This window comes from Malania oleifera, chromosome 3, assembly GCF_029873635.1.
Source record: "Malania oleifera isolate guangnan ecotype guangnan chromosome 3, ASM2987363v1, whole genome shotgun sequence".
Taxonomy (NCBI): Eukaryota; Viridiplantae; Streptophyta; class Magnoliopsida; order Santalales; family Ximeniaceae; genus Malania; species Malania oleifera.
Window position 1 is genome coordinate 7,933,308 of NC_080419.1, and position 72,089 is coordinate 8,005,396.

Genomic DNA, 72,089 nt, shown 5'->3' on the forward strand with positions numbered 1-72,089 from the left:
AGCTGGAGTGGGGCCTGTATGGGCCACGTTATATCATGTGTGGATAATGGCGCCTGTGTAAGCCATGTTATGTACCTTTTGTGGGTAGTGGTGCATGTGTGTGCCACGTTATATCATGTGTGGATAATGGCGCCTCTGTGGGCCATGTTATGTACCCTGTGTGGGTAGTGGTGCCTGTGTGGGCCACCTTATATCCTGTGTGGATAATGGCGTTTGTGTGGGCCATGTTATGTACCATGTGTGGGTAGTGGTGCTTGTGTGGGCCACGTGTAGATAAGAAGTACGTAGGTGTCTGTGTGGTCCACGTACTGACATGTATAAAATTGCTCTGTGTGGGCCACGTACTGAGGACATTGGAAGATGAAGTATGAGATGCATGATTCTAGTGTAGATGTGTTGTGCGCATGTGAATTTAATTATAACATAAAAATAATGGTGTAGAATATTGTGAATGCATGTGTGTGCATGCGGCGAGATAAACATACCACTGGGGGCTTGGTGAGAAAGGCGAGTACTCTGTTAGGTAGTTTCTTGGTATCAGTGTAAAGGGATGCTACTTGTATGGGCAGGTAAACATCCCGATCCTCGGAAACCTTTGCCTTTAAAATAATAAAGATGTGTATACTGGCGACAAGGTAATTCTTCACCTGAGGGCTTACTAAGTAAGGTGAGTGCTCTGGTAGGTAGTTTTTAGTACTAGAGCAGAGGGAAACTACTTGTATGGGCGGGTAATCTTCCCTATCCTTAGGGACTTTCGTTTGCATAAAAATTATGTACTTGTGCATATTAGATGTGTGAATAACATTAGATGTCGAGAATGTTATTAATGGTACATTTTCTCGATTTTATTGATATTATGTGAGAAGCAGTTTATTTTTATATGTAAATATTAAAACTCATTTGTCACACACTATTATAATTTATTCCACCCTTACTGAGAAGTATCTCACCCTAGTGGATTAACAATTTTTCAAGTTCTTCTGGAGATTGGGTTTGAAGGCCTAGGCTGGGATGGTATTTGGTGGTTTTTTTTTTTTGGGTATTGTGAGATACTGGTACATATATACAGATATATATTTGTAATGGGTTATGTTTTAAATGCTGGTTGTGGATATGGATATCTAGATGTTGTAGTGTTCGTTTTTGGGTTGTTATATAAAACTCTGGTATTTATTTGAGGTTATTTATTTGTGTTCCGCTGCATGCATATTAATTATGGTATCAGATACAAGTGATTGGAAGACGTGGCATCCGAGCCCCACTTGGAAGATTCGAGGCGTCGTCAAAGTTATACTTTGGGAACCTAGGGCATGGGCCCTCAGATCTCAGAAGTTTGCGAAAAATGATTTTCAAAATGTTGGGGCCTCTGCCCTCAAATCCAGGATGTTCCAACAAAAATGTTTGAAAATATTGAGGCGTTGGCCCTCAAACTTCCAATATATATAATTTTTGAATAATGGAGCATTACTCCTCCAAAATTCAAAATATCATTTTCAAGCCATTTTGACTAGCTCGTTTATCTGAGTAGTCATCTTCCAAGAAAATGCTCTAGTTGTTTTGGAGGTTAAGTATCTAAGTAGTCATCTTCCAAGAAAATGCTCTGGCTATCTTAGAGGTTAAGTATTAGAGTATTCATCTTCCAATAAAATGCTCTGACTATCTCGGGGGTTAAGTATCCAAGTAGTCATCTTCTAAGAAAATGCTCTAATTATATCGGAGGTTAAGTATCTGAGTAGTCATCTTCCAAGAAAATGCTCTAGTTGTCTCAGAGGTTAAGTATCCGAGTAGTCATATTCCAAGAAAATTCTCTGGCTATCTTGAAGGTTAAGTATCCGAGTAATCATCTTCCAAGAAAATGCTCTAACTATCTTAGAGGTTAAGTATTCGAGTAGTCATCTCCAAATTTGCGCTGACCACTAACACTCCAAATTTGCATTGACCACTAATACTCCAAATTTGCACTACCCACTGACACTCCGAATTTGCATTAACCACTAACACTCCAAAATGGCACTAACCACTAAATTTGTACTATTCACTAACACTTCAAATTTGCACTAACCACTAACACTCCAAATTTGTACTAACTGCTAACATTCCAAAGTCTTACTAACCACTAACATTCCTATATTTCCCTAGTTATCACTTTCCATCCCTAATTCTCGTGCAATGGAAGCAAGGAATGCCTAGTCAATATGAAATCATAGCAAACTTTAGTGGCCCAGCGTAAAATAGGTGTCTTTTTTCTTTATAGACTTGATGATGTTTCCTACTGTTACCTTAAAACAACAAAGCCTATAAAGAATGGCAGTTGTAGATACCGCAATTTTAACAGGGTCTCTCTTTTCTTCTCAGTGTGGATCCTCTGTTGTTTGTTCCCTTGTACCGTGGAGAATCTATAGGGACCCTTCGTAACAACGTGGTAATTTACATAAAGAGGGGTCAATTTTATATTTCGAAAATTTAAAGGTCCTTCTTGAAAAAAATCTTATTGAGTCCTTTTATTGTTGATTCCTCCTTGTGTTGAAATTAATTCCCTGTTATTTTAAAATTAAGTCCTTGTTATCTTGAAGTTAAGTCCTTTTTATTTAAAATAACGGCCTTCTTTTATTGAGTCCTTTTGTGTTAAAGCTTAGTCCTCTTTATTGAGTCCTTGTGAGTTAAAATTGAGTCCTTTTGTGTTCAGATTTGTAACTAAACTCGTTACAATCCAAAGTGTCTAACGAAACTATATTCTTCCTCCTCAACCCTGGTTTAAGCCTAACCTCACATAACGTCCTCATCACACCATCATACATCTTGATTCTAATATTCCTCATCCCGATCACTTTGCACGCAACATCATTCCTCATCAGAATAGAACCAAAACTCACCAATCTCTATGTAATGAATCAGTCCTTGTTGGGCATCATATGATAAGAACATGTTGAGTCCAAAATCCAAGAATCTACAAACTCATCCGACGCCGATGAAACCGAGAGCATATCACCATCACTGCCCATGAAGTCTCCTTCTTCTTCTACATTCTTTGTGTTTGAAAATTCTTATTTGCTTTCAACATTCCTCTTCTTCCTTTCCAGATACTCGGGTTTGGACCAAGCCCTATGGTTGCCCAATCCACCTCGAAAGTTGCTCCTCCCACGATCTCGATTCCTCTTCACCATGAGCCTTTCACCATGTGAACCCTCATCGTTGGCCTTCTTCCTTTGATGGAATCCTAGCAATGCACTCGTGATGTCCTCCAACTCCGGGGTTTATTTTCCCCATGTTAGAGTCGTAACCAGATTCTCGTATGACAGAGACCTCAGTAGGGAATTCAACTGCATCAATGCTTTATCCTTTTCCCAAAACTTCATATCAATTCACTACAAGTCACTAATGATATGATTGAATGTGTTGATGTGCTAAGTCAAGTCTAAACCCTCTACCATCTTAAGCCAATAAGCTTTTGCTTAAGATGCAACTTGCTCGTAAGCGACTTGGACATGTACCGACTTTCAAGTTTCAACCAAACTGTGGCCATTGATTCCTTATGCATGATGTGATACATCACATCATCGTCCAGACAATGTCGGATAGTGGACACAATCTTTGCTTCTAGCTCCTTCCAACTTGCGTCGTTCATATTGTCCGGGTTCTTCCCATATAGAGCCTTCACCATCCCTTACTGCACTAGCAAGTCCTTCACCCTCCTTTGCCAAATTCCGAAGTTTCCGGTTCTATCAAACTTGTTAACATCGAACTTCATCGAAAAGACCCCGACCATTGAGAACCAATAGCTTTGATACCACTTGTTGTTCGCGGATGCACAGCGGAAGCCCTTTCACACGCTCACAAATTAATCATTAAACAACCAATGCAATCACTCAATGATGAACAATACTAAAGAAGCAATCACTTAGCAATGAGAAAAACGAAAACAACAATCAACGACACAAGATTTACGTAGTTCAGCAATGTGCCTACACCCACAGGAGCAACAACTCTGATTCTCACTATGAACAATGTCAAGCTTACATTAGCATTACAAAACATTGATTATATATGAACTCTAAGCGTACAGGAACCTTATATCCTATCTAAACCATCCATGTAGCAATCTCCGGAGGAAAATCTTTCTATCTACCCAATCTACTGATCTCTCAATTTGAATTACGTGACGTACGCTGACTAAAACCGTCGACAGTTTGAAGCCGAGAAGTAGTCTCCTACATTTTGCCTAAAATCGTCGACGATTTGCCCTCTTCTTGCAGCCTTCTTTCTTGCTCTGACTCCTCGCTTCACGTAACTTTCCTAATGCATGCGTTCCACTCTAAATATGAGCCACATCCCCAATAATAAATAAAGAGAATAAACTAATAATTTTAAAGAATAACAAATGTTATGTTAAGAATGATTAATAACAATAAAATAGTAGTTCAATGTGTTTGAATGAGAGTAGTTTTATTTTTATTTTTTTCACCTAAGAAAACATAATTTGCAACATGATGCATTTGAATTCACTTTTTACAATTCGCTAACTAATATCATTTGTAAATTATTTGGGCAAACATAAATATTTGTGTTATTCACTTTCTTATAAATTTGTTGATTTAATTTGACATGCACTTATTAGTTACTTGGTGCAAATCAGTTTGCCCCTTTATCAGTAGGATTTTAAGGGGAATATTAAAAAAATAAAAATAAAAAGATGACATCGATACATCAATAGGTAAAAGAAATAAGAAAAAAAATAATACTTGGCATAACCCGATGCACTTAGAATTCACTTTTTGTATATGCTTTGGATTCTTTCACGAAAATTTGCTTTAGTTTTGTGCATGTTAATGCTACCAAATGCTTTAGTTACATAAATAAAGTTCAAATAATCTTTTGAGTTTTTTTATTTGTTTATTTATTATTTATAATATATACTATACTTGGTTTCACTCTTTTTTATGGTTGTCACATGATGTGTTATGTTTATTCACTTTATCATGTAGATTTGGCTCAAATTTTGGTTGGACAAGTAAATTTGATTTGATATAATAAAGACACCTTTTTTTTCTTATTTCATCAATTGACATGTGTTTTTTTACTTAAAAATTTTATTTGGAAGACAATTTCGTGAAATTAATTTATCTATGTTATTTTTGAAAACATGCTACAATTTTGTATCTGTTAATGTTTGCACACCCTTTAATTACACAAACAACGCTCAAATAATTTTTTGAATTTTTTTTATTTATCTACTTATTTATTATTTATAATATATTCTAAAGCTGGTTTTGCTCTTTATTTGGGCTCTTCACATTATGTTTTTATGTTCAATTCACTTAATCATGTAGATTTGGCTCAAGTTTAAGGTGAACAGACAAATTTGGTTCAAATAGTAAAGACCTCTTTTTTGTATTTGATCATTTACATACACTTTTTAACTTGAAAATTTTAATTTTCCGAAGAAAATTTGGCAAAATAGTTAATATGAGAGGTTCAAAGGTTTGAAATGAAATAAAAAAAATTATCTAATCAATTCATTCTACATTTATGAGGCAATGGTATGCTAACTCCTTTGTGATTGGTTGGTGATGGATTTGAATATAAGGAAACAGTCTCTCTACACATAAGAGTAAGATTGCGTATAGTAATGCATACGCTCGTAAAGCGGGAATACATCATTATTAATCATTTGCCCTCCATTTGAGAGGATAAATTTTGATTTTGCATTTATATTTGTGTGGAGTTGAGCAAAACATGTCATAAAATTATATTCAATTATTTTAAGATTCAGGCAAATTGAACTTTCAAATAATATTTTTATACTTTGGATATAGATTTTGAGTTTTAAATTTACATTTAAAATTTAATGCTATTTGCTACTGTAGTTTAAATTTATATAAATTTAAGTTTGAAACTTAAAATTGAATGGATCAAATGAACAGGGTCGGTGAGGACAGTATTCCCACCCAAAAATAACCTGGGAAGTGGGAATATGTACTGTGTTGCTTACAGTCTGAAATGGTCAGACTCAGAGGCAGTATCGATCGGGGTGCAGGTGGAGCCACGGCGTTGATAATGGATTGCTGCTGCGCTGCACCTGTTCTGCTATATTTAAGAATTTCACAGAAGAAAGTTACTTAGGCCCTGTTTGTCTGTATCGATTATGACAAAGCTGGGTGGGTGCTTGATAAGTCTCAAGTGAAGAAAATTTTCTGCTGTTTCTATAATGGAGATAATGACGGATGATGACATAAAGGTGGAGGTGGGTTTGATAAGAGGAAGGCTGTGGAATGGTGATGATGAATTGATGATGATGACGATGATGGGTCTTGTCCCCATCCTCATCTCTTCTCCTGTGGGTTTATTGTGGTTGGTTTCTTGTTATGGGTTTTCTTCTTTTCCCTTGGCAATACCAAACAGGACAAATTCTGACCTTGTTTTTGTTTATTTGGTATATTATCTTATCTACGTGGTTTAGGTCACCCTTCTTCAAATAATGCACACATATAATTAGTGTTCTTAACGTTTTTTTCAAAAAAAAAAAAAAGAAAAACATATCATTTGTTGGATTAACGGAGTTTGGACTGACTGATGGGTGGTTTTATAGGCCACTTGTTGGGCATTGCCCATTCATGACGACGAGAATGCAAAAAATCAAATATCAAAGATTTAAAAAAAAAAAAAAAATTGGTATGATGTGTAAAATATGTGACTAGAATAAATTATTTTGTGAAAAAAAATATATATATTTTTTACTTTTTAAGAATGAGATAAGATAGAACTTTCTTTAATTTAAATTAAATAAAATATATTTAAACACTTTATTTTCAATATATTAAGATTTAGATTTGAAAAAATGAAAATTTGTTTGGCTAAAAATATAAGTATAATATTATAAATATTAAATAATTAAAGCATATCTTGAACGACAAAAGGTAAAACAAATTACTCTTTCTCAAATTTTTTAAAACTATTGATTCCCAAAAACTATTGGAAAGATCTAATGTCCAATAAATAAAGCTAAGAGGTGCCGCCCTCTTTTTTAAAAATAAAAAATAAAAAAAATAATAATAAATAAATAATACTAACTAATTGAGCTGCTTACTGAGAATAAAATTATAGGCGCAAAAAACAATCAAAAACACATAAGTCAGATTTATTTAAAATTTAAAAATTCATCAATTAACCACTAAATAAATAAACAAATAAACAATTATAAAAATTTTGTCAATATTATTACAATGTATACATATGTACTTACCCGACCCAAATTCATAACCATGCACACCCAATGTTATGCATGTATGGTAGGTACTAGGTGCATTTTATGATTACATATAGCAATGACTACACAGCACTAATATTTTGGCAGTAAATGTAACATTACTGTTTTTCTGAAAGACTTCCATTTCCAAAAGGCTCACTCACCCATTGAAGAATATTTACCAGGGGCAAATGCGCCAAACCTGCTAGTGCAATGGGTGAAAATGAAATAGAATAAAAAACTTAGAAACAAAAATTAAACAATAAATTCACTTTTGAAAATGATATAGAATAAAAAACTTAAATATAAAAATTAAACCAACCATAAATTTAATTTAATCTTGTTTAATCTCATTCCATTCTTACATGCCAAACGATCACCGACGCCTAATCCCTAGCTGTGCTCCACAGCCTAATGTCGGACTCCGCAGAGAAGTCCTTTCTTTAAACAATGCAAAATCACAACCCAAGGCAGGTAACCTCATTTTTGATAATTTACCCTCAACTGGTTAAATATGCAGAAGGAAGCTGCCGGGATGGGATGGTCATCAAATCGATGGGGCTCTGCAATATAAAACAAGAAGGGAGAAGCTGCACTGGATTCATTATGAATTGTGTACATTCGCTTCACCCATGCTAGCTGCTTGATAACGTTGTCTCTAAACAAAAGCATACATACATACATATATGCTAGACGACAGAAATTTATAGTAGAAAAAGTCGGGTACATTTTCTATACTAATAATAGAACAAAAAACACACAAAGGGAACTACATTTGCCGCCATCAGCAGTACTTTCCTACAGACATAACTCAAGCTGCAAGGAAGAACAACAGGTACTGTAATAGTCTGCCGGAGTAATAGAGGAGCCGGAATGGCAGATGATCTGTTAAACACGAACATAGGCTCACTTGCACAAACTGAAGCTGGATCCAGTTGAAGTAGTGGGAAAGCAGAATTGCAACTCGTGAACCCAGAATTCTTTTCTTTTCTATAACCAAATTGTTGCACCAGTAGCAAAATAAAGAGCAGCTTAAAATGATACATGAATCTAAACGATTGAAATAATGCTTGCAACCTAAACAGAGCTCTTTTCTCTTTTTTTTTCAGGGAACGTTCATCACTTGAATGGATTGCAACATGTCTGATACAGCAATGACAAGGTCACCTGATTTGATCATCCCCCTGGCCTTAAGCAAGAAGAAAGTTTTGTTAAGGTTGCTTTCCATATCGTCTGAAAAGCTGACACGGAAAGGTATGAGGCCCCACTGCAGGTTCAGACGTCTACGCATGGATGCTGTGCTCGTAAAAGCAAAGATTGGGCAGTCAGGGCGGCAGCGTGAAAGGAGAGACGCCATGTGCCCTGTCTTTGTGTAAACAAAGAGTGCATCTACCTCCAAATTGTTAGCTGCATCACAATTCAAAATAAATGATCTGCCACACCAAAAAAAAAATGTTCAAATAATAAGAATCCCCAGCTGCATCCCCCATCCAAGAGGAACAAAGAAATGTGCTTTTAGAGCAAGGAATTCATGGATAGTATTATCCTGAGCAGCAATTCCCGGTAATCAGATCAGATCTTGGATTCCATTTGCAGCTTAGGACTCTGGCCTGGCCAAACCACTTACCCCAAGAAGCATAACACAAGTGTGTCAAGTTCATACAAAAATTTATGCTAAATAAACATACACAACTTTAGAAAATTGCACATAAATTCTATAAGAAACACAATAGACACATTATAAATCTAATGCAAATCAAAATGGTCACATTCAGGAAGCAGCCTTATTTCGCAATGGAAAATAATTATGAAGTCAAAGAAATACATTTTCTAATACAAAAGAAAAAGTGAGCGTACTGATGCAATAGGGCCAAATTATAAGTGGATATCTAGAACCAGAGAATCTTACCCATCTTAGCAGCAGAGTTGCAAATCTCTTCTGAAATGCTTTCAGAGAATGAAGATGCTATGCCAGGAAGTTCCATAGCTTCATGTCGTTTCTGTTCTCTCCACCACCTTTCAATTCTCAGACTAACACTTCTCAAAACAGTCAATGCTTTCTCTGGGTACTGGCCCATGGCAGACTCACCAGAAAGCATTAAAGCATCCGCTCTCTGCCTAACTGCTTCAGAAACATCAGCCACTTCTGCTCTGGTCGGCGTAGGGTATTCAATCATGGATTCAAGCAGCTGTGAGGCAACAATGACAGGCTTATTTAGCTGCCTGCACACCTGAACAATCTTTTGTTGGGCCGATGGAACCTGTTCCAATGGGATCTGAGCACCAAGATCTCCTCTAGCCACCATAGCACCATCTGAAGCTTGAATGATCTCCTCTAAGTTCTTCAAGGAATCAATACTCTCTATCTTCGCAATGACAGCAATATCACTGCATAATCACATTAAAATGAACTATTACAAACTTGGGAAGTGAAGGGCATATCATACTAATCTTAATATAGTAACCACAGGAACCGCCATAAAAAGGGATGTAACAAGATGATTTTTCATCATCTAGATGAAAAAAAACCAAAAGAAAAAAAAATGCATAATACACTAATATCTACATGTACGAGAGCAAACAATGACTGGTGTGGTGCGTTGCTGATTACTGTTTGGAATGTTCCCCAAGGTATGCAGGGGACGAACCAATGTTCCATGTGAATCAAGTATCATTCAGAGAAATGTAGTGGCGATGATTCACAATAGAGCAGAATAGCTTGTGGGGAGTGATGACCCAGAATATGGAAATTTGGAGGGGGAGGAGGCACACAATTATATCCCAATTCTTGCACAATCCGAATTGTTGAGTGCTAGGTATCATTTCCATTTTCTGTTTTTTGCTTTTGTTGCAATACAGTGAAGAAACAGATAGTGAAAACACCATCCAGAAATTACTTTTTTGGAATTCTATACAACCTTTCAATAAAAAAAAATTAAAATAAAATGACCATGTGAATTTAAATATAATTAAAATAAAGATATCCATAAATTTTCAAAAATTTTGAAAATCATGTCATTTAACAATATTTTTACCATTTTTCAAGTCATATATATTAGATTTGTTATTGAAGACTAAAAAGAAACTTTAAAATATAATAATTATATCAATAATGTACAAATATTTTTCATTTTTTATTATACTATTTAGCATTTTATTATTTTGATGGTATTTTTCTATTTGTTATTTGATTCAAAAGCAAAAATGAGCATGCATTCAATAAGGTTTTTTTATTTGTTTTGTTTTTGGAAATGTTAACCAAATAGATTGCTAAATTTCAGTTTTAGGCTTTGTTGCAAACAGCCTCTATTTTGTTTATCTTGCAAGGATGCAACTGTAAATAGGAATTTAATGATGAATCATCTTGTCAGTAGAAACTGCACTGTCCCTAATGCATGCTCCTTAAAAAAAGGATGCAGGATCAAATTCAACTTCTACATTGCTCCAAGGGAGAATACCATGATATTCTCCCTCATAAAGACTTAGGGGCGACTAAGATTGTGCCAGATCAGCTCCTTAACTCCTCAAATGTGCGTTCATTGACACTAGGAGAAAGGATGGTGGTCTGATTTGGAGAATCTTATCCTTCAATGAATTCCTCGAAAGAATAAACTAAAAGACATTTGAACAAGTTGAGCTTCTACCTCTTCAGCCCAAAGATATTTTCTTAAATCATTGTTCATTTAAAGCCTCTTTGGAACTTAAAAAACATTAGGTAAAGGAAAGGAAAATATGAAAGAGTACCTCTATTCATGTTTGGTTATCAAGGAAAGCAAGAAAGAAGATAAAATATTAAACAAATCAATGAAACGAAAAAATTAATTTTATACATCAATAATATTTGACATTTATAACATGAATCCTTACCAAACATTCACTAGGGCATTCCTACAAGTGACGCTTTGCACTTATACCACCCGAGTGCAACGAGAAATGGAAGGGTGGAGTAGACCGAGTCAGTCGAGGGATACTTACGGACAAAAGCATGGAGATAGCAGATACAATGATCAGAAGGAAAATTAACTTATCTACCTTCAAGAGACGAAATGGATAGGGGAGAAAGTCAGAGAAATTGAGAAATCAAAATTTAAACTTTGGTATCCTAAAAAAGAGAGACAAAAACAAGGTAGGAATCATTGTAGAAAAAGACCAAAAAGATAATGCAGATGTTAAGAGTAGGGGATAGGACCATAAAAATCATGGTAGCTCTAGGCCTAGAGATAGTAAATGCTAGTGCGAATGCTCCCCAAATAAGCCTAGCAGGAAACCTCAAAAGACAATTTTTGGAAGATATGGATATAGTATTATACAAGGGATACCAATGTCTGAAAAAACATTTATAGGAACTAATTTGAATGTACACAGTGGAAAGTATAATATAAGTTATGAGAAGATACATGGAAGTCATGGATATGGAGATAAAAATGAGGTTGGTGATACAATTTTAAATATTTCCATGTCCAAAAATTCGGTTATGTGCTTTATAAAAAAGAGAAGAACATTTAATAACGTTCAATAGTGGGCAAAATAAAAGCCAAATAAGTCTCTTCTTAACTAGGACGAGGAATCGTCTACATTGTAAAGATTGTACGGCTATCCCAGCTGAAAGTTTGACTACACAACGTAGAGTCCTAGTGTGTGTGTGTGTGTGTGTGTGTGTGTGTGTGTGTGTGTGTGTGTTTGGGTGTGTGTACACTAAAAAGTGGGGGAGAAAGAGAGCAACATAAATCAACCAAGAGGAGTAGCTGGTGGATCTTGAAGAAAAAAAATATAGTAAAATTCAAAGTTAAAATGATTAAATAGAGTGATTAGACAATAGCAGATAAGGTAGATGTGAACACTATTAAATTTATCATAAAAATAGGAAAGGAGGTCTAAGTTGAATCCAAGGGAAGAGCTCAGGCCGAAAAAATAAAAAAATAAAAAGCCACACACACACACACAACTTGTATAGAACATGGCTAAGCCGTAGAAATATAGAAATCTTGAAAAGTGTAGAGGCAAGAAAAAATGCAAAAAAAGCCTATTAGTGAAGCTAAACGTAGAGCTTATGATACTTTTAATACTAGACTAGAAAAGGAGAAAAAGGCATTTATAAACTTGCTAAAGCTAGAGAAAGAAAATACAAATATTTTGGTAATTTTAAATGTGTAAAGGACAAGAATGATAATGTCTTAACTAAATTGAAAGCTTGAACTTGGAAGGGACAAATATAGAACGGACTAAAAACAAGAGATTTATTCGCAAATTAGAGTCCTTGAAATTAATATGGCTTTAAATAAAAAATGAGAAGTGAGAAATCTACAGGACTAGATAACATGCTAATTGAAGTTTAGAAATGTTCAAGGGATAAAGGAAGTATATGGTTAACCATCTATTCAACACTATTATAAAAACCAAGAAAATGTCATCACATAATTAAGGTTAAGGAACATATGATGAAACTATGGGAAAGCATAATTGAACAAAGAATAAGACTAGAAATGAGAGTTTCAGAGAATTAATTAGGCTTTATGCCTGGGAGATCAAGAGTAGAAGTTAAATATCTTTTAATAAGATTAATAGAAAAGTTTAGGGAAAAGAAGCGAGGCATGCATATGGTTTTTATTCACCTAGAGAAAGTCTATTATAGAGTACCTAGGAAAGTTCATTGCTAGATTTTAGAAAAGAAGGGAGTCTGCAGTATATATACTAAAGGTCATTAAGGATATGTTGATAGACTAATGACTAGCTTTAGGACTATAGGAAGGGAATCTAGAGAATTTGCAATCACAATAAGTGTACATCAACGTTCTGCTTTGAGTTCTCACCTTTCTGCTTTAGCGATTGATGAATTCATTAGGAATATCCAAAACGAGATCCCTTGGTGTTATCTTTTGTAGATCATATTGTCTTGATTGATAAAAGTAGGAGTGACGTGGAATCTAAGTTAGAACTTTGGAGAGCCTTTTTAGAGTCTAAAAGTTTTAGGATAAGTAGTAATAAGACAGAAAAATGTAATTTCAGTAACATAAGGGGAGAGTATTGGAGAGAAGATTAAACTTGATAAGAATTTAATAGCACTAGTAGATTTCGATATCTTGGATCTATTATGCAAGCACCTTTAAAATTAAAATGGAAGTTCTATAAGACGACTATAAGGTCAGTCATGCTTTATGGATCCATATGTAGTAAGAAACAACATGTACAAAAAGTTAAAGTTTCCAAAATGCAAATATTAAGGTGGATAAGTGGTATATTAAAAGAAAACTTAGAGAAGGAACATATATGCAATAAACTAGGCATGGCACCAATCAAAGACAAGATGAGGGAGGGAAAGCTTAGATGGTTTGGCCATTTAAAACACAGGCCTAGTAGCACACCTGTGAAGAGAAGTAAGTTAGTTATTGTTTCTAATATTAAAAGGGTTTAGGGGTAGACCTACAATAACCTGGAATGAGGCAGTAAGGAAGGATTTAATAGCTGTTAAGCAAGAGGAGGAAAATTCTCTCAATCGAATGAATTAGTGGAAAAGGATTTTCATGTAGCCAACCCCACCTAGTGGGACTTGAGGCTTGTTGTTGTTGTTATAATAGTCGACATTTCTTATTTTTAATCATATTAGAAAAAAAAATTTCTTTTTAATAGAACTTTGATATAGAGAGAGAATACAATAAAATAAGTTTCCTTCTTATTTTCCTTTCTTTCCCTTTCCTCAAACTAATCCTTGATCCAAGTCTTAGAGTTAGGCACTTTCCTAGGATTCTTGGTATTGGAATGCTATGCCCTAGTGCCTTGTGTGCTTCATGAGGATCAAACATGCTTACTTTGTTTTAATCACATTGCCTTTACAGCCATTTTTTTTTTTTTTTTCACCTTAAATAAAGGTAATCCATTGCCTTGATTAATAGTCCTTTCTTGAAACAAATTTAAAAAAAGCCTTTTTTAGAGGGAGAACATGAAAGGGGAGAGAAAGAGGAAGGGAGGGAGGGAGGGAGGGAGGGAGGGAGCGATCAAAGCCATGCTCACTAGAGGATTATAGATAAATAATAAATATACAATTACCTATCACGAGAACGTGCAGCAATATAGCTTTTAAGATGTTTAATAACTTCAGCAGACTTGACAAATGAAATTGCAATGAAATCAACACCCTCTGCAATTCCAAAATCAATGTCCAACCAATCCTGCAATATTAAAAGTTTGAATCGGTCAAAAGAAAGACTAGCATTTTAAAAAATATAAAAAATTACAGCCAAAATGAGTAAACAGGGGAGGCGACCTTCAATCAAACTAGCAAACCAGTGCAGTCCCTCCCTCTCTCACATCGGCCCGAGCACACACACTCACACACAGTGAACACAAACATAACCCAAAAAAATTGAGGGGGGGGGGGGGCTACCTCAAGGAATACAATTGCAACACCCACTGCACAAGGCTCTCATACCAAATTGGGGGACCAAAGAGGGCTGGATAAGTTCTTAAAAAGTATACATGCCACAACATCAAAGGAAAGAAGATTCAGATCTCACATTTGATGGATATAGTGATCCACTAAGATATTGAGCCTAAAAAAGTAACTTGTTTGATGAATTTTAACCATCTAATCTCATCCTGTTGCCAGTTTAAATAGAATTTGGTTATACTATGTACAAGAGTAATCAAATTTAGCCACTTTTGGATACGTTCAAATTGAGCCACTTTTGAATACATTTGATCCCCCAAATAAGACTCTTTAATGTGAGTTTTTATCCCCATGTTACATAAGAAACAAATAACTTGTAAGGAACAAAAACATAAGTAGTCCCCACTCTCCACAAACTTAATCATTACAATGAGCATTTTTATATGGAGCTAGAAACATATGCCAAAACTATAAACATGTCCTAGTTAGCCACCTTGGTTCCTTTAACCAATTGAATTGAAATTTTCTTTTTAATAATTTTTTTAAGTATTCATTAAATATTTTATAATGCTTTCAACATTTAACTTACTTACTATTTTTAGACCAAGTTTTAGCAATTTCACAACTACCCTAATCAACCATTGCTAACATTGATTTTGAAGAAACTATTAAAAGATACCATGCTCAATTGAATGCTTCAGCAGCACACTTGGAACCGTAAGTTCAGCATTATATAGCAGAAACCTGAATAAACCATATGTTATGGCAAGGATTAATGATATAGAGAATTAAATAAAGAAAGACGCTTCATTTTTCTGCCTTCCTCATTTTGCAAGAGGATGGCATTCATTGGATTTTCATTTTAGAAGGAATCTTCTTTTTTTTTTTCTTGATAATAAAAAAAAATACATTAAGGATGAGAATGTACAATTGAAGCTAGGATAATAAATCCTCAATATACATATATATATATATATATAAAAACTCAAAAAGGGAAAAAAGAATAAAAGCATAACAAAAATAATAAATAAAAAACTGTAACAATCAGCTAAGAAATCCCCTCTTCAAATCCTTCCCACCATAGTTCACCGAACACTTAAATTAGCTACTTCCCTCTAACCCTTCTTCACGTTGGATTTGCCACCGTCAAGCCTGACTTCATTACCTCCTTGCTCAGATAACCTCAGGCCCAAGTCATCCAACAGCCTCTGAGCATCAATATCCTTCCCAGGAATTTCATCTTGAACAGGGGTCGGCAGAATTCCATCCTCAACCTTTTTATCAACTCTTTGAACCTTGTCTTCAAACAGATTAATACCTTCTAAACCATCTAAAGGAGGAGAAGGCACATAAGTTAAATCCCCAAGAGTAACGAGCTTGTTTTTCAGACTATTATGCTTGATTCTTTACATGTCCAATTGGGGAGTGATAAACGTGTTTGGAGTATAGATTCTTCCAGGAATTTTTTGTACAAATATTTCTTTTTTCATTTGATCCATGACCCTAATGCTAGCCCTTTTGCCCTTCATTCATTAACCTAAAGTTCCTTCAAAGATTAAGCCTTTTGTTAGACTGCTAGAGAAAATCAATAGTAATGATTTATTTCAGAAGCGAAGACCTATAAGCGTCCCTGGTGTTTGTTCCCCAGTTTTAGGAATGTGGAAAATTGCTCTCACTTGTTTTTACATTGTCCTCTTGGGTTCTATGGAATAATTTGTTTATGATGTTTGGTGAAAATTGGGGGTGTGGGCCATGTCCCCTGCTTATTTGGAGATTTTTTGTTGCGTCAGGTTTGGAGGTTTTGATAGAGGAAACAGAGGAAAGTTTTGTCATATTGTATTACCTGGGCTATTATTTGGTGCATTTGGTTGGGAAGAAATGCTAGGATCCTTCAAGGTGTTGCGACTTACAGTAGCATGCTTGGAGCAGAGTGGTCTTTCTTGTGTCCCTTTGGTGCTCAGAAAATGGATTATTTCATTGTGTTTCTTTTGAAGACTTGCAGCTGGATTAGTTGGCTTTACGTTATTAGAATTGTCTTGTATTTACTTTATTTTTATTTGGCAGTTTTCCTTTTGTAATGGGAGGATATCTTTTTCTCCCAGGTTTTTTCTTTCTTTGTTGTACTCTCTTTCTTCCTTTAATATAATTCTTTGTTTATCAAATAAAACAAGGAATGAAAGGATGCTTTTTCCCTCCCCCTCTTCAATTATTCTTCCTTTTCTTAATATATCTTAATGTGGTCAGTGAGAAATCAAGAAAATATTTGTGGACCAATACAATATCTTCATGAATCCTCTTCCTAGGATCCTCCTCATGAATCTATGCTTCCCATTCAGAAACTTCTAGAATAAAATTTTTATATCACAATTAAAATTTTGTATAGTAAAATCTTACACCTTGTTATCAGGAAGCCAAATAATATGCCACCTGCAAGGTAGTTTATAATCCTGGAATCCAAATGAAAGATATTCTGATGCTAATAATTTTTCACATCCTATAACAACAAGAGCTTAGCTCCTTTAATCATTTACTAAAGTGTGGGAAATGAGGAGTTCAAGAATTTTTTAATCAAGAAGAAACACATTATTGTACTTTGTGGTACAAGAGGCTTCCTTGCCCACTGTACTTTTAGACTTTTTTGACATGATACACTAAATCATCAACTCTAAGAGAAGAAAAAAGAGAAGCGAAAAGGGATCCAATAAGAAATGGAATAATAATTGTTTTTTGTAGATGATTGTCATAATTCTATAAATTCAGGGATTCTACATCTGAAACAAATCTCTGAAATGATATGACAATCCAATAATGTGAGGTTAATGAATTGGATGAGAAAGATCTCACATCATTTTTATTTACTTTCCAGGCCAGTTCAGAGCATTAATATTATTCTAGTTGTTGCAGTCGCAAGTGACTTGTTAGAAAGATTAAATTGCAATTATCAGGAAACTCAAATGAGAAAGATGTCCTAAAATTGAAGGGCCCACTAAATTACAATGTTTTTGCAGGTACAAAGGTAAAAGATATTATAGTGGACCAGTGATAATTATCTCTTTGGAACTGTGCCAATGATATTGTATAAGAAGTATTACATTGAATCAGAGCTGTGAAAAGGCACCCACGTGCTCATCTAGGCACTCAGAGATCACCTTGCCCATATCTAGGGGACTTGATGTCAATCAGGCATGCCAGGCTGATTTCTGCCATTCTCTAGTTCACCGTTTTTAGGCTCTAATGATCATGTGGATGAAGACAATGATGTATAAGAATTTAATTTTCCACAGCAAAAAAGTGACAGCAAAAGTGGAAATAGAGCATCAAGCAGTAAGGTTAATAAATCCAAGGATTTTTTTTTTGCCTATTGCCTAGCAGTTTCAATCTATTGAACTTTAGAGCATCTTACCATTTTTTAGTCTGATGCATCATTAGATCTTTTTTCGTTCATTGAATTTTGGAGAATCTTAAGATCTAATGATGATGGTTTTCTCTACAAGTCATTATTTGATCAATGGAGCTTATGTGTTGAACAATAGACTCTTTTTTGGGTGGATCTAATAATTTTACTGGTACTCTTTACTTCATGATAATTAAAATTGATTTCTCCATTCGTAAACAACTTAACATTTTGTGTAAAATATTTGCTAATTTTTTTACCAGAACATCGCTGCATTGGCGAAGGGGAGCCTTTGCGCAGCGATAGAGTTGTCGCCATGTGATGTATAAGGTCACAAGTTTGAGGCATAGAAACAGTCTCTAGCAAAAACGCTAGATAAGACTGCATACCATAGACCCATCGTGATCCACCCCTTCCTCAGACCCGCAAACGCAGAAGCTTCACGCACCAGGCTGCCCCTTTTTTTTTAAACTCACTGTGATGGCGCTTTAAAGGCAGATCAAACTTTTGACAACACTATGTTGAGTAAAATTTTGAATTCAAATCTTAATGGGTCCAAAGTTCAAAGCTTAAGATTGAAAAGGCAGAACCATTTGGCTTAACTTGGAAAAGTACACTAGCCTCGTAGGGCCACATCACACATGTCAACTAGGCAATGCGCACACACACGTCAACAGCTAACCTTGGAATGGGCAAATAAACTGCACATAATTTCTTATTGTTTTTCAACAATGCTTAGAAATCAATTACAGCTAGGTATTTATAAAGCTAGTTCATGAGGCTCAAGTAAAAAGCTTAGATACTAGTTTCCAAAATTAGAGTTAAATATTTTTTAAATATTTCCCTAAAAAAAAAATTTTCCAAAATATCTATGGAAATAAAGAATCTGAAAATAAATAAAATTCATAATAATTTCTGAAATTCCTAAATTTGGACTTTCACCTTGATGTGCATACTCCAACTTGACTTCAAATTTTAAGTGAGAAAGCATGAGAAAGCTTGGCTTTCAAACTAGCGCTGACACCACCTTAGTCACCTCAACGATGTATAAGAAGATGTCGGATCAAGTTCCAGCAGGGTGGCAAATATAAGAGGAATAACAAACTCAATCACTAAAATGCCTTGAAATTAACATCAATATTCACTTGCTCATCATTGCTTGGAGAGTTATTAAATCTTTAAGCTTGTGGTCACACCCACCAATCTCAATAACATTCTCTTTGCTCTCTTAAGGTAAAGATTGTGAAGTCAAAATTGCAAAGAGGGCTGATTTTACCCCACTTAGCTTTTAGATTCAATAATGCTCCTTTCAACCCAATCTCTTGGCTAGGATTCTTTGTGGCCTGTTATCTTAATAAATCTTCTTTATCAAAAAAAAAAAAAAAGAAATTTCCTTGGTACATTAGAGGTGGTTAGGGAATTAAACTTGATATGGATGGCATCAAATAATAACAGCAGTTAAAATTAATATTGAGTGGTGATGCAACCGAATTGGGGTAGGAGTAGATAACAAGGCTGATAGGCTCATTGTGGTAAAATGAGTGAATAATGGGATAAATCTTTGGGAACTAGGAAGGGGATCACTAAAGCTCCAGACAAAATACACTTAAAAGAAAGGATTCAGATTCTCAAAGGCTTGTCTCATTGACGATCCCAGGTGAATCACCTGAAACATATGAGGTGTATGGCAGACCCAATAACGCATTTAATAAGGGGATTGGAGCAGCACCATTGGACAAAAGATCTTCTTCAAAAGTTCAATTTGAAATTATTACATGCCCAAGGTCCAATGCCCAAAATTATTACATGCCCAAGGTCCAATATCCAAATAATTTCAGGGGTTTTCCATGACTTTGTCGTTGTCAATAAACAATCTGAAATACCTCAACTTTTTCAGTTCAGGCCCATGGCTGGAGTAGTAAGGGTATGCCTTGAGGGGTATGGGTCAGTTTAGTAGTCTGGCTTCTAGCTATTTGAAGTCTGGGATCACTGCACCGACTTGAGGAACTAGCTCGAGTCAATTTCATTTTTAGAAGAGTTTTTTCTTCAGTTCAAATATTCTTCTAAAAAAGACAGCATTCCTGATTATTTAGAACTTAGCTTACCCAGATACCATTTCTAATCCATCATTAGAACATGCTCGGACACATCGAGTACTCCCTATACATGTATCATAAATTTTTACTGAAGGCAGCCAAGGTGATTCTCTACTTTGTGTAAGAGTCTTAACTCGCTTCTTTTTTTCTTTGTGAGTTTCAGGAATGGGCTGAAGCAGGTTAATGGATTCGGAGGGTTGCAAATTTGGGCCAGGCAAGAGAATGGATCAAATCTGATAGCTCTTTAACATCATTTGATGCTGCAACTTCATAATATGTATGCGTAGAAGCTAGGCTCGACTCATGTAATCAAGTATGGACAATGATGATAGGGAAAGCTGATGACAATGTCGACAATGAGGGCAGAGTAGAACGGGTTTATATAGTGGCAAGGGATTTGTGCCATTTACCGAACTCAAGTGATTGAACAATATGGGTAGTAATCACTGTGACTACTCAAGGGGTGTTCTGTGACGTAAAAGATTCAAAGCTTGCAGTCTAACCAAGATTTGTCATCAATTGAAGATGTCTCCCCAAATAGTAACATACTAACATTCTTTAATAAATTTGAGCTTCTGACTTGAACCTATGTCCTCATCAACCTCTTTCCCTCCTATTGCCTCTACCTCAATTCATTCTCACCAGTGCACCATCGAATCTAAGTTGCAACCAGCAAGCCCCAGACCACCTAAATGCCCTTCGCTTATCTTCTGCAAGTGCCAATTGCACCTGGTTACAAATATTCATTTCTTTCTTCATGTTTTACAGTTATACCGCTAGTAACCCATTGATACCGGAGAATGCAACACACTCAATTTCAATTCAATTCCAAATAAAATTCACATATATAGGCCCTTTTATGGACTTTAAGTACTTGGGAAGTAGTCAAAATAATGTTACAAACCCAAATAAGCTCAAATACCACTTTCCCTAGAACCTAAACTATATTGGCCAAATTAAAATACCCTAAACAAAAAACAATTAAGTACTTTCCATACTCTCCTACTGTATCAACCCCCTCCCCCCCGAGAGGGCGGCAAAGAAAAAACAACCAGAAAAAAGAAAAAGAAAAAAGAACCATACCTCAAGTTGAAGCATTTGTGCTTACTAGCTAACATTACTCTCTTCAACTTTATTGAATAGCTCTCTCCAGCTTCATCCTCATTATTTTCAGCATGCTCCACAACATTGATATGTTTTTCTTAGGACAATTCCAAAAAGAACGCATTTTTTGTCCACAATTGTAGCAGTCAAGTTGAGGCAACAATCATTGAGTCAAATGACTTGGGGGGACACCAAGTGGCTCATAATATTTTCTTGCAATATCCTTTCAATCCTAGCAAAGGGAGCAGCCTTATCAAATAAGCTAAAGACAAAAGTTGCATGATTGCAGCTCAAATTGTAATCCATAGCAAAGTCCCCTAATGTATCAAATAATGGACTGATGTTCATCTTCCACAAAAGAATATCCAACACAACCAGTGCTTATGAAACTCTTTAGGGTGTGACCCTATCATGTTGAACCAATGCACACAACTTGAAGTATTGACAGGGATGGATTTCCCTTCAATGAGATGCTCGTAAAATTTCGACATACCAGAACCTGCCTACAAAATCAGCACCAGTAAACTAGGGATAGCTAACGGTGATAGGGATGCTTACAAGTCTTTTCTTTCCTCTCACCCATTTCGGACTGCGTAATGGCAATAGGGTTCGGTTTTGGGAGAATGCTTTGGTGGATGAGAGAACTCTTTGGTGTTTGGGTGGTTCCAAGCTATTCTAAGTTGTTTTATTATTTTATTTATCACACCTATGATTAATGAAAAGTGAAATACACACACACACACACTATATATATATGTATATATATAATTCATAAAATCAAAGTAACCCTAACTAAACAATGTTACAAGTTGAACTAAAGGATCCAAAATACATCAAAAGTTCAAAACTCTTTTTCTAAGAAGTGTTAAGGGTTTAAAGCTTGCAAATATACCAATATGGATAATGCTGTGGATGCTCAGGAAAAATTCACATACACCTGCTTCCCGCTATGTATCATCCGCAGCTCTGCTTTCTGCTGCACCAATTACTGTTATGCTACAGTACCCGCTACGCTATTTAAAAACCATGTAAAGAATGGCCAGGGACAAGGGGTTGGTATGGATTGGTTAAAGAATGACTATGGGGCTTTGGTAGAACATGTATGGGAAAAAGGCTATATTTAAGTGGATCAGATATGGATCTTGGGCTTTAAAAAGAAATAAATAAAATAGAAGTGAATAAAGAGAACAGAGATAGCTGATTTTTCAAAAAGTAAAAAGGAAGATGAAGGACTAACTCCAAATGATTCAAATGTGACGCAAGTGAATTCAAATTTGACACAAGTGGTCGCAACTAAGTGTCACTTTTAAGCAACCCTATCAGCAAATGTTCTAACTAATTGGGGATTATCATCATTTCCAGTGGTGGAATGCAGCAATCTCGAAGTGGAGCAGTAGTCTAGACTCAGGCAACTTTTTCCCCTATTGCAATTTGAGTCTAAATTGCAAAACCTATGAATTTGAGTAGACTCAGAGAAAACTTAGTCAAACACTGACAATCATGGCAATTTGAATTGAAATTGCAAACCATATCAAGGCATTGATAGACAACCGATTCTGCTGTGACTTGATGCAGCACAAAAGTGCAACATATATTCAATCCCAATTCAAGTATCAAAATAAAATAACACTATGGGGAATCAATACTCCAAAAATAATTTTAGAAACCTAAATAAACTCAACTAATGTTTTACTAAACAATGAAACTAGAGTCTAAACAACAACAATAACACTTTCCTTGCTCTTTTACTGCATCATTCATCTTAACACTTCATTCAACTTTTATTTACTCTTGCCGTAGTCAATTTCTAATTGTTCACCATTCTGATTGATAATATAGCCGGTCAATATCAGGACTCCAAAACTATCTGATGGAAAGGCCCACAAAATATGTGAATTATTTGTGACCTTTATTAATGAGCCATACGATGAAGTTGGGGGAAAGGGTAGTTGAACAAAGATTAATGTTAGAAACGAGGGTCTCAAAAAATCAATTTTGGGGTATGCCTAGAAGATCTGCTACAAAAGCTATATATCTTTTAACAAAATTATTGGAAAAGTTTAGGCAAAAGAAGAGGAACTTGCATATGGTTTTTATTGATTTAGGGAAAGCGTATGATAGGATACCTAAGAAGTTCTATGGTGGGTTTTTTTTTGTGGGCCGGGGGGGGGGGGGGGGGGGGGGCGGGTGAGTCGAATGTAGTAGGTATAGTCATGTCACTATGGATGTGTACGACGGAGTAATGACTAGCGTTAAGATTACAAATAGAGCGACCACAGAATTTCTAATCGTAATAGGTGTATATCAAAGATCTGCTTTGAGCTCTTATCTTTTTACCCAAGTGATGGATGAGCTTACTAGGAGTATCCAAAATGAGGTTCCATGGTGTATGTTATTTGAAAATGATCTTGATTGATGAAACTAGGAAGTCAACTAGTATCTAAGTTAGAATTATGTAGAGAAACTTTAGAATTTAGAGGTACTAGGATAAGTAGAAATAATATAGAATATACTAAATATAATTTCAGTCATGGTAGGAGGAATATTAGATAAAATATTAAACTTGATGGTCAAGAAATCAATAGCACTAGTAGATTTTGATAGCTTGGATCTATTATGCAAGCTAAACAAGAACTTTAAGATGTAATACATACACTTAAAGCAAATTGGGTAAAATAGAGAGGTGCACCAGGTGTGTAGTGTGATCATAGAATACCCTTAAAAATAGAAGGGAAGTTCTATAGGACGGCTGTAAGACCAGCTATGCTATACGAATTAGAATGTTGGACAACTAAACAACATATCCAAATAGTAAAAGTTGCCTAGATGAGAATGCTCGGTGGATGAGTGGTTTAACGTTAAAAGACAAATTAAGGAATGAACATATTCGTTGCAAGTTAGGCATAGCTCATGTGGAAGATAACATAAGGGAGGGGAGGCTCAAATGGTATGGCATGTGCAAAACATAGGAATAGTGCAGCAGTAAGAAGAAATGAGCTAGTCACTATGAGGGACAATAGAATGGTTAGGAGTAGACCTAAAATAATCTAGAATGAAATAGTAAGGATTAATCGTCCTGAATTTGTCGGAGGAAATTTGAGATGATTGAGTAAATTAGAAAAAAAGGATTCATGTAGCCGAGCCCTCATAGTTGTTGTTGTTCTTGTTGTAATTTTAACCTTCATTCAATAAGTTTTCATATTAAAATTATGATAGATAAACTGCACATGCAGACTAATTACCATCATACCAAATATAGGACAATTTCAAGAGATTCAAAAATCTTCACCAAATAGTACAGCAAAATCCTTTTCCCCCCTATAACATCATGGACTAAGTTGTTGATCACTTTTATCCTCTACATTGAAGCAAAGGTTTAACTCAGAAAGCAGAACAAATTAGGTCTGCCCTAAACAGCAGGGAATTAATTAAGAAGTCAGGAAACATTTAATTATAATTTTTAGAGAGGTGGCATCTTCTGATCCATTATCTTTTGTTATCATTCTTTTTTTTCATGTCTTTAGCACCTCTACTTTTCGCAGTTCACTACAAAGTTGATTTCAATGAATACTTGAAATAAATAAAGCATGAGTTACCCACTTTTGAAGAAATTGTTGGGAGCATAGCATTGCGTTCTCGTACTAGATTCCCATCTCGCCAAAAAGTCAAATTAGCACGTGGTAGCAATAATCCCGGATCAGTGCAACGACACTTGACATCTGGCCCAATCTTCTCAATCACCTCAAACCTCACCATTCCACCGTCCACCAAGAGTTCATCCCCAACTTCCACATCTGTGACACAGTAAAAGCTCACATGAAAATTTATGACATTTCAACTGCATTTATATACATATAAATTTTACAATAGAACAAGTATCCCACAAAAAAGATAATTCAAGAATTACGACCTTCAGCAAAGCCATCATAATTTACAGTTATGGTCCGCTCTGGGCGAGGTGCATCAAATGCTCGAACACTGAAAGTCCATATCTCGCCATCCTGCAAAAAAGAGTAGATGACCATAATAAGTTCCTCCACCATGAACTAGGTCTGGTGATAAAAACAAAAAGGGTATAAATGCTGCAGAGACATTTGCATAAAATTCAGACAGACAACATGTGAATCAATTAAAAAATGCCTCCTAGCAAGGTCAACCCCATCTATCCCAGATATGTTTATGGCTGCAATATAATAAGAAGCAACTTTTATTATTTTGACAGAATCAATGCCATTCTATTCTCTGATAAGACAAACACAGATGGATGCTATTAAATGCTCAGACACTGGAAAGTCCAAATTTCACCATCATGCACAAAAGAGTAGTTGACTATAATAGAATTATCTCCATATTTCAAATTATGAAATTTAGAGGTTTGAAGATAAGTAGAAATAAAACAAATATATAAAATGTAACTTTAGTCATGTTGGGAGGAATATTAGAGAAAGGATTAAACGTTATTGATAGAATTAATAGATTTCAATACCTAGAATCTATTATGCAAGCTCAAGGAGAAACTGAAGATGTAATACATAAGAGTTAAAGTAGGTTTCGTAAAATAGAGAAGTGCCTCCAGCAGCATACTGTGTGATCATAGAATACCCTTAAAATTGAAAGGACAACTCTTTATCAAGGCAATTAGACCAACTATGCTTATGGATCAGAATGTTGGCAGGTAATAAACAACATATCCAAAAAAGTAAAAGAAGCCAAAATGAGATGCAGTAAGGAGGAGTGAGCTAGCTGATGTTCATGGAAGTAGGAAAGGGAGGGTAGACTCATTATAACTGGTATGAGAGAGTAGGTGAGAATTCGACAGCCCTACATTTGTCAGAGACTCAGAGGATATTTCCCTGGATCGTGTAGAATGGTGAAAGAGGATTCACGTAGTCTGTAGTAGACCCCACCTAGTGAGACTCATGGATATGCTGTTCTCGTCGTTGTTTTTTTTTTTTGTTTCTCTAGATGTCCAAAGAACCTTATCAACTGGGAAACAGAAGATTGTCCCTAATGAATGAGCATTTATGAAAATGGTTTATTAAAATTGATGATGTGGTAAAGACCTCGTGAGCTATTTCAAAAATCACACAGCAGTCACTATGCACACCATTCCACATTGCAATGTTCAAGTGTAATGAATCGGAACGAATTTCCCTAGTCTTTTTTGGTTAAAAACATATGTTTAACAACCATTCAGTCACCATAACAGACTCCGAGATAAAATCCGCAAGATAGTAGCCATGTAATTAGGAGCAGGAGCAGCAACAGTGTTGGCTGTCTCACAAGTCAACAAGACATCAATAGCACAATTAACTCCCCTGACCAAGGTCACCATGAAACTCAAAGCTTTCACCGTCAACGATTTTATATGGAATGAATCTAAGATTGAATACTGACAAATATTTGAGCAATGCACATACCAAGTGAACGTACTAATAATAACAAATACATAAATCAGATCCACAATGAAACCACACTGTTAATTAACAAAGATTTTTTCAATCATGAATTCTCTCAAAACTGTTTCACATATATTGTCAAAACAGACATCAATACCATGTCCATCTCTCATCCTACTCAAATTCACAACAGCAAATCCTGCAAAGATCTTATTTATAAATTCTGAAGGTGCAGTTCCATATGTGTCATTCAAGATACATCTCAGTTGAGATCAGAATTCTGTTCCCTTCATCACAAACCTATCATACAGATTTCAGAGTTGAGGTTGTTCCTGGCAATGAACACCTACTTGATCTACATAACCATGGGATGGATGCAAAGTACCAACTACAAACTACAAGGATTCAAGCAAACAGCGACTGCACTGGGTACCAATGTAATGCCTCCAGCCTAAAAAATTAAGGACGTATCTATGGCCACCCTCCTCAACCAAAAACAACTATCCCATGGCAGGAAAAAACACAAGAATAAATAACAGAACAAGAAGTGGAAAAGGTTCAAATTTTGTCTCTCGCCGCATGAACTCTAGTTTACTGTAGGGACTCGAAACAAGCAGAAGCTTTTAGAGAGAGCTATACGTAAAGAAACCAATTTTGTATTAAACCTTGAAAAGGTATTTGGCAGTTATACAAAAAGGTAATCCTTGGAACGATGCCAACGAGGACCTTACCAAAACTAAACCTAGAAAAAAACAAGTTATTTAAGGAAATATATGGAATCAAGAAATAAGTATGAAAGATGACATTAAAAAAAATATATGGGCCAACTGTTAAGGCAATTGGTAAGGCAGATCAGGACCTTTGCCTGTGCATTTTAATAAACAAAGCATAGGTGATTTTTTATAAGCCAACGCGATCTAAATGACATTACCTAGTGACATCACTTTGTACAAATATTAAATTTTATAAAGTCTTGATATTATGAAATCGATAGATTTCAGCAGCATAATTGATGTTTTGTAAGGGATAGCTTTGAAACTCTGAGGAATGGTGTCCACTAGCATATCACCACATATATCCTCATCTACAGGATGAAAGAGAATAATGCAAGTTCCAGTATCGCAGAAAAAATACTCAACCTCACAAACTAGAAAAAGCATGAAAAAGGGAAGAAAATGAAAAGCAGATAGAGAAAGAAATTTTATTAATAGGGGAGAAAGAATGTACAACAAAGAGGACAAGAAATCCTCAAAAAGAGATAACAAAAATAAAATGCAATCATCTTAATAAAGCCTTCCAATCCCACTGAAATCCTCAAAACATGCACCTTAAAACAGTGATGCCAAGAATCATCTTATCCCAAAGCAAGGTAGAAAAAATTTCTTAATAGTGAAATATTGTGCATTCCATGCCGACAAATCCCACACATAACAGCAAAGAGTGCCCACCTCCACGCACTTTCAGCATCTTCCTCTTCCCAAACCCAGTGAAAAAATACCCAATAGCTTTTCCACCATCTGAAGGGGAGCTCAGGCACAACGGTAAGGTTGTCGCTGTGTGACCTAGAGGTCACGGGTTTGAGGCGGGGAAACAGCCTCTTCCAAAAATGCACGATAAGGCTGCGTACTATAGATCCATTGTGGTCTGCTCCTTCCCCGGACCCCGCATACGCGAGAGCTTTGTGCGCTGTGCTGCCCTTTTTTTTTTTTAAGCTTTTCCACCATCTTCAAGCACACCCAATCCTCACAAAATAATGCAAACAATCCAATCCACATGCCCCAAGAAAATGGGCACTGTAGAAATTTCCGGACAGTGCCTTAGTAACCCTCCTACTCTATAACAGATTATTAGTATTAACTCTATTAAGGGCCACCAACCAAACAAATCCCTTGATCATAGAAGGGACTTTAGTCTCCCAAATATGTCGATGAAGTAGGGAAGACACAATAGACTTGATAAGATGACCCACAAAAAAAAATGAAAATTTCTTTGGCACAAAGTTATTCAAAGTAAATTTGGCATGCATGGTATCAGTAATGAGTGGGTGCTAATAACGGGCTAAGATTTCCTTCTAGGAGCCCTTTTAGAAGTGTATTTCGCAGACCTATTTTCTTCTTATCCCATATATCAAATTTATTGCAGGTAAAGGAAACTGCATTCAATTTTGGGAAGACACTTGGGCAAGTGATTCTGTACTTTGCGCTTCCTTATTCATAGAGGCCTTCCTCATTGCATAATGGATCTATATATTCTTCATTTCCAATTCAAATGGGGTTGAGCCTCTTGGTACTTTCATTTTCATAGGTCTCTTATTGATAGGAAGCTGTTGGAGCTCACTTCTTTGTTGTGCTTGGTGAATTTGTCCTTATATTGAAGGGGACTATAAATTGTGGGTTCTAGATTGGCTAGCTAAAGTAGTGTTGATGGAGAAGGCTAATGTAATGTGATAGATGTGCATCAATTTCACCAACCTAAATTAGGCATGGACTGCTTCATGATGCCAAGAATTGACGGTGGACACAACCTCATGGCATGGCCTTCTCAATTTTACAAATACATACTCAAGGTATAATCAAATTCATATGGCGCCAAAGGACAAGGATAAGATGTCATTTATTAGCCAAATCTTCAGGAATCAGATAGGTTGGAGCAACGTTTCAAAGGTTGGTGAGCCAAATCTTCCAACATTACTCAAACATGGAGGCCTCCGTCAACTATCTAATGGAGAATATCAACCCAAAGGACCATGTCAAGATGTGGCGAAACCTTTAAAGTCTAGGAAGAATCAAATGAAGTTGGACCCCACTAAGTACGCCTTTAGAGTGTACTAATAAAATTCCTTGGTTTCCTGGTAAGCCATTGAGGTATTAAGGAAAACCCTGAGAAAATACAGGCACCAGCAGACATAAAGCCCCTCAGAACATCCATGAGGTCCAAAAGTTGGCGAGAAGAGCTGCTGCCCTGGGAAGGTTAATCTTCCAAGCAGACAGTAAGTGTCGCCCCTTAAGGTTCCTAACTTCTACAAAATAGTTCCAAAAGGCATTGGAGTTAAAAGAGTTTTTGGGCTCACACTCGGTACTCTCTCAACTAGAGGTCAATGAAATCCTATTGCTCTGCTTGGAAAATTTATACAACGCTATCCTCATCTGCGATTATGAAATGGGCAATCGACACTAACAAGCCAATCAAGCAAATAAAGTGCCCAAGAAGCTAATAAAAAGTACTTTACAGCTTACTCAATTTGACATGTAGTATCAACATTGACCCGCCATTAGAGCACCAGTGTTGGCTGACTTTGTTGTTGAATGCACCGAAGACCAAGCACATCAACACTAACAACTCTACCTGAGGCCTCAACAACCAACTTGAAGGGCAAGTGTGATAATCAGTGCCCTTCAACCAAGGGACCACCAATCGCTTTCTTTGAATCGGCCTCAAGTGACCAACAATGAAGCTAAGTACGAAGCTTTGATCTTTGGAGGGGGTCAAAGAAGCAAAGGCCTTTAACAATTCCCATTTAGCAAAAAAACAACTGCTCGAGGGGTTCAAGGTTAAGGAACTTGTAATGAAGCAATGCCTGGTGTCACAAACTAAGCTTGTTCAGGGAATTACGCTGCATGTGACCACTTGCCTTGTGTGCATGGGATGGATTACCATCATGTAAATAGTAGTATAGGTTTTATGGTTTATGTATAAGCCTTAAAGTAAAGCGGAAGTATGACTCCTCGGATATTTTGATATTTCCTAGCGCCAAAGCTAAAACAACATTAAAGCTCTTTAGGGTAGGGTGAATATTTCAACAGTCTTGTAAAACTCACTAGCATTTTGTAAACATGTTTAACCTAATTGCCTCCTTTACCAACACATGATGCTTACAAAGGTGTTTTTAGCAAATTATGTTGCTTCAATGTTTACCGCTTCTTGCCATTTGCTTTTATGAATTGCTTACTACTTCCGTTTACTTTTCATTCAACTGTTGTGAATGTGTTCTTGTGGTAAACCGCAGTAATTTTTGGCTAACTAATTAAACAAGAGTGCTTTAGCTAGTACAGCATGGCCCTTCACAAGGTGTAAAGTATTCAACCTGTGACACCTAGCAATGGCCACTTCAAAAGGAACCGCTCAATTTTGGTCACTTCAAATAACAGCCATCCTCTACAAATAAAACACCAAAGTGGATGCACTTTCCTGCAACTACAACCACTACCAAGGTCAAAAGGACAATGATGACAGAGAATCGACGTCACAAGAACACCAAACAGCCAAAGGCAGTTGTCTTACTCATGTACGATACACCCCGAGCTAGATTGGTCCCATCCTTAAATAATGATGGAGCCCTACTAATGTAGGACAAGAAGCAAGACCTTGGGAAGACCCATGTTCGAGATCACTTACGAAGAATTGGATTGATAATTGTTGGGTTTAATTAGTAGTTTATTATGTATTTAGTTTAATTAGTATAGTATTATGTGTATTTTGGGGACTTGTTTGTAACATTTCTGTGAAGTAGGGGTTTGTTTGTAATGTAATGTAGTTTTTGGGGATTTTATGTAATTTCATGTGAAAAGGCTTTCTTATAAATAGTGTGTGAAAGCCATGTTGTAAGCGGTTGTTGATGAATTTGAATTGGAATTGAACGTGTCCCCCCATTGTATCCCCTCACCCCTTTCATTCCTCTCTTCTATTTCTTCTAAATTCTCCCATGGCTATAGAAGCTAGCTGCCCCTGCATCACCTTCCATTTGATGAGGCAGAAGTTTGGAAAGTTGTCCACCAAGCCCGGGGGTGGGGGGGGGGGGGTGTGGAGGTGGGGAGTATGAGCTATACAAGAAATCATACGCATTGCCTTACCTAAGGAGCCTAGCCCAAGAGGAGGCAGAATATGCCTTAAGAGAGGTCCATGAAGAGATCCAATGTAATCACCCCAACGAAAGGACTCCAGCACGCAAGGTACTCTAGCAAGGGTACTGACCCACCCTGATGAAGGGACTGTGGAACATGCCTGCAAGTGTGACCCTTGCCAATGCTAGAAGCATAACTTGGATCCACGCAACACAACTAACCCACAAGGAGCACATGGTCATTTGCACAATAGGACCTAGAGATGTTTGGGTCAATTCAAAAGGTGTCCTAGGCAGAGAAAGTTCTTAATCATTGCAGTGGATTACTTCACCAAGTAGGTAAAAGCAAAAGCTCACCTGTATCTCAAAGAGAACCTACAAATATTTAATCTAAAATTAAATGGTTTGCATGTTCAGGAAACCACATGCCATCAAGTAGTTCGATTGAATCTGAATGAAAAAATTTTATGCCAAATTGAATGTCTGCACTTGGTGGACTGGACTATCTTCAATCTAATTGACAAACTAAGGGAATCAATCGAACCATCCTTCATGCCACCCAAATAAAGAAGCCTCTGAGAAATGGGCAGACAAACTCCCAATATCTTGATGTCGTGCTGAACCACTGGTTGGACAGCACCAGCAAATATGGAGACACGTTTCAATCTCTCCTTCGACACCAAGACAATGGTCTCAGAGATCAAAATTCCTTCCCCACAAGTATAGTCATACAACTGCAAAGCTAAAAACAAAAACTTGAAAGGAAATTTAGATATCTTGGATGAAGCAAAGGAATAACTGCAAATCAGTAAGGCAGCGTACAAGCACAGAGTTCAATACTACAATCCAAGGAGAGAGCAACCATTCAGGGAAGGGGACCCTTTCTATGCAACCAGCGAAGGGAGAGTTCAATACTACAATCCAAGGAGAGAGCAACCATTCAGGGAAGGGGACCCTTTCTATGCAACCAGCGAAGGGATAGAAGATAGGAAGCTCCAAGCTCCCCTACAAGGTTCATGAAGCGGTCCACCCCAAGACCTAGATGTTGGACACCTTAGGAGGCAGGCCAGTCAAAGGACATGGAACTCCAAGAATTTGTAGAAGTATTTCTAGTGAACATCACAAAAACAAGGAACAAGGGATTGTAAGGGCAGAAGCCCAGACAGGAGATATAGTCATGCCATGTATATCTGTTGACGATTGATGGCAAAATTTTGGTTCAATTCCACCCTCCTTTTCCACTTTATGGTTGTAAGAAGTTAAATCCTCCCAAGGGATAGTATTAGGAGTCAGATTCAATTAAATCCTCCCAAATATCTACATCCTAGTATTAGAAGCCTGATTAGATTTGAATCCACCCAAGCATCTATAGCCTGATATTGAGAGTTAAATTAGAGTTGAATCCGCCCGAGAGTCTTGCAACCGGTATTGGGAGTCAAATTAGATTTAGATCCTCTCAAGGGCCTACAACCCAGTATTGGGAGTCAAATTAATTTAATTCTCCAAGGATGTGCACCTCAGCAAGGGCACTGGCCGTGGGATACAAATTAGTAGCACAGCATTAGGAGTTTGGTTAGATTTGAATTTTCTAAAGGGTCTACAGCCTGATATTGGGAGTTGGGGCAAGGTCAACCTCCCAAAGTCCTACAATCAAATATTAGGGGTCAAATTAGATTCAGGGATTAACATACCTGAGTTCAAAATCAAAAAACGCTGGAACACATCTAAGAAGTACAATACCAAAAATTAAAGAGAAAAGCACTTCCATTGAAATTACAACAACAACAACAAAACCAAGTCTTAGTCCCACTAGGTGGGGTCAGCTATATGAATCCTTTTCCGCCAATTTATGCGATCATAGACCATTTCTTTTGATAAATTCAAGGATATTAAATCCTTACTCACTATCTCTTCCCAAGTTATTTTAGGTCTATCCCTACCCCTTCTACCACCCCCCACTGTAACTAAGTCACTCTTCCTCACAGGTGTACTATGTGGCCTACATTGCAAGTGTCCATACCATCTTAGTTGTCCCTCCCTTATCTTATCTTCTATAAGAGCTATACCTAACTTACCACGAATATGTTCATTCCTTAATTTATCTTTCAATGTTATACTACTCATCCATCTAAGTATTCTCATCTTAGTAACTTTTACTTTTTGGATATTATATTTCTTTGTTGCCCAACATTTCGATCCATATAACATAACTAATCTTATAACTGTCCTATAAAACTTCCCTTTCAATTTTAAGAGTATTCTACAATCACAGAGCACATTTGAAGCACTTCTCCATTTTACCCAACCTGCTTTAACTCTATGCATTACATCATCTTCGATTTCTCCTTCAGCTTACATAATAGATCCAAGGTATCGAAATCTACAAGTGTTATTTATTTCATTATCATCAAGTTTAACTTTGCCTTCAATATTCCACTTATCATTACTAAAATTACATTTCATATATTCTGTCTTATTTCTACTTATCCTAAAGCCTATACATTCCCAAACTTCTCTCCATAATTCTAACTCAATCTCTACTCCGTCCCTAATTTCGTCAATTAATACAATATCATCTGCAAACAACATACACCATGGGACCTCCTTTTGAATACTCTTAGTCAATTGGTTCATCACTAAAGCAAAAAGATAAGAACTCGAAGCAGATCCTTGATGTACACCTATGGTGATTGGAAATTCTCTAGTTTCTCCATCTATAGTCCTTACACTAGTCATTACTCCATCGTACATATCTTTAATGATATCGGTATACCTACTAAATACACTCTTTTTTTCTGAAACCCACCATAGGACTTCCCTAAGTATCTATCATATGCTTTCTCAAGGTCAATAAATATCATATACAAGTCTCTCTTCTTTTTCCTAAACTTTTCCATTAATCTTCTTAAAAGATAAATAACTTCTGTGGTAGATCTCTCAGGCATAAAACCAAATTGATTTTTGAGACCTTCGTTTCTAACCTTAATCTTTGTTCAACTACCATTTCCCATAATTTCATTGTATGACTCATAAATTTAATTCCACAATAGTTATTACAATTTTGAATATCTCCTTTATTTTTGTATATAGGTATTAAAGTATTTTTCCTCCATTCATATGTCATTTTCTTAATTTTTACAATTGTATTAAATAAATTAATTAACCATACAATTACGTTATCACCTAAGCATTTCCAAACTTCAATTGCGATGTTATCTGGTCTCATAGCTTTCCCAGTTTTCATCTTTTTTGGTGCAAACTTAATTTCGTTAACTCTAATTTTGCAAATAAATCTCATATTTTTAGTCTTTTCCTCATTTGACAATTCTAAATTTAAGCCTTCTATTTGGTTTTCATTAAACAATTACTAAAGTAACTTCCATCTTTCTTTAAAATAACTTACTAAAGTAACTTCCATTGAAATGAAAGAACAAAAAAATACAAAGCCCTATTTTCCTTGGGGCAAGGAACTCCTAGCGCCCTCCCATTGACATCCTCGTCATTGGTATGGATGACCCCTAAGCCATTGGGATGGGCAGACCCAGCTCCGACCTTAGCCTTGGACGCTGAAAGAGATTACTCATATTCTAGAAGTTGCACATCCAAGGAGTCCAAGCCTTCTAGGAACCCAACACTCCCTAAGCACAAGACATTAGGGACCAACTTCTTGCATAGTTCGAAGTCATCCATCCAAGTGGTGAGCAACTCATCTTCGTAGGCCTTGGAAAGTTGAAATAATAAGGGGTGCACCTATGAGTGAATGTACATGTCCCATGAGGCAAGAGCACTTGGTTCTATTAAGTGGCTACATATCCCATGTCTTGCAAAGAAAGCCAACGAAAACCTCACCAAAGATTAATGGGAACTGCAGAACCCAAGGCATGGCCATGATCCAGCAATCCCACAACTAATGGTTCAAGTCATGATCAAATGTGGATCCTGAATATCAAGAGGATATTTAATGGGCACCCCATGTAAGAAAGGAAGAGCATGTAGACAAGATAATCTGAATGCCTAACAGTGTCTCTTGTTGAGCTTCTTCGTAGAACTCCCAACTAATTTATGCAAAGATTTTCCCAAAGTCCTACTCAGTGACTGTGCTCTCGTGTAGGGACCCATTCACTAAGGAGGCCAATGCCCACTTCCAAGAGACCACAGCCCAGACATTTGATTGTTGGTGCGTCTAAGCCAATTTGGCATCCAACAATAATCTATTTCGCGGACACCAAATGCAGATGTGGTAAAAGCATAGCAACGCTGACTGCTTTTGGAAACTAGAAGAAAAAATAAATGACGATCATAATTAACATCCCTCTCTTGCCATGCATTATAAAATTTGCCACATGGATTCAAAGTAAAGCCACGGATGAAAAAAGGAATTGCCGAGACTCAATGCTTTCAAGCGAGCATATACACTATTTCGAAGATCTTATGTTGTTAAAACCATAAACAACTGTCAGCAAAAATTAGCAGCAGGCATTTTCAAAAACTAAAATTCTATTGAACAATTAGGAATAATTGCAGACAAATTATAAACAAATAAGGTAAAAAATTAAGATCAGTTTCACCTCGGCTCTGGCTGATGAAGCACCCCCCAGATCCCCCATGTGAATCTCACTACCCTCCGTGTCCATCATGATTGCAACAGCAAACCCCTTCTCTTCATTCAGCCTTCGCACACGCTCAATGACGCCGCGATGCCACTCGCGCGTTCCGTGACACATGTTGATCCGCGCCATGTTCATGCCGCCCACGGCCAACGCTTCCAGCTGCTCAAACCCGCAGGTGGCTGGTCCAATAGTGCAAACAAGCTTGGTCCTCCTCGTGCTTCGGAACCCATTCTCCTTCAACTCCGCCTCCGTCACCGCATCGACCTCGATCGAGCTCGAATCAGCAACTGACACCGGAGCATACTTCGGCGGCGCTACCGACAGAAACCCGCCCTTGCCGTTGTCGGGAACAAGAACAGGCGAGGATGGCGAATTGAGATCCGACGAAGAGGCTTGGATAGGCTTTCTCACAGAGGCGACCGGCAAGCGCTGACTGCTGGAAGGCAGATAGGGTTTCGAATACGAGTGCTTTGGTAAATTGACTTTGGGCGACTGAGAGGTGATGAAGAAATGGATGGACTGTGACATCGTCATGGCGATTGTGGCGCCGGTGACGGCGGCGGCGATGGCTAATTGTACGGAAACAGTCAAAGGCCTATTGAGAGATGCGAATATCGAAATTTGGAATTCGGAGGAGAGCAGAAGAAATCACTAGTGACGAAGAAAGTTCTTCTATTAAAATGCAAAAATCTATATGTAGAGAGAGAGAGAGGGGGGGGCGGAGATTACGAAGGCAATGGAGTCGATAGTGAGCTTCGAAGCTGTCGCCCAAAGAACGAAGACGACAGCAGAAAAAGCTTGCAGACGCATTGGTAGGGGGAAATGTTTAGGTGTGGTCGACCCACTTGAACTTGTTTGCGTGTTCGAAGCCGATTGGTTAATTTCACACGTCAGAAGATAATAATTTTTTTGAGAGGTAGAAAATAATAATTTTTTGGGTGGGAATAGGAAAAATAAATTTATTTCTTTAATTTAAAAAAAAAATTGTATTTTTTATTTGAATGAAAAAGATATTAAGTAGTACTAGCATACACTGCTCGCGTAATAATATGTTTAAAAAATGAAAATTAAGTCATTGTGTATGTGTTATTATATTAAGAAAGATAAAAACAAAATAATTTTTTTAAATTATATGAAACTTAAAAAAGTGATTCATTGACCATTTTATATACAAAAAATAAAAGGTAATTAAATGATTAGTACATCTTTTTTTTTTTTTTTTTAATGGTTATCATTAAATTTAACAAAGTTTTAAAAGAAGTAGAGGTTGTTTTTAAAAGATGGGAGATTTTTAATTTGAATTTTGCATTAAAGATTATGAAAAATAAAGTAAAAGATTGGACAATGTTATTAAAGCTAGACAATGACCTAAGCCAACATGTATGACTAAATTGAAACATATTTTTCATGTGATATATAAATTTGTTAATCTTAAAGAATAATATTTTTGTCATATTGGATAAATCTATGGTTAAAATTTGGATTTTCACGTTAAATATTAATTTGTAAGGGTATTAGAGTCTATGGTTCATATTAAGTGGAATACATGTACAAGGAAAGCATAGTGAGTAAAAACAAGGAAGCTAGACTGCAGGATGCAACAATCGACGATTACATCAACAGTTTACCCTCAGGAGAAAACCGTCGACGGTTTTAGTCTATGCATTTCAATTGCAGTATTAAACCATCGACAATTTTGCTGAAACCGTCGACGATCTTGTTCAATGCTGATTTCTTGGGAAGATCAATAGGTTAGGGATTCGGAGGGAAAACCTCCAGGGATTGCTACTAAGGTACTTTAGGAACTTGCAGAGTCTTTTGTATGGGGTTAGCATATAAACAATATTGTAACCCTTGTTTGATGATTAATAGTGAAAATTTAGTTGTTTGCTCCCATGGACGTGGGCACATTGTCGAACCACGTAATCTCTTGTGTCATTGATTATTTGTTTTCCTTTATTATGCATACGATTGTGTTTCCATATTATTCATCATTGGTTGGTGCATTGTTTGATCCAAAGCGATTTGTTGGTTTTTTTCCATTGCACATTGGTAGTATTTTTGCACAACAAATTGGTATCAAATCCAGGTTTGCAATGACTGGGATTTCTTCTGTGAAGTTCAACATTGTCAAGTTTGACAGATAAGTAAATTTCAGACTTTGGTAGAGGAAGGTTAAGGACTTGTTGGTGCAGCAAGGAATGATGAAGGCATTATACGGGAGGTAGTCGGAAGGCATGGATGACATGAGTTGGAAGGAATTGGAAGCGAAGATTGTGGCAACTATCAGACTTTGTCTAACCAATGACGTGATGTATCACATCATGAATGAGGAATTGCCAGCGGCAGTTTGGTTGAAACTGGAGAGTCGATATATGTCCAAGTCATTGATGAACAGGTTGTATTTTAAGCAAAAGTTATATGGTCTTAAGATGGCAAAGGGTTCGGATCTGAATCAACATATAAACGTGTTCAATCAGATTATAAGTGATCTAAAGTGGGTTGATGTGAAGTTCGAGGATGAAGACAAGGCGTTGATGCCGTTGAATTCCCTGCCTACATAGAGTTAGAGGATATCACGAGTGCTCTCTTGGGCTTTCACCAGAGGAAGAAGGCCGGTGATGCGAATTCACATGGTGAAGGGTAACCAAGATCGTTGGAGAAATAAGTCTCAGAGCGGACCGAATAACAATAAGGCTCAGTCTAATTATAAGGAGAGGAATGACGTACGGTATTTTAAGTGCGAGAAAAAGGGGCACATAAAATTGGATTGTCCAGAGAGGAAGAAGGGGAATGCATAAAATAAAGAAGGTTAATTAAACTCGGTAAATGTAGTGGAAGAAGGAGACTCATGGAGTGGTGATAGTGATATGATTTCGATTTCATTGGATTCAAATGGTCTCACGGATTCTTGGATCTTAGATTCGGCGTGCTCTTATCACATAACACCCAACAAATACAGGCTCACCACTTACAGGTTAGGAAATTCCGGTTCTATTCTGATGGGGAATGACGTTTCATGCAAAATTGTTGAAATAGGGAGTATCAGAATCAAGATGTTTGATGGTGTTGTGGACGCTATGTGATGTTAGGCATATACTAGAGTTAAGGAAGAATTTGATTTCATTAGGCACTTTAGATTGTAACAGGTTTAGTTATAAGTTTGAAAGTAGGGTAATTAAGGTGAGTAAGGGTGTTTTGATTATGAGAAAGGGGCAAAAAGTATCAGGGAAAATCTATACACTGCTAGGTACCACAGTTGTAGGTAGAGCTGCAACTGCAGAGTCTGAGTCAGATAGTACCGTCTAGTGATATATGTGGTTAGGGCATATAGGCGAGCATGGAAATGATGGAGCTTTATAAAAAGAAATCTTTTAAAGGGGGTCAAATCATGCAAGCTGGATTTCTACAGATATTATGTGCTTGAGCTTTGGCTAAGAACCAAACCAGGGAAAAACAAAAAGTGTTACATATGTCTTTGCCTACAAGTTTTCTTAATTTAACTTATTCACACCGTCTTCAAATTCATTTGTTCGACACCAATTTCATTTTCATATTAACGTGTTAAACTCAAAAAATTTTAAAAAAATGACGGGGCATAGTTCGCACCCCCTCTTGCCAAAGGAGCTTGTTCATTTGGGGCCTTCTTGGAACATAGGAGAGGGCTTTGGGGGTTTTAAATAGGACTTGGGCCTTGGGGCTTTTAAATAGTACTAAGCCTTGGGGCTTTTAAACGGGGCTTGGGCTTTTGAATGGGACTTAGGCCTTGGGCCTTTTAAACAGAACTTGAGCCTTGGGGCTTTTAAACAGGACTTGGGCTTTGGCTGAGAACCAAATCAGGGGTCAATGGACCCAAGTCCAAATTAGACCTAGGTCTCGGGTCTTTGGGTTCATAGGTCAAATAGGTTGGGTCAACGGATAGGATCTGATTTTGTAAGAACCCGAACCATAATAATGGTTTATTTAAAGAGAGAGGCATTTTGGTAAAGAGCAAGTCTCGTCGACGAAGCCAGATTTCATCGACGAAGCTTTTGTTCTTCTCATCGACGAAATTCAAAGACTCGTCGACAAGGAGAAGCCGAGGAGTCTCAGAAAAACTGGAGATCCCAGATTTGTAGATGAGGCCACCGATTCGTTGACGAAGGCAATGGCAGATTCGTCGATGAGTGTGCCATTTCGTCGACAAATGCGCTCGAGTCAAAGGGCTAAAATAGGAAACTGTCTTGTGAGCATATTTTGTATTGTGATTTGTAGGTTTTGGAACTCAGTTCGCTGTTTAGGGACCTTAGAGTTCGGGATTGGCTATACGGGGTAAAGGTAAGGGGAACTATGTTTATATTGGTTATTTTTGAAATCTTACTTAGTGGAACTGTGGTTCACAGTCCTGTGTGTATTTTGGCTACTCATTTGGGGGGATCTAATGGAGAAAACTATGGGTTTTTCATTATTACAGTTTTGGGAAAAAGGGGGCGACGGGCTGCATCCCTGGTTTTGCTGAAAATCGAGGGTATATGTTGATTTATACTGTGTTATTGGGATGGTCATGCCTTGACTTGTTTAAACTATATTTGTTTGGAAAAGCATGATTTAGATTACCAAATAGGTGTGGTTTGTTTGGTTATATGAACATGCGTGTGTGTGTGATATGTTGAAATGCTAGTAGGAACGCGGTTCCGAATTGTTCCGGGTACTAAGAGTGTCCGGCTCTATATTCGATGGGGGTGTTTTTATCGCCTGCCACGTAGGCAAGAGTGTCCGGCTCTATATCCGAGGGCGTGAGCCTATTCTGGCAGATCAGGGCGAAGGGTGTGGATCCACCAATTAGCGCTAGTACGATGCCATGGGAGTCGGGGACTAGTCATGTGCCTGTGGCACCGTGTTCGCGGGTTGGCTACGGGCCAACGCCATATGTTGCGGGCCGGCTTCGGGCCAATGGGTGTGACGACACTAAGATTGCTGATCATGTGTATGTGTATGTGTGCATGTATGCACTTTGTAAACTAGTACTGGGATGCATTTAATTGCGTGTATGTTGCATCATGATAACACTCAAATGCCACACACTGACATACCTGTGTTCTTCCTTACTAAGAGGTGTCTCACCCCTGCTGTACATACATTTTTACAGGTCCTTCAAGTAACCAGAACTAGAGTCCTGGTGTAGGGAGCGTAGCGGTTGGTGTACTGCGATTAGCGCTTGGGTAAGTGCTAGGATTGTATTTTGGTGGGTTGCCATTTTGAGTTGTATTTGGGCACCCGTTTGTACATTTTTTATAGAGCCATATTCTGCTTTTGTATAGACTCTAGTATGGTACTGCATATGTATATATAGAATGACCTTTTTCCACTGCGTATATGATTGTGTTTGGATGTGTTTAGGGTGCCTGGGAACCCCACGAGGTCGGACCCTCATCCTTTGTACTGTATCTTTGGATGTTTTATCGGATACAGGGACAAGTTAGATTACCTTTTCACCCTTGGGTCCCATTTCGGGGTTCGAGGCATGACAGTTTGGTATCAAAGCTAACCAGGTTACTAGATCTTGTAGACTTGGTTAGGTTTAGTTGTGAGTACATATCAGAGTATAGGATGTGGATATGGGTACGGTTGGTTGAGAGTTGTTCGGTTGCTAGACTAAGATTTGTCGATGGTATTTCGTGTTTTTCCTAGGATGACGATTCCAGTAAAAGCAAGGTAGATCATTGATGACGTTCGTGTCAGTGTGATAGGACAGACCTAGACCTGGCAGGGAGTAGCTAACACGATTAGTGTAGATCATTGTGTTAACTGTATGTGTCGTAGGGATACTGATAGATTCCTATTGTGCTGTAGAATAGAGCCCAAGGATAATGACCTGGGAAGTGACTCTGAGGAGACTGCGAGTGATGAGTCCCCTTCTGTGCCTTGAGGTTTGACGAGGCAGGTATTACGAGAGATCAAGCGGAGTGTGAGGAGACGTGAGCGTTCTCCTATTGCTGTAGGGTGCACCATTGAGAGGTTCACATGCATGCATCCTCCGACGTTCTTTGGAGGACCTGACCCAACGACAGCAGAGGATTGGATGGAGAAGACTGAGAGGATTCTGGAAGTCCTGCACTGCACGGATAGGCAGTAAGTCCTCTATGTTACTTCCCAGCTGTCTGGGGAAGCGGGTCGATGGTGGACTGCGGTGAGTCTGCTGGAGAAGCAGAGAGTTGGTCCTGAGGAGATGATGTGGAGCCGTTTCAAGGAGGTGTTCTTTGATAGATACTTCCTGATTTCAGTACGTGATGTGAAGGCAGATGAGTTTTCTACTCTGACTCAGGGGAGTTTGACGGTGCAGGGGTATGCGACTCGGTACATAGAGCTGTCCCGCTTTGCACCATGTTTGATCTCGAGCGAGTATAAGAAGACTCGAATTTTTGAGAAGGGTCTGAGGAAGGATATCCGCAGACTAGTGGGTATGCTTCAGATCCGCAAGTTCTCGATGTTGGTGGATAAAGCCACGGTGATTGAGTCCGGTATCCGAGAGGATGAGGTGGATCAGGAATCGAGGAAGAGGACAGTACCTTCTAGTTCTTAGACAGGATCTTGTCAGGGATCGTGCAAGAAGAGGAACAAGGGCTCGGGCTACCGCCAGAATACTAAGCGCCAGGATTCTCAAGGGAGCCGGACCAGTGGTCGTTGTACCAGGTGCTTCAGATGGCACGAGGGTGAGTGTCGGTCTTTTGAAGGTAACTACTACAACTGTGGCCAGCCAGGCTACATGTCTCGTGATTGTCATGCACCGAAGCAAGATGTGCCTGCATTTAGTGGGAACCGAGGGGGCAATCAGATACCTCGGGGAACCGCTCAAACAAATATAGCTCTGGTCATAGTATATTACTCCAGCGGACGCTGAGTAGGAAGGGAACATGGTGACAGGTACCTTATTATTGCTTTTGAATAAAGCTTCTATTTTGTTTGATTCGGGCGCAACCCACTCTTTTATGTATGTGAATTTTGTGGGACAGTGTGGGGTTGAGACCTGAGTCATGAATTAGGTGTTATCTATTACTACGCCATTTGGGAGTGTATCTTTCTGTAGGAAGATGTTGGTAGACTGCCCAGTGGAAATTCAGGAAAAGCTGCTACCAGTAAATCTTGTTGTATATGACATGTCGGGCTTTCGATGTCATTCTGGGGATGGATTGGTTGTTCTCCAGTTATGCTGTGATCGACTGTCGTATGAAGATGGTAGTTTTCAAACCTCCTAGGGAGCAAGAGTATGAATTCGTGGGATCATGTGTGCGTCCAGCGCCACAGATTCTGTTGACACTACAGGCGAGGAGGCTACTATTGGACGTATGTCAGGGGTACCTAGCTTGTATAAAGGAACCACTGCAGGATGAGTTGAAACTCGAGGACATTCGGGTAGTCAACAAGTTCCCGGATGTGTTTCCGGATGATTTACCTGGTTTACCTCCAGATTTTGAGGGAGAGTTTGCGATAGAGTTGTTGCCTGGTAAGACACCGATCTCTAAAGCTCCGTACCAGATGGCTCTAATGGAACTTCGTGAGTTGAAGAAGCAGTTACAGGAATTACTGGACGGGGGTTTCATTCGACCTAGTGTTTCGCATTGGGGAGCTCCAGTATTGTTTGTAAAGAAAAAGGACGGGTCGATGCGAATGTGCATTGATTATCGTGAGATTAACAAGGTGACTGTGAAGAATCGCTATCCTTAACCTCGTATAGATGATCTTTTTTACTAGTTGTAGGGGACGCGGGTCTTTTCGATGATCGACTTGCGGTCAGGATATCATCAGGTGAGGGTTAGAGCGGAAGATGTAGCAAAGACGGCTTTCCAAACCAGATATGGCCACTACGAGTTTTTGGTCATGCCTTTTGGGTTGACAAATGCTCCGGCGGTGTTCATGGATCTGATGAACAGGGTTTTCCTTAAGTGCCTAGATCGATTCGTAGTGGTATTTATTGACGACATTCTGGTGTACTCGAGGAGTACGGAAGAGCAAGTGGAACATTTGAGGTTAGTATTACAGATTCTGTGGGAGAAGAAGTTGTATGCTAAGCTAAAGAAGTGTGAATTCTAGTTGAGTCAGATTGCGTTCTTAGGTCATGTGGTTATTGGGGATGGTATATCAGTTGATCCTAGCAAGATTGAAGCTGTGGTCGACTGGGTAAGGTCGAAGAATGTGTAGGAGGTTCGGAGTTTTCTAGGACTGGCAGGTTACTATCGTCGATTCGTAGAGGGTTTCTCTAAACTATCTGGGCTTCTGACTCAAATGACCAGGAAGGGAGTCCAATTTGAGTGGACCAGTGATTGCGAGCAGTGCTTTTAGGAGTTGAAGCACCGACTGGTTACTGCTCCAGTGTTGACCATTCCTTCGGGCGATGGTGGGTTTGTGATTTATAGCGACGCGTCTCTGAAAGGCTTGGGATGTGTGCTCATGCAGCAGGGTAAGGTAGTAGTTTATGCCTCTCGGAAATTGAAGGAATATGAGAAGAACTACCCTACGCATGATTTGGAATTGACTGCTGTGGTGTATGCACTGAAGATCTAGCGACACTATTTGTACGAGGTGCAGTGTGAGATCTTCACAGACCATAAGAGCCTTAGGTATTTCTTCACGTAGAAGGAGTTGAATATGAGGTAGAGACGGTGGCTAGAGTTGATTAAGGACTACGATTGCACAATCAGTTATCTCCCAGGGAAGGCTAATGTGGTAGCTGATGCATTTAGTTGGAAGTCAGGGTCTACGACTGTATCTGCGGTTGTAACTTAGTGTCACATCAGACGGGATTTGGAGAGCTCAGGTATAGATTTGGTGGTTGGTAATTATCAGGCTTATCTTGCTGGTTTGGTGGTCCAACTGACCTTATTTGAGCGTATAAAATCCGCGCAGGCTAATGATACAGAGTTGGCAGAGGTTATGGAAAAGGTACAGCAGGGACTGGCTATAGAATTTAACATCTCTGAGGGAGGTATGTTGAGGTTTGGGACCAGAATATGTGTTCCGAACGATGATGAGATCAAAAGGACGATTCTAGAGTAGGCGCATCATTCTATCTATACGATACATCCCGGTAGTATGAAGATGTATCGTGACTTGCATGAGACCTTCTGGTGGTCTCATATGAAAAGGCAGATTGCTCAGTTAGTGGAGCAGTGTATGACATGTCAGCAGATAAAGGCTGAACATTAGAGGCCGGCAGGGCCGTTGCAGCCTTTGCCTATTCCGGTATGGAAATGGGAGTATATTTCCATGGATTTTGTGACTGGATTGCCGCCAGTACTTCATGAGCAGAATGCTATTTGGGTGATTGTGGATAGATTGATGAAATCTGCTCATTTCATACCGATGAAGGTTAGTTATCCTTTGAGTAGGTTAGCAGATATGTATATGCATAAAATTGTGAGAATGCACGGAGACCGGTGTCCATAGTATCGGATCGGGATCCAAGGTTTACTTCTCGATTCTGGATGAGCTTGCAGGAGGCACTAGGGATGAAGCTTACTTTCAGTACAACATTCCACCCCCATACTGATGGACAATCGGAGAGGACGATATAGATTTTGGAAGATATGTTGCGAGCTTGTGTGTTAGATTTCGGTGGTAGCTGGATACAGTTTACGCCACTCGTAGAGTTCGCTTATAATAACAGATTCCAGTCTAGTATCGGGATGGCACCATTCGAGGCATTGTATGATCGGAGGTGTCGATCTCCTTTGTGTTGGGATGAGGTTGGTGAACGTCAGGTGTTAGGACCTGAACTTGTGCAGCAGGCGTCTGAGAAGGTGGGTTTGATCCGGGAGAGGATTAGATCAGCTTAGAGTCGGCAAAAGAGTTATGCAGATGTTCGCTGCTGTGATTTAGAGTTCGAAGTGGGAGGTAAGGTATTTCTGCGTATTGCTCCGATGAAAAAGGTGATGAGATTCAACAGGAAAGGCAAGCTGAGCCCGAGGTATATCGGACCATTCGAGGTACTTGAACGAGTGGGTCCGGTAGCCTACTGGATTACATTACCTCCAGCACTTTCGAGGGTCCACGATGTGTTTCAAGAATCCATGTTGAGGAGGTACGTGTTGGATCCTTCGCATATTATCAGCTACGATGAGTTGGAAATTGGGGATACTTTAGCGTATGAGGAGATACTTGTTCAGGTTCTGGACCGTAAAGTTCAAAAGCTTCGTACCAAAGAGATACCATTACTAAAGGTATTGTCGCGGAACCACAAGGTTGATGAAGCTTCTTGGGAACTGAAAACGGAAATATGCCGGAAGTATCCATAGTTGTTTTGAGCACTTGTACATGATCCTACTATGGTTGGGATAGGTGGTTAGTCATCGGGAGTGTGTGTATTGGGAACTCCTGAGATAGTTGTATATGTAACCATGGTATTCCTCCGCCATAAGTGAGGGTATGTATGTGTATGTGTATGATGGGGCTATGTTGTAGTGGTCGCCAGTTTTTCTCTATATTGGCATATATATGTTTGATTGTATGAATGAGTCTGTGAATGAGAGATGGCAAACTTCGAGGACGAAATTTTTGTAAGGAGGGGAGATTGTAAGAACCTGAACCGTGATAATGGTTTATTTAAAGAGAGGGGTATTTTAGTAAAGAGCAAGCCTCATCGACGAAGCCAGATTTCGTTGACGAAGCTTTTGTTCTTCTCGTCGATGAAATTTAGAGATTCATCAACGAGGAGAAGCCGAGGAGTCTTGGAAAAACCAAAGATCCCAGACTCGTCAACGAGGCCACCGATTCGTCGACGAAGGCAATGGCAGATTCGTTGAGGAGTGTGCCATTTCATCGACGAATGCGCCCGAGTTAAAGGGCTATAAATAGGAATCTCTTTACTTCCAAGCTAAGAAAACTTCAAATGTCTCTCTCTCTCTCTAGAACTCTCCCTAATCTCTCTCTCTCTAGATTTCTTCGCTGATCGTTGCTGGAATCGTGAATCTGAAGTTACCACGAGGATCGTGGAAGGATTCTTTACAAGTTGTACGGATTGGAATCTCGTTTCAAAGATTTTCAGGTTTTGGTGCAGAGGTAAGGCTCGATTTTCATTTCTGATCAGGTAGTTTTGTAGGAAACTGTCTTGTGAGCATATTTTATACTGTGATTTGTAGGTTTTGGAACTCAATTCGTTGTTTAGGGACCTTAGAGTTCGGGATTGGCTATACGAGGTAAAGGTAAGGGGAACTATGTTTATATTGGTTATTTTTGAAATCGGACTCGGTGGAACTGTGGTTCATGGTCCTGTGTGTGTTTTGGCTACTCATTTAGGGGGGATCTAATGGGGAAAACTATGGGTTTTTCATTATTACAGTTTTGGGAAAAAGGGGGCGACGGGCTGCATCCCTGGTTTTGCTGAAAATCAAGGGTATATGTTGATTTATATTGTGTTATTGGGATGGTCGTGCCTTTACTTGTTTAAATTGTATTTGCAAGAACCCGAACTGTGATAATTGGGTTTAAATATTAAGAGAGGGGCAAAATTGGAAATTTACTAGGCTTCATTGACGAAGCCATATTTCATCGACGAAGTGTGTGCTTTTCTCGTTGACGAAATTCAGAGACTCGTCGACAAGGAAAAGTCGAGAGGTCTGGGAATTTGGAAATATCAGACTTCATCGATGAAGGTTCCATTTCATCGATGAAATCGGGTCGGGTCAAGGGTTATAAAAGGGAAATTTCATTACTTCTTCATTAAGTAAACTCAATCTCTTCTCTCTCTCTCTAAACTCTCCCTACTTTCCCTCTCTCTCTCTCTAGATTTCTTCACCAATTGTTGACGGAATCGGAAAACGGAAGTTACCACGAGGATCGTGGAAGGATTCTCTACAACTTCTACGGATCGGAATCTCGATTCGGAGATTTTCAGGTTTTGGCGAAAAATCGAGGTAAGGCTCGGTTTTTAATTTTGATTCGGTAGTTTTGTAGGTAACTGTCTTATGAGTATTTTCTGTACTGTGATTTGTAGGTTTTGGAACTCAGTTCTCTGTTTAGGAGCCTTAGAGTTCGGGATTTGTTTACGGGGTTAAGGTAAGGGGAAACTATGTTATATTGGTTATTTTTGAAATCAGACTCGATGGAATTGTGGTCCACAGTCTTGTGTGTGTTTTAGCTACTCATTTGGGGGGATCTAACGGGAAAAACTATGGGTTTTTCATTATTGTAGTTTTGGGAAAAAGGGGGCGATGGGTTGAATCCCGAGTTTTATTGAAAACCGAGTATATGTGTGATTTATACTGCGTGATTGGGATGGTTGTGCCTTGACTTTGTTTAAAATGTATTTTTTTGGGAAACCATGATTTAGATTACCAAATGAGTGTGGTTTGTTTGGTTATATGAGCATCCTTGTGTGTATGATTGCGAAATGGCTGATGGGATCGTAGTTCCAAAATGAGTCCAGGTACTGAGAGTGACCGACTCTATATCCAAGGGCGTGTGTTTATCACCTGCCACGTAGGCAAAAGTGACTGGTTCTATATCCGAAGGCGTGAGCCTATTCCGACAGATCAAACCGAAGGGTGTGGATCCACCATTTAGCGCCAGTACGATGCCATGGGAGTCGAGGACTAGCCATGTGCCGGTGGCGCTGTGCTTCACGGGTTGGCTCCGAGCCAACACCGGATTGTTGCGGACCAACTTCGAGCCAAAGGGTGTGACAACACCGGGTTACTGATCATGTATGTGTATTGTGATGGGGCTGCGTATAAATGGCCGCCGTATATGTGCATGAATGCACTATGTAAATTAGTACTGGATTCCATTAAACTGCATGTATGTTTTTGTCATGATAACACTCAAATGCCACACACCGATATAACTTGTGTTCTTCCTTACTGAGAGGTGTCTCACCCCTGCTGTATGTACATTTTTACAGGTCCTTCGAGTAACCGGTACTAGCGTCCTGGTGTAGGGAGCGTAGTGGCCGGTGTACTGCGTTAGCACTTGGGTAAGTGCTAGGATTGTAATTTTATTGGGTTGCCATTTTGGGTTGTATTTGGACACCCGATTGTACGTTTTGATAGAGCTGTGTTTGGCTCATGTATAGACTCTGGTATGGTACTGTATATATTGATATAGAATGATTTTTTTCCCGCTGCGTATATGTTGTGATTGGATGTGTTTAGGGTGCCTGGGAACCGTACGGGGTCGGACCCCTATCCAGTGTACTGTATCTTTTGATGATTTATATGATATAGGGACAGGTTAGGTTACATTCTCACCTCCGGGTCCCATTTCGGGGTTCGGGGCATGACAGTATTTGTTTGGAAAACAATGATTTAGATTACCAAATGGGTGTGGTTTGTTTGGTTATATGAGCATGCATGTGTGTGTGATATGTTGAAATGCTAGTAGGAACGCGGTTCTGAATTGTTCCAGGTATTGAGAGTGTCTGGCTCTATATCTGAGGGTGTGTGTTTATCGCCTGCCACGTAGGCAAGAGTGTCTGGCTCTATATTCGAGGGCATGAGCCTATTCTGGCAGATCATGCCGAAGGGTGTGAATCTACCAGTTAGCGCCGGTACGATGCCATGGGAGTCAGGGACTAGCTATGTGTCGGTGGTGCTGTGTTCGCGGGTTGGCTATGGGCCAACGCCGTATGTCGCGGGCCGGCTTCGGGCCGATGGGTGTGACAACACTAGGATTGTTGATCATGTGTATGTGTATGTGTCCGTGTATGCACTGTGTAAACTAGTACTGGGATGCATTTAACTGCGTGTATGTGGCATCATGATAACACTCAAATGTCACACACCAATATAACCTGTGTTCTTCCTTGCTAAGAGGTGTCTCACCCCTGTTGTACGTATATTTTTACAGGTCCTTCGAGTAACCAGAGCTAGCATCCTGGTGTAGGGAGCGTAGTGGCTGTGTACTGCGATTAGCGCTTGGGTAAGTGTTAGGACTGTATTTTGGTGGGTTGCCATTTTGAGATGTATTTGGGCACCCGTTTGTACGTTTTTGATAGAGCCATGTTCTGCTTTTGTATAGACTTTGGTATGGTACTGCATATGTATATATAGAATGACCTTTTTCCGCTGCGTATATGATTGTGTTTGGATGTGTTTAGGGTGCGTGGGAACCCCACGGGGTTGGACCCTCATCCTTTGTACTGTATCTTTGGATGTTTTATCGGATACAGGGATAGGTTAGATTACCTTTTCACCCTTGGGTCCCATTTCGGGGTTCGGGGCGTGACAGATTTAATGATTTTGTATTACTAGGATTACATGATTAAGTATGAAAACAGGGTAGAATGCAAAAGTAAAATCAAACCAAACTTTGGTCTTCAACTCCTAGGGTCTTTTATATCCAATGTGAGTCCCTTTCTGCCTCGTATTTACTTTATGTTCATCGAATCTCTGGCCTCGAGTGTTTACCCTGCAAATTCCTTCAGGCCTCCTCAAACCCCATTTATAGGTTCTTCATTCTTCAACTCTTCAACAATCTAAACTTCCAGTTTGCTTTTTTTTAATCATAATTCTCTAATTCCCCTCGCAACTGCCTATATTATCTGAATATGTGTGTATCTCTTCAAGGGGCACTGAATGTGGGCCTGTGTGTGTCTCAAATAGCCTCTAAATTTTTTATGTCCTTGCTTATCTATGGAAGTCTCTATTTATAGACTTGGGGCCTTGGCCAGCATTAAAAACGAATCAACCAAATTGGGAAGTAGATCACACCTCCCTTATTGTTAATTTCCTAATTGCATGCCCCTCCATATGTTTGCTTTCCTACTTACAAAAAAATTTCTATTTTGTTGCAAACGAGAAAGCAAATCATTTCATTTTATTGCAAATCATTCAATTTGAGAAACAACTCAGTCAATTTTTCTTGTATATCAATTAATTTAAGAAATAAATCACCCAATCTTTATCAACTTAGGAAGCAAATCATCCCATTTTTATTACTGCTTAACCCTTTTCTTTGTGCGTGTGTGTAGGTGCCAGTGGGGACATTGGAGGATCCGAATATCCCTTTTTCTTTTCTATGTATTTTCCTTTTCTTTTTTTTTTTTTGTATTTTTTGCTGTATTTAGAATTTTCCTTGTACTTTTTTTTTTTTTTTGTATTTTTGTTGTATTCAAATTTTTCCCCATATTTTCTTTTGTATTACTTTTTTTTTTTTGTATTTTCCTCATGAAATAAAAAATGTAACATCCTCAAAATTTTCATCATTTTTTTTTTTACAAATTACTCCAATACTTGCGTGTAATGGCCATCCCTGTGCAGCGGAAAAACATAAATCACATAACCACGTATACATGTATATACAATACCAGAATTCAGTATTTTCAACCATAGTTACATAATACATCTCTCTCTCCAGTGTCAACTACTCAAAAATTACAAAACCCTACACAAAACTTACCCTATAACTAGGGTGACCAAGTGATCTCTATCCGCGAGCCTGATCTGCTCGCCTAACTGGCTCACCTGAAAAATGGTAAAGTAATGGGGTGAGTCGACGCTCGGTAAGTGGAAATATGTTATTACTATTGTGTGGCAATCGAGTCATAAAATAATAATAATAGTATTTAAAAACTACATAATCTGGTAATTTTGTACAACACATGTATAATATCTTAAAACATTTGTATCATTTGAACTTTCTATCATTCATAGTGCTACATCATACTATATACAATAAAAGCTATAAAAATGTATACATATACATAACTGAGTTCTTTCCTTGGGACTCTGTATGTCATGATTTGACCCCTCATGACAAGGTTGTGCGGCCCGTAGGCGGGACTCAACCTAGTCGGCCCTCCAGGTAAGTCATCATACTCTACACTACCTTAGCCCAACCAAACTGCATCCACTCCTAAGCATGGGACTGGTTGCTACCTCGTCTAACTGACCCCCTCTACCCAGTGTACTAGGGAGCTGTATCCTCTCCGAGCACGGTTAGATGGTACCCACACACTATCTGAGATATGTGGTTGCACTCTATCTGTATATAGCAACGGTACCGTGCTCTATAAACTGTATCTGTCTGTAATGTCTCCACAGGGATCCGATACTATATATATATACCTTTGTTGTTTTCATTATGTTTCCAAAATAACCATAACACTATAATTTTGTACTGTAAATACTGTAAAATCTGAGTAACTGTAGCATCTCGATGCTATAACTGTATAATCTGTCTTTAAAAACTGTGTGTTATGGTATTCAGGAAAACATAGCATTCTGTAAAAACTATGATATACTGAACTGAATAAAATCTATATAAATCTGTCTGTTAATCATTTGTGAATAATTGTATGTACATGCTATATAACATGATATGCTGAAGTACTGCATAAATTTTACATCAGGTAAATATCTACTCAGGTCACACAACATTTAAACATTCGTTCTGTAAAAGTTACATAATAACTAGTATATAAGTATCTATGAAAACTCTATTAATATTCCTAAAACCCTAACATAGCATATTTCCCTTACTTGATTTCTGCTAAAATCCCCTTTCTGTAACGGGTCCTACACCCCTTTGGGTTCTCCACTTTACACCCTAAAAACCACATTTGCCATAACAAAATATCAAACATCATTTCCTACAACTGTCAGAAGGCCAAAAACTGAATAAAAGACCTTACCTTGGATTTGGGATGAATTCTAACTTCATTTCACCAATGATCCGCTCCAGCAGACTTGCAGAGAACTTCGCCAAGAACGTCGTGGTGGCCTCAGATCATCGATCCGGCAACTGACGAGGCCGAAATTGAAGAGAGATGAGGGAGGAGTTGTAGGGGTAGAGAGAGAGAGAGAGAGAGAGAGAGCGGTGCTGATTTTCTGTGATTAAAATGAATTTAGGGCTATTTATACTGCGAGATTCGTTGACGAGCCACGTCATCTCGTCGATGAGTCCTTAAGAAATTTCTTCGACGAATCTTACCCTTTGTCGACGAAATTCAAAGTAGCCCAAATTCTTCTCTCAGTATTTTCTCGTCGATGAGTCATAACTTGTCGACGAGGTCCCCTTATGCACTCGTCAACGAACTCCCTCTATTTGTCGAAGAGGCCCTGTGGAAAATCTTTATGGTTATTCCATCCAAAACGCAATGTCGTCGACGAACGCGAATGTTTCCATTTCTCTCCCTTGTTATTATTTAAATACTATTATTCTTCGAGTCACTACAAAAAATGTACAATTTTGTTATATTTGGCTCCTGCACAAAATTGAGAGTCTATAATATATTTATGTATTCATGCATGCATGTATGCATGGTTTGATATTTGCATGCATATGTGCCCATCAACATATGTGAGTGCATGTGTATCATCATGAGTGCATTACATGCATTCATTTCTTCACCACTCAAACAAAACTCTTACTCTTCAAATACTTCAACTTTGCCAGTAAACTCGAGATTCCCACTATCAAGCCTCAAAATTTATTCTCCTTATTGGATTTTTATGAATTCAATTTTATCTATTCTCTTATTTGAATGGGATGGTGTATGTGAGTGTTGGAATATTGGCTTTAATTGTTGTTAGCTGATATATATGGGGTTGTCAAATTTGAGTATGATTATAGCTACTAATTTGTTTAAAGGTGACTCCTTATATGAGTTTTCATTCTCTGTACAAATTCAAACTCTTATGCATTTTATGACACCAAGTACTATTTCATCTCAATCTATACTTTAATCCTTAAAACCTCACATTTGTATCATTGTATGTCATCCTAATCAAGCAAACAAGCACTAATGACTCTGTTACCAACAAACTTGCATTCATATTTTTGATTTTATGAATAAAAGCATTTGTCATTCTAATTTTTGAAAAATCACACATCAAGACAATTCCTAACCAAACACTTTGTTCTCAAGACATGCAAATGCATTAATTATGCCTTGATCTCGTAAGCAATGTGCTTATCAAACACTCAAACTTCAGAGGTTATCAATTTTTACTTTAATAACTGAATGGATGATGATCAATATGATACTAACTCATTCTGATTTTTAAACTATGTACTCATGTTTTCAAGACAAGATTATGGCATAACATATATTTTCCTCTTTGTGTTCTCATTTATTAAACAAAACATGCATCAACTAGATTTTTCATCCATCACATTTCCTGCCTAATTTGCGTACAAAACCTATTATAAAATTGATTTAGTTGATAATCCCAGCATTAATCCCAGTTTATGTCATTCATGCTCTTGACTTGATTTTAAAAATATGCATTTATTATATGTTTTACATTACATATAACCAAAAAGCAAAGATAATGAGTAAGGATGCTCCAACCTTCTCTAAAATGTAATTCTACTCAAATTTTGTTGAATCAAAATTTGATTTCAGTTCTTGTTTCAACTTAAATCTTCCAAATTGCCTCAAATTCCTCTTTTTTAACTTCTATCTTCATTTACAGTTCTTTCAACCCTATATCCTTTTTATTCCAAACTAATCCCCTATTCTCTTTGTTCTTTAACCTTTCGAGCAGAACCCCTCTTTCCCTTATATTCTTTTTGTTATGCACTCTATTGTGCTCCCTTTCCCCTCTATGTTCCGTGCCCCCTATTTATAGCCTAATTACAGGCGCACAAGTCATACTTTGCACCTTATGCAAACACAAGCACAACCCTCTAACTGTCCACGTAATTAACTTCCTAAAATTTTTACATGCTATCTTTTATTTCAAAGCAATGGAATGTGAATTGTATTTGTGGTATGTATTCATTTGCATTGTATGTATGTGCTATAAATATACATTATTGTTTTCATTATATCAAATTTGAATAAGCACCCACTTTTACACGCCAACACACTCTCAACTGAAATTTCCTAATACAACATCAATTATTTTCAATTGTTATTAGCTTTACTACAACTATAATATTCCCACTGCCATCTTATTACATTTGTAGAACTACTATTTATTTGCCTCAAAATCTGATACTGTGCGCCTTTAACCACTTAACTAGTGGGGAATATTTCAATTTCCACTCAACACAGTTATATTACAATTGTAATAACTATGCCAAATGATTATTTAAAACTTTTTTATGAATTTTGTATTTCCAAATCGGCCCTTTTATTGAATCTTATATTTTATGTTTTTTGCATGTAGGAAAACTATTTCTTAAAAGGAACGAATGACTTAAGGAGTCGAAGATCATTTGATTGTAATTTTCATTTTTTCATATTTGAGAACATAAATGTAATTTGGCCTTCCATAAACTCTCATTTGTAATCTTTTCATGCTTTCATGTGTTGAATATTCATGCCGGAGCGATATGTGAAATGTACACAAAAAATGAGTAAGAGAAAGTGGCCAACCCGAGGCCTTAGGAAAGGGCTTAGATGAAACAAACATGAAGGAAATAAAAAAGAAAGAGAAGAAAGGTGGTTTCAAAAACAAACTTATTTTATATGTGATCTTGGACAAAATGGGGTATTTACCCTATATGTATGGGAAAATGAATGTATATATTTGAGAAGTAGGAGTGTATTACGATGCATGTGTATGCGTATACATGAGTAGGCCTGTGTAGGCGTATAAATGAGTAGGTGTAAGTGTGTAAGTGGATATGCATGTTAATGTTTGTAAATTATTTTAAATGACATATGAATGTGCAAATGTATATTTGAATATCTAGATTTGAATATAAACATGCTTTGACATGTATGTATGTATGCAGACATAGGTGTATTTAAATATGTATTTGTGGATGTAAGAATACTAATATGCATATTTTTAAGATTTGTGCACTTTTAGAGTATGATGTATATAAGCATGTATGCATCTATACAATTAGTGGAAGCAAGTTTATTCTTGAATGAGTTAGAAGAAATTTTAACATGTTCTATTAAGCATGCTTATGTCATTATGTGTGTTTCTTTTCAAGTTCTCTCTTCTTGTCATTCTTTCAAAACCCAAAAAATGTGAAAGATCCCAAAAATGGTTTTCAAAAAAGAGATAGTTTACTTTTTCAATGCTAGTTTGTCTTACATGTATGATAACCTAACCTTAGTTCTTGAAGTTTAATTTTGGCTTGTGATAAGATGAGGGGAAGACCTTGCTATATAATGTCTTCTTCCTCTTATCTTTTGGCACGGTTAAAATTTGAAACTATTGAAAATCATATGATTGAGGGGGATTATGGTCTTAATCAATGGGATTAGATTAAATGAACAAAAGACTACCTAATCAGAGTGGGGTCAAGACCCACGCATCTCCAAAAGATTTAAGGGAACTTTTGTCCCTCAAACCTATGATTATCAAGATTATATCAAAGTCTGGTTCAATACCATGTTTGTTCGGAATTTTTCACTTTCATGGTTTATTCATTTTGATCAAAAGATTTTAAAAAATTTTCCTAAGTGGTTCCTAATCTAGTACAAATTCTTTAGCCCAATCAAAAGCATTTTTCCAAAAGTAATTCAAAATGACTTTGAATTATTTCAAAAGAATTTCAATCACCCTCCCGATTTATCTGATGAATCTTCAAGCATGTTACTATTTTGTTCTTATTTCATGATTAAATGGATCACTTGCTGGGACTATATCATAGTTTCTCCTGAAGATAGTTTACTCTGTTATTCAAAAACATTAAGAAGAATTTTTAAAATCAGATGGTGGGACAAGTTCACCATGCCCGAAGGATAAGTTAGAGCATGGCTTGCTGAGACCTTTGATCGAAGAACCTCCCCATCAAGTTCTTATTTGAAATCAAAAGACAAGACGAAATTGATTGAAGAAAATGATGTTGTTTCAATGGTAATCATCACGAAAGTCAAAATCAAGCACAAAGTCAAAATTACTCAAGATGATCACCCAACTCGAATCAGACAGTTCTGATTCATCTAAAGATCAAAATTCTCCTCATACCATTGATATGAATCTACTTGGTTCAGATATCGACACATGGTACAAGTTTATTCAAAAGGAAGATTTGCAAGAGGAAGCTTCCTCGAAGAAGACCGTTTCAAAAAATAAATAATTGCCATGTCAAAGTTGTTCATCGCATTATCAAAAGAAGACAAACGTCCTTATCTCCATCAGATTTATTTGTCAAAGTTGCGGCCTCATTTTTCAAAAGTTGCGGTCCCCTCCATAATTATTCAAAAGACTTTTTCAAAAGCAAATTCCAGCTATGAGCTGTTTGGCTCAACTTGTAATTTATATTGTAAAATATGAAATATTTTTACACCTGTCCACTACTTGAGATCAGGGTTGTATTTTTAAAAGTGTTTGTAAATTACTATTTTTGTCTAGAGTCTGAGAATTATTTAAAGGTGGTGGATTCCCACACTAATGTTTTGACATGTACGTATGTAGACATAGGTGTCTTCATGTAAAGACCCGAAAAATTAAAATGATTGAAATAATTAGGAAAAAAATAATAAAAAAATAAAATAAAATAAGATTAATTATTAATTAATTAATAAACTATTATTTAATTAAATTAATAAATTAATTAAATGTTATTTAATTGAATTAATTAAATTAAGTATATGATATTTATACGTTTATATATATATGTTTATATAATAAGATATAATATTATAATATAGTATATTATATTATATGTAAGTTATGAATCTGGATGCTTCTCAGCATCTAGATTGAAATCCACAACCTCAGACAGAGGAGACCGCCCCCTGCTCTGCTCATGCTCGCGTTCGTCTTCATCTCTCTCTCTCTCAATTTTTCGACGGATTTGTGGTGGATCGGGAAACGGAAGGTGTCGTTGGATTCCTAGTTTCATTGTCGACATTTCTACTGGAGCAGATTTGTCGTGGGAATGGCTTAGGCACTACTCCTAGGGAAAGGTAACTTTTATCCATTTTCCAAATTTCTCTTTAAATATGCTGTTAAATCGATGGTCGGGCACCACCATGTGGTCCTAGTCGCGATTGTCATCATTTTGACGTAGGTAAATTTTTAATTGGAGTTTTCTAGGCCCCACTCCAAAGCGAGAGTGAGATTTGGAAAATTTGGCAAATTAGTTATATTTGCTGATATGACTATTTATTTGGAAATTATGACTCTAGGAAATATTTAAATAATATTTTATTTATGGTTAATTTAATGGAACTGGGGTTTTTGAACCAGGGTCCGGGTGAGCGCCGGGGGCATCTGTGTAAGATTCTTGTTAGTGTAGTTCAAGGATTCAGTTAAGGGAAAAAATATATATTAAACCAGAATATTTATGAATTTAATGAAAAATGAATTGTGTTATATATTCGTGTATATATTTCGATATGAGTTTAAAATGTCAACCATTTAAATTGTTTTTTCGAGTTTAGGGGTGTTTATTAGATACGTATATGCGAAAATGAACTGATGAAAGTGGTAAATATTTTCAAGATATGTAAGAAATGAAAGGTATTTTCGGTATATAAACGTTAAATGTTGGTTGACTTATTTTACAGGCAATGTATGAATTTTATTGTTAAACTATGTGGTATGAGATTCTGTGCAAATATATGTTAAATGTATGACATGCAAGTTAAGTAAGTAAAGTATTGTGAATAAAACATGATACGGACCATGTTGCCTCTGTATGTTAAATGCAACCATGTAGATGTAAGACAGCTGAAAGACAATCATGTTAGTAGATTTTAGCGCATTTATATGTGAATTAACTGATGATGGCTAAAGACTAGCTGTAGTACGAAGGAATAAAATGAAAACGTTATGCAATGGGAAAGAGTCACTTAAAGTGAAATGTAATGCAATGTTAAGTTATGAACATGAATGGATGTATATGATTAAATAAAGACAGAAAAAATGATGTATTATAATATTAGAAGTATTTATGTTCGTAGAATGTGCTATGATTTGGGCGGGGCATACTCTTCGCCTGAGGACTTGCTAAGAAAGGCGAGTGCACTAGTAGCTTCAGATGTGGCAGTAGCTGCATAACGTACTAGGGCAGAGGGAACCTCCTTGTATGGGCAGGTAGATTTCCCTATCCTTAGGGCCTTTGCCGGTGAGCTATTGTTGAACTATGTGAGTACGAGATTAATCTAACACTTGAGGGCTTACCGAGTAAGGTGAGTGCCTTGGTATGCTTTAATTGTGACCTTAGGATTACCTAAGTATCAGAGTAGAGGGGTGCTACTTGTATAGGCGGGTAATCACCTTTATCCTTGGGTAATCTCGTGGGTTAAATATTTGCATGTGATTGTTTAGGTTCAGAAAACGATTTCAATGTTATGTGATGATTTGTAAATATAATTAAAATGATATCTATTTACCATATATTGGCCACACGCTATTTTAATATGTATGTTTCTTCCCTTACCGAGATGTGCCTCACCCGAATATGATTATTTCTTTTTCAGGACATCCTCAAGGTCAGGCTTAAAGAGCTCGAGGGTGTTTAGACTTTTTGAGAAGTATTAAGAGAAAGGGTATATATTGATAAAACTTTGGGGAATGTAAATATTTATGTTTTATGTCTTTTTGTTTTAAGGCTGTTGAATAAGGAATGATTGTGAAAATACTGAAATGTTTTGGGAATTAAGTATTTATGGAAATGCAGGTATTGAATGGGTATTGTGAAATTTAGATAGAGTTAGTAAACTCTAGTATTACGAAATTATGGTATTATAAGATTATGTTGTATGAAGATTTTGTTTATGTTTTCCGCTGCGTATATGTTGACTTATGGATTATCAGAGATTTTATCAGGTATTAATGCACCGGACACGAGATTAAGGGTTTAGGGCGTTATATTATGGTATCAGAGCAATGTCTATTCGGAAGTGTGATTAATTTCACATCGCCTAGATATGGAAATGTTAGAGTATTAGGTTAGAGATGATTTATACCAGAGTATAGGAAACAGTTAGGATAAGGATGCTAGATGGATAGGTTAAGTTAGGTGTTGAGAAGTAGGTATGGTGTAGGGAAGTATAGGATTTTGTCTTATAGTTTGGAAGCAGAAATCCCTTGGCGGACTTCTGTGATTTTCTGATTCAGTCGATGGTTTCAGAAAACCATGGTAAATCCATCGACGGTGATGTTTCTTAGCCTTGAGACTGGTCCTTATGTGGAAAATTTGGATGTTTATTGGATTTAAATTTAATGAATGTGTTGATTAGGTTATGATAATGGGATTCTACATTCTTTTCTGTCCTATTTTCGGGATGGATCGTAGGGGTAAAAATGTAGTTACTAGAAGAGGAATTTATGACTTGGAGGCTTCAAGTGAGGAGAATTTTGATACCCTCACGATGCTGAGAGGTATAGCCTGTCAGGTCAGGGCGTAGGTACGAGTTTATATTTAAAATAAATAATGATTTTTTTAATTGTGGATGATGTAGTAATTTGGGCAATATAGATATATTGGGATATAATAAGCTAATGAAAGTTTAAAATAAAGAAATGAATGATTAACGTAAGTAAAATTTCGAGGACGAAATTTCTTAAGGAGGGGAGAATGTAAAGACCCAAAAAATTAAAAGGATTGAAATAATTAGAAAAAAAATAATAAAATAAACTAAAATAAAATAAATTATTAATTAATTGAATTAATAAATTAATTAAATGTTATTTATTTGAATTAATTAAATTAAGTATATGATATTTATACGTTTATATATATATATATATATGTTTATATAGTAAGATATAATATTATAATATTATAATATAGTTTATTATATTATATGTAAGTTATGAATCTGGATGCTGATTGAAATCCACAACCTCAGACAGAGGAGGCTGCCCCTGCTCTACTCACGCTCGCGTTCATCTTCGTCTCTCTCGCTCAATTTCTCGACGAATTTACAACGGATTGGGAAACGGAAGGTGCCATTGGATTCCTAATTCCACTGCTAACATTTCTATTAGAGCAAATTTGTCGTGGGAACGGCTTAGGTACTATTCTTGGGGAAAGGTAACTTTTCTCCATTTTCCCAAATTCTCTTTAAAATATGCTATTAAATCGACGATTGGGCACCACCACGTGATCATAGTCACGATTGTCATCATTTTGACGTGGGTAAATTTTCAATTGGAGTTTTCTAGGTCCCACTCCAAAGCGGGAGTGGGATTTGGAAAATTTGGCAAATTGGTTATATTTGCGGGTATGACTATTTATTTGGAAATTATGGCTCTAGGAAATATTTAAATAATATTTTATTTAGGATTAATTTAATGGAACTGAGGTTTTTGAATCAGGGTCCGGGTGAGCGCCGCGGGCATCTATGTAGGATTTTTGTCGGTGTAGTTCAAAGATTCAGGTAAGGGGAAAAATATATATTAAACCAAAATTTTTATGAATTTAATGGAAAATGAATTGTGTTATATATACGTGTATATGTTTCGGTATGAGTTTAAAATATCAACCATTTAAATTATGTTTTTTCTGAGTTTAGGGCTGTTTATTAGATACTTATATGCGAAAATGAACTAATGAAAGTGAAAAATATTTTCAGGATAATTATGTAAGAAATGAAAGGTATTTTCGGTATAAAAACGTTAAATGTTGGTTGGCTTATTTTACAGGTAATGTATGAATTTTATTGTTAAATTGTGTGGCATGAGATTTTGTGTAAATATATGTTAAATGTATGAGATGTAGGTTAAGTAAATAAAGTATTGTGATAAAACATAATATGGACTATGTTACCTATGTATGTTAAATGTAACCATGTAAATGTAAGATAGCTGAAAAATAGTCATGTTAGTAGATTCTAGTACATTTCTATGTGGACTAACTGATGATGGTTAAAGACCAACTGTAGTACGAAAGAATGAAATGAAAACGTTATGCAATGGAATGACAATGTAATGAAATGAAATTTGAAACGTGAACGATACAAATGAGAAAGAGTTACTTAAAGTGAAATGCAATGTAATGTTAAGCTATGAACATAAATGAATGTGTATGATTAAATAAAGACAGAAAAAATGATGTATTATAATATTATAAGTACTTATGTACGTAGAATGTGCTATGATTTGGGCGGGGCATACTCTTCTGAGGACTTGCTAAGAAAGGTGAGTGCACTAGTAGCTTCAGATGTGACAGCAGCTGCATAACGTACTAGGGCAGAGGGAACCTACTTGTATAGGTGGGTATATTTCCCTATCCTTAGGGCCTTTGCCGATGAGCTATTATTGAATTATGTGAGTATGAGATTAATCTAAAACTTGAGGTGTAATGACCCGAATAATAATGGGATTTAAATAATAAAGAGGGAGGGAAGTGGAGACAGTAACAGAAGGAGGTTCGCGTTCGACGACGACGTTGCACTTTGGAAGGAATAACCGAGGGGAATCATCAAGACTTCGTCGACGAATATAGGGGATTCGTCGATGAGGGTTTAAGAGAATTCGTCCATGAAGACTAAATTTCGTCGACGAAGAAATACCGAGAGAAGTTTTGAGCCAACTGAATTTCGTCGACGATGACTAAATTTCGTCGACGAATTTATTAAAGGATTCGTCGACAAATGACGTGGCTCATCGACGAATCCCGCAGTATAAATAGGTATTAAACGTGATTTTTAGTCATTTTTCCTGTGCCAAATCCCTCTCTCTCTCCCCATACGGTTTCTCCACCTTCTCTCTTTGATTTCAGGCCAGATTTACGCCGGATCGACAATCCGAAGCCACCACGACGCTCTTAAGATAGTTCTCTGCAAGTCTGCCGAAGTGGATCGTCGGTGGGGCTAAGTTGGAAACCATCCCAAATCTAGGGTAAGACTTTCTACTCAATGTTTGGATTTTTGGTAATTGTAGAAAGTGTTATACGCTAAGAAATATTGAACTTTAGTTCTGAGAAATGTTGTTTTCAGGGTGTTAAGTTGAGAGCCCTGCGGGTGCGGGGCAGATTTTCTTAGGGGCTTTTCAGGAATCAGGTTAGGGGATAAACTAAGATAGTTTTTTTTAATAAAATGTATGTATATATATAGCATTTGATTTCTGGAAAGTAAGTATGTTTATATATATGATTTATATTTGGGAAAATACTGTTAAAATGATGATATGTTGAATATGTGAAAACCTGTTCAGTGTGGCATGAGTAGGAATTATTTTGAAATACTGTTTTCTGGGAATGTGATTATGATACGGATTTTTATAATGAAAAACTGGCGCACGGGCTGAGATTTTTATATGTTTTGCCGGCGTACGGGTCGTGTTATGTGTATGATTTGCCAGCGTACAGGCTGAGCTATGGATATATTTTGCCGACATACAGGCCGTGTTATGGATGTGATTTACCAGCGTACGGGTTGTGCTATGATATGATTTACCGGCGTACGGGCCGAGCTATGGATGTGATTTGCCAGCGTACGGGCTGTGCTATGATTTGCAGGCGTACGGGCCGAGTTATGATAAAATATGAAATACCGGCGTACGGGCCGATGATTTTCATGATACACACATATATATATATGCAAAATGATATGATTGATCTGATAATTAATGATATGAGATATCCATGTATCAAAGTTTCAGTATATGTTATATGATATCAAAACCTGGTTGGCTTGGTCTAGGCTAACACTTGCACGGTACCGTTGCTATGTGTCCATGGTCTTCGTGATCATAATATCTGTGTTAACGCTATTGTACGGAGTGGTGTGAGATTGGATGGTCGATGTGATTTTTAAAAAGTGTGTGATCGCCCCTAGTGTATGGACCAGGTCAGGTAGACTCATCAGACTTACAGACTGTACTTTTGACTTGGCAGTGGTCCGCCAACCATTGTCAAGTCCTGCCTTCGGGCCACACAACCCAGTCATGTGGGGGTAATACATGACAACAGCCAGCTAACCCACCAGGAAAGTTTTGTGTTATTATCATTATATGAGATGAGATATGATTATGAAAATGCAGTATGTTCTGCCATGTTTTGATGATATATATGTTTTCCCAGATTTGACAAAACAGTTACTGAATATGTTCTGTATAATATATGTATAACACAGAATACTCATGTTGCCACACATTGGTATTAGTTTATTTCCTTTACTGAGAGGTGTCTCACCCCAAAATTTTATAAACTTTTCAAGAGCCCCAGATAGGAGAGCGGGAAAAACCCCACTGATCTAGAGCTGTTGTCTGCCCTTTTTGAAGGGTAAGTTTTAATAGGGACTGTTGGATTTTTGTGGGACATATCCCTAAACCTTGTTTTTGGGATGTATATACTAAGATATAGTGGATATAGTGACTCTGGTATTTGTGGTAATGAGATGGATGTTTTTGTATTTATAATATTGTGATTATATGTTTCCTGTTGTTTAGGCTTCCGTTTTGTATTCTGATGTATCCCTGGTACCCACGGGTCTAGGTGGACTATGATCTGCTGATTTGGAATATATGATATTGATTTTGTTATTATATATAAAAGAAAGAAAATAAGCAGGTCATCACATGAGGGCTTACCGAGTAAGGTGAGTGCTCTGGTATGCTTTAGTTGTGACCTTAAGGTTACCTAAGTATCAGAGTAGAGGGGTGCTACTTGTATGGGTGGGTAATCACCTCTACACCCCTTTGAATACCACTCTCAATAATCGCAGCTCTATCTACAACCTCTGTAAATGTTTGAGCCCTGAAACCAATCACCTGCTCAAACAGATTCTGCCTCACTCCCTCTTCAAACTTCCTTACCTTTTTCTCTTCATCAGGTGCTAGATGTGGAGCAAAATGCGACAACTCAACAAACTGAGCCGCGTACTAGGATACAATCATCTACCCCTGTACCAGATGTAAAAACTCCGCTGCTTCCTCACTTCGAATGATAGCAGGGAAATACCGCTCAAAGAACAGCTCCTTAAATCGATCCCACGTCACTGGAACTGGAACCGGCCTCTACTCCTCTATCAGATGCGCTGCTCTCAACCAGCGCTTCTCCTCCCCTGTCAACTTAAATGCTGCAAATACTACTTTCTACTCCTCCGTACAAGGAAGCACCGCCAATGTCTCTTCAATATCCTAGACCTAATTCTCGGCTACAATCGGGTTGTCATCTCCAACAAAGGATGGGGGCTTCATGTACGTAAACTGCTCAATCGAACATCCATGCTCCCCAGAGCTCCTGGCCATCTCAGCCATCACCTGCTGAGTGACGCTACACAGTACGGCATCTGTATCTCCTCCACCTATGCTGGAACGTCCTGGCCTATCCTCCCCAACATTCGTGCCACTACTTCCTGGATCCATCCTGAAAACAAGAAACATGGTTAAGCAACTTATCTTCTATACAGACCTATCCTGTACCAACTCAAAATTAATTACCTTCCCTAACCTTACCCAATATCCAGTTCTGTCACTTAGACACGCGACCCGACAATAGTTTACTGTGGTTTTCCTGAAATCGTCACCTCAGGAAAAACACAGAAACCACTACGGTAATCATGTACCCAAACACAAAACAAACCTCAAATCCTTTTCCTATACTCTGGTATTACTTCTGCTGCACTCTAAAGTCTATAGAACCTAACAACCAAGGCTTTGATACCAAACTGTAACGACCTGCTTAATTTCCATGGATTTTTTTTTTATATATACTATAATAATCTACATGCTCTGATACCAAATTGTATTAAACCCAGCCATCAACCTAAGCAGCGAGTAGCAGAAATCAAATAAACATAACCACATATAATTATATACAATACTAGAGTGCTAAATTGTTTCCCAGAATATACATGTACAACTATATTCCCAAAATACCCTTAACTGGTGAGGGCTATACAAAAATATTCCCAAAATATACTCACTCTCTACTGACAGGGTAGTACTATAGCCCCTCTATCTACGAGCCTGGTCTGCTCGCCTACCTGGATCACCTAAAAAATGTTAAAGTAATTGGGATGAACCAACGCTCAGTAAGACGAAATATGCTATTACTAGTGTGTGGCAAAGGAGCTACAATATCATGAAAATCTGTTTCTATATAATCATGTATAACTAGATACGTAAGTACAGTACAAGTAATGAAATACACCCCCATTTCCATGTTGTTTAACATAACAGTATTGTAGGTTACTATTCAAAATACTTCTAGTGTACATAAGTATGTTCCCTGTTTCTGTAAAGCTATATATACATAATAGTAACTGAAAACTTTCCCTGTGGATAACTGTGTGTCATGATTTAACCTCTTATGACAGGGTTGTGCGGCCCGTAGGCGGGATTTACCCTGACTGGCCAACCAGGAATAAATCACTATATTCCATCGGTCTAATCTGCCCACCTCAACCCATATCTAATGGGGAGCCTGTCCAAGTCAAGGGCCTAGGTGGTCGACCTACTACCACGTATTATCTATAGCAATGGTACCGTGCTCTGTAATTGCATAGTTCAACAGGGTCTGATACTATATAATATATTTCTATATACAACTTTCTGATTTACCATGATTTTGAAATAACCGTAATAACTATGATACTACATAAACTGTACTGTAATTCATACGTCATAATACCGAGAACTGTATAATCATAACACTGAAACTGCATAATCAAAATACTAAAATTTGAATAATCATGGTATTGAGATTCGTATAATCATGGTACTAGAATTCATATAATCATGGTACTGAAATTCGTAAAATCATGGTACTGAAATTCATAAAACATATCTCCGTACTATATTCATATTCTCAAGTTACACCATACTTTAATACATGATTTTCATAATTTAATAAACTGTATAATATTTTAAAAATACCTAACATAGCATATTTCCCTTACCTGACTATTGAAAAGTCCCTATGGTTTACTGGCCTAACACCCGTAGGGCCTTCTACATAACACCCTAAAAACAACATTTGTCAGAACAGAGTATTAGTATTTCTTCGCTTACATCATTTCCTATAACTGTCAAAAAGGCCAAAAATGGGCTAAAAGGTCTTACCCTGAATTTGGGATGAAATCCAACTTCATTTCACCAACGATCTGCTCCGGCAGACTTGCAGAGAACTTCGCTAGGAGCGTCGTGGTGGTTTCGAATCATCGATCCGGCGACTGGCGGGGCCGAAATCGAAGGGAGAAGTGAGAGGGACCGTAGGAGAGAGAGAGCACTGAAATTTGTAAAAAAAAAAATCTGAGTTTGCACTATTTATAAGGCCAGATTCGTTGACGAGACACGTCACCTCGTCGACAAGTCCTTTAGTAAATTCGTCGACAAATCCCTATATTCGTCGACGAAATTCAGAGTAGCCCAAATCCATCTCTCGGTGTTTTCTCGTCAACGAAACGAGAACTCGTCAACGAGATCCTGAAGACCTTCGTCGACAAAGTCTGGCAATTTCCTGAAATTTTTATTATTATTAATATCTCCAAAGTGTGATCCGCGTTCGTCGACGAAGTCTACTGCCTCCTTCTGTTCCTGTATCCATTTTCCTCCCATTTTATTATTAAAAATAATATTATTTTTCGGGTCACTACATAACGTCTTCTTCCTCTTATCTTTTGGCATGATTAAAATTTGTGACTATTGAAAATCATATGATTGAGGGGGATTATTGTCTTAATCAATGGGATTAGATTAAATGAACAAAAGACTACCTAATCAGATGTACATTATGTATCTTGGACTCTTCATCCAAAAATATTTCAAAAAATAATAAAAAACCAAAAGGGTTGATGATGAAATCCTAAAATTTTTCAATCAAATTCATGCACTTTTAAATTGTTTTAAAAAATCAATGATATAACCCGATACTTCCTCTTTTAAACTCATTTTCTAAACGCTCTCCTCAAATTTTAGTGAGACAACCGGGCTCCTCTTTCAAAAATCTATTTGTAGGCTGGTACCACAACTTGATGCTTTTCAAACCAACTTATTTCATCATCATTATTATTTTTTTTCAAGAATTACAGTTTTGAGACCAGACCCTTTTAAGAGTCATACCTTGAGCTTTTAAAAGCCGTGTTAGAGTGCTTATAGACAATAGTTTTTATTGGATGAACAAAATGAGTGTTTTCCTATCATTTCACGATATATATTTATATATATATATATATATATATATATATATATATATATATATAAAAGAGGTACACATATACATGTAATTGCGGTGACCGTTCCAAGAACGGGTGCCGATAAGGGTGCTAACTAATTAACCATAGCTGAGATTATTAGAGATTCACTTTTTCTCGTACAAATGTACTCCTAAACTCTGTCTCTGACTTTCATAATTTAAGATTTTTCTTTGTTTTTTTTATCTTTCAAAAAATAAGGTGGCAACTCCGTGACTTGTTTGCCCTTTTTTTTTTGGTCTTTACTTTTCTTGTTTGGGAATAGCACTATGTCGACACCCCAAACAAAATTCATCCTCGACTATAGTAATTTTTAAAATATAGACATATTTTTAAATAGATTTTTTTTTATTATTTTAAATTTCATGACTATTTTTATTTTTATCATATTTTAAATTGAGGTGATCATTTAATTTTATTTTTAATTAAAAATATGTGTAAAATAATGATTTAATTCTAAAATGTTAATTTTGGACAATAAATAATATGATAACAAGTTGACAAAATGATTAAAAATTATAAAATCTGATTTTAAATTTTTGGGAAAAAGACTAAAAATCAACAATAAAAACAAAAAGACTCACCATGCAAAACAAATTCATCTTCATAGTTTATTTATTCATTATAGATAAATGAAAAAAAAAATAGAATATAAAAATAATACCAAATAGATTCTTAGGAAAGTGGATCCTTCAACTCTTAATTTTTATTCTTATTATATAAGAAATAAAAGCTTCTCTTTATTTATTTGTTGGACATAAAGGCGAACCATTACTTTTTCTTATTATTTTTTAAAAAATTATTTTATATATAAGCTGAAATGTTACACATAGGCTAACACTATTATTAAGGGCTATTCTATGACTTTCAAAACCTAAATCTTAATATTTTTGTAATTTTAAATTAAAAAATATTAAATAATAACTAATATATTCATTATAATGACCCATATACTTCATAATATCAATTTATTGAACACATTTATCACACACCATGATGTAATTTATTAAGTGTCTTTTTTAAAAGAAGAAAATATATTCATTAAATGATGTGTATATACCAAAATTAATTACATGTTTTGTTTTAAAAAAATCCTAAATATATGTCATTTTAGTTTGTACTATCTATTTAAAATCACATGCATTTTGATTCTCACATTATTAATTAGTTAACAACTTGATAGCAACATATTTTTAGTGATTATGCTGCTAGTATTTTGGGGTTCTATTTATCAGTTTGAATGATAATCATGTGGAACCATCACATTATATTCAATATATAATGCTTATAAAGTTTTCAAGAGATTAACATTTTTCTTTTAATCACTTATTTAAATATTGATTGATTAAATTAAATGAGCAAATTAAATAAGAAATAGAAAAAAATTATGCTTATAATTTATTTTTATTATGTTTTAAATTATATTTTGTAATAATATATCTTGCACAATGCTTAATAAATTAAATAGTAAAAAATTTTGTGCATTGCATCTCTACGAGTAATGTTTAAAAATAAGAGAAATACAGATAAAAAATAAATTGATTCATCAATGAAATGCTTACAAAAACAACAACAAATATACATTGGTGGATGATAAATTCATGGTGAAAAAATAGTTTCAAGGTATATTATTTTGTCATTGCACGATATAGTCACTTTTATTTTTTGAATGTATTGTTTGTTAGTTGCTCAATTTTATGATACATAAAACAGTCTTATACAGTCATATAAAACTTTCCTCCTAATTTTAATGATATTTTACGTTTGTACAACACACACATCACACTCCTTTCAATTTATCAATCTACTTTGATTTTATGTAGTGTTTCATCCTCGAGTTTTTCTTGGACTTGTATAATAAATTCAAGATATTAAAATCTATTAATGGTATTGATTTCTTGATTATTAACTTTAGTTTTATCTTCAATATTTCTCCTTAATGAAGTTACATATTTCATATTTTGTCCTATTTTTACTTAATTATCTTGAAACCAACACACCGTAATGTTGTTTTTCAAATTAATAATTTATATTATGCCCCAAAAATCCATGTTTCAAAATATAATTTCAAAAAATTGAAAAATAAATCATTTTTTATAAGTATTTTGAAATTTAAAAATGAAAATTTTATTTTACAAAACTAAATAAATGCTTACTTTTTTATTTTTTTAATACGAATTTTACATTACTACAAAATAAGTTCAAAATTTTATAACTCTTTAGTGTTATAAAAATGCAGGAAAATAAATAGAGACGAGGCAGAAATTTACGTGGTTCGGCTATGCCTACTCCACAGGCAGATGGGGTAAAAAACTTCACTATCTTGGGAGGAATTACAAAATGATTTAGAATCAGCCTTATACAAAATATTGGAACCGACCTTGTACAAAATATCTCCAGCCTTGTACAAGATATCTCTCTAATCTTTATTGCTTCTCTTCTTTCTATATGCCTACTTATTTCAAGAATGCAAATGTGTATACGTGCATGCAATGTGTGTGTTACAAATGAGAGAGGGATGGTACCCTTTTATAGGACAATAAGGATAGCAAAGCATTTATTGGGGTGGAAAAACAAAGGGGTGGAAGATGAAGGAGTGGAAGATAAGGGGTGACATTCATATTATTCATAACACTCCCCCTTGGATGTCACTTATATATTAATTCCTTCTGTTAAGATTTTTAAGATGTCTCATTCCGATGAGATGAACAAATTTCTTGAATGTTGTAATAGGCAAAACTTTGGTGAACAAATATGTTAGATTATCACTTGATCGAATCTGCTGAACATCTATATCACCATTCTTCTGGAGTTCATGTGTATAGACGAATTTTTGAGAGATATGTTTTATTTTGTCACCCTTTATGTATCCTCCTCTTAGTTGAACTATACATGCAGTGCTGCCTTTATATAAAACTATTGGAATATATTTGAATGATTGAATAACACAATTTGCTTAGATATGATGAGCTACACACATTTTCTATTAGTTTCATGGATAGTTAGTATTTCAAAATGATTGGAGAATGTTATAATCGTTTGCTTTACTGATTTTCAAAATATAGCAGTTTTTCCGTAAAAAATACATATCCAGTTTGAGGTTTAGCATTGTGGGGATCAAATAGATATCCAACATCCGCATATCTTACAAGTTGAACTTTGGAATCAAATGAGTAGAATATACCCAAATCATATGTACCTCTCAAATAACGTAAAATATGCTTAATTCCATTCCAGTGTCATCGAGTAGGAGCAGAGCTATATCTTTCTAGTTGATTTACATCAAATGCAATGTCGAGTCTTGTACAATTGACCAGATATATTAAAGAGCCGATAGTTCTTAAGTATTGTAATGATCCGAAGAATAATGGTATTTAAATAATAAAGAGGGAGGGAAACGGAAACAGGAACAGAAGGAGGCAGCAGAGTGTTCGTCGACGACATTGCACTTTGGGCTCATCAATGAGGGTGTCCTTTGTCAACGAGTAGATACCAAAAATATATCTGAGTGACTCTGAATTTCGTCGACGAGTTGCCTTCTTGACCTCGTTGACGAAGGCCACAACATAAATAGCGTGAAACTCAGTTTTTACGCAGAAAATTTACCGAAATCCTCTCTCTCCTCTCCCTTATGGTTCTTCTTCCCTTTTTCTTTGATTTCGGCCTCGTCGTTTGTCAGATCGATGATCTAAGGCCACCATGCTGCTCTTGGGGAAGTTCTCCCTAAGTCTACAGGAGCGGATCATCGGTGCGACGAAATTGGATTTCATTCCAAATTCGGGGTAAGGTCTTTTTGTCGAAGTTTGGCTTTCCAGCAGTTATAGGAAATGTAGTACGCAAGGAAATAGTGATATTTTGTTATGAGATATATGATTTTTAGGGTGTTAAGTGGGGAGCCCTGCAGGTGTAGGACCTGTCACAGTAGGGGATTTTAGCAGGAATCAGGTAAGGGAAATATGCTATGCTAGACAACTCTAGTATGTTTTCAGTATAAATTATACATTTTTACCATATGATAATTCACAGCAGAAATTTATATAGTAT

The 72,089-nt window shown here is 37.0% G+C and overlaps 1 protein-coding gene across 1 annotated transcript; it reads right to left on the reverse strand.

Annotated features, from left to right (window-relative positions):
• Positions 1–7,814: 7,814 nt before the first annotated feature.
• LOC131151813 (pyruvate kinase isozyme A, chloroplastic) lies at positions 7,815–36,894 on the reverse strand. Its single transcript, XM_058103234.1, has 6 exons — positions 36,029–36,894; positions 25,132–25,222; positions 24,822–25,015; positions 14,288–14,409; positions 9,153–9,631; positions 7,815–8,650 (listed from the first exon to the last, which is right to left on the reverse strand). The coding sequence occupies exons 1-6, from the start codon at positions 36,602–36,604 to the stop codon at positions 8,349–8,351; spliced, it is 1,764 nt and encodes a 587-aa protein (XP_057959217.1). The 5' UTR covers positions 36,605–36,894; the 3' UTR covers positions 7,815–8,348.
• Between the last annotated feature and the right edge of the window lie 35,195 nt (positions 36,895–72,089).

Bases quoted from the DNA above. Each gene is read 5' to 3' on its own strand.
- LOC131151813 (XM_058103234.1), bottom strand. From the start codon at position 36,604: ATGACGATGTCACAGTCCATCCATTTCTTCATCACCTCTCAGTCGCCC. The intron at 25,016-25,131 runs GTCGTAATTCTT...ACTGTGTCACAG, and splicing joins TTATGATGGCTTTGCTGAAG to ATGTGGAAGTTGGGGATGAA. The intron at 9,632-14,287 runs GTAATTGTATAT...GTGATTATGCAG, and splicing joins GCTGCACGTTCTCGTGATAG to TGATATTGCTGTCATTGCGA.